The sequence below is a fragment of the Hemitrygon akajei genome, chromosome 5, assembly GCF_048418815.1.
Source record: "Hemitrygon akajei chromosome 5, sHemAka1.3, whole genome shotgun sequence".
Classification (NCBI taxonomy): domain Eukaryota; kingdom Metazoa; phylum Chordata; class Chondrichthyes; order Myliobatiformes; family Dasyatidae; genus Hemitrygon; species Hemitrygon akajei.
In genome coordinates, this window is record NC_133128.1 from 71557392 (window position 1) to 71628910 (window position 71519).

General features: G+C 41.7%; 1 protein-coding gene across 4 annotated transcripts; it reads right to left on the reverse strand.

Annotated features, from left to right (window-relative positions):
• Positions 1–28271: 28271 nt before the first annotated feature.
• qtrt2 (queuine tRNA-ribosyltransferase accessory subunit 2) lies at positions 28272–56138 on the reverse strand. Of its 4 annotated transcripts, none has more exons than XM_073045732.1 (9): positions 56111–56138; positions 50592–50908; positions 46909–46964; positions 45401–45477; positions 43860–44069; positions 42382–42581; positions 40834–40985; positions 37433–37532; positions 28272–35371 (listed from the first exon to the last, which is right to left on the reverse strand). In XM_073045732.1, the coding sequence occupies exons 2-9, from the start codon at positions 50789–50791 to the stop codon at positions 35140–35142; spliced, it is 1227 nt and encodes a 408-aa protein (XP_072901833.1). In that variant the 5' UTR covers positions 50792–50908; positions 56111–56138; the 3' UTR covers positions 28272–35139. The 4 variants fall into 4 exon arrangements, with proteins under 4 accessions (XP_072901833.1, XP_072901834.1, XP_072901835.1 ...); XM_073045733.1 differs by lacking the exon at positions 56111–56138 and adding an exon at positions 55404–55424; XM_073045734.1 differs by lacking the exon at positions 56111–56138 and having other exon boundaries at positions 46909–46959; positions 50592–50703.
• Positions 56139–71519: the final 15381 nt, after the last annotated feature.

A 71519-nucleotide genomic window follows, 5' to 3' on the forward strand; every position in this document is an offset into this window, starting at 1 on the left:
GGAGCCCTTTTTGAGGGAAGGCTTGGAGAATGACCCTTCTCCCTCAATTAGCTCCTTGCCTCTCTTCCCCTGGTAGTGCCTCCTCCACATGACACTGACAGCGGGATGGGAACTCCATTTATCAGATCCCTCAGGACCCCGGGTCTGAGCAACACCAGAAACATTTCACACAGGGCCCTCTACCCCCGTGCTGCTTGACTAATTTGCTACAGGCACCTCCTTCCAATAATCTGACGCCAGCATCTATCGTACCCTCTATCACTGGTCCTAGTCAGGTCAGCACCACTCCCTTTAAATGGGGAGCTGCTTCTTTAGCTAAATTCTCCACCATGGTGAAGGTTAACCGCTGACCCTCCAGTGGATCACTGGCACCATCGTACACACCTATGGCCAGGCCCCCTGTCAGACGGTGTTGGTCCCTTCCTCTACTGTGCTCCCCTCCTCCCAGGGCTGCAAATCCCACTCGAAGCAAAGGGGATACCGGACCATAATTGCTGTCAACACTCTGCCCCATTGCGATTCATCACCCCTGTGGGGAGCAGACGGACATTGTTAATCGCATGGTGGGATGAAAGCCAACCACTCCCCAGGACACCCAGTGCCCTGTTGGATAAATTTATTTCAGCACTGCCCGTATCCCAGATCCTCAGCAACTACATAGTCAGAGGCTCCTCTGGTTCTGCCTATACCTGTCTCCCAGCTCCACCAGTTCCTTAGCAGAGAACTCTCTGTTGGGAGTCATAAGAACATAAGAACCATAGAGCATTACAGCACAGAAACAGGCCTTTTGGCCCTTCTAAGCTGTGCCGAACCATTTTTCTGCCTAGTCCCACTGACCTGCACCTGGACCATATCCCTCCGTACTCCTCTCATCCATGCACCTGTACCAAGTTTTTCTTAAATGTCAAAAGTGAGCTCACACTTACCACTTCATCTGGCAGCTCATTCCACACTCCCACCACTCTCTGTATGAAGAAGCCCCCCCCCCCCAATGTCCCCTTTAAACTTTTCCCCCTTCACTCTTAACCCATGACCTCTGGTATTTTCTCCCCTAGCCTCAGTGGAAAAAGCCTGCTTGCATTCACTCTATCTATACCCATCATAATTTTACATAGTTCTATCAAATCTCCCCTCATTCTTCTAAGCTCCAGGGAATAAAGTCCTAACCTATTCAACCTTTCTCTGTAAATCAGTTTCTCAAGTCCCGGCAACATCCTCATAAACCTTCTCAGCACTCTTTCAACTTTATTAATATCCTTCCTGTAATTAGGTGACCAAAACTGCACACAGTACTCCAAATTCGACCTCACTAATGCCTTATACAACCTCATCATAACATTCCAACTCTTATACTCAATAGTTTGATTTATAAAGGCCAATGTACCAAAAGCTCTCTTTACTACCCTATCTACCTGTGATGCCAGTTTTAGGGAATTTTGTATCTGTATTCCCAGTTCTACTGCACTCAACAGTGCCTTACCATTTACCTTGTATGTTCTACCTTGGTTTGTCCTTCCAAAGTGCAATACCTCACACTTGTCTGTATTAAACTCCGCATAAGAAATAGGAGCAGGAGTAGGCCATCCAGCCTATCGAGCCTGCCCCGCCATTCAATAAGATCATGGCTGATCTGTCCGTAAACTCAACTCCATCTACCTGCCTTTTCCCCATAACCCTTAATTCCCTTATTATGTAAAAACCTATCTAGCTGTATCTTAAATATATTTAGTGAAGAAGCCTCAACTGCTTCCCTGGGCAGAGAGTTCCACAGATTCACCACGCTCTGGGAAAAACGGTTTCTCCTCATCTCCGTCCTAAGTCTTCTCCCCTGAATCTTAAGGCCATGTCATCTCTGTCACCGCTCCCCAAATCCCTGCTCCCTCGAGTTGTTCCCCTCCCCCCCCATAGCTCCTCCTCACCCTGTACCATAGTGTCTGGGGGGGCTGTGGGCCGGCAGTTCCCTTTCCGGGTTTAGGACATGCAGACACCATTCTGGCCTTTACTGGCATGGTTATATAGGGAGGATGGCATTCACGTAGAGGCTCCCCTCTAACCTCTCTTCCCCATTCTTACTATTGAACCAAGTGTCCCAATACCCCCATTCACATGTTGGGGTCGCCATAACAGTGTTGCCCATTAGCCCTGTGGGCAGCCTCAAACCACTGCACTGTTATGAGCCCACAACCATCTCTGTACTGCTATCCTCGAACACTGTAGCCCAGGTCTGCATTGACCGGCCAGCCTCTTCCATGGTAACGCATCGCTGGTTTAGCACTTCCATTTCATTTCTCATGCTGTCTGTCTCTTTCTCCTTCTGTGAGATTGTCTCGTACTGCTGTTTGACTATGGCTGCCAGCAAGCAAACCTACCTCATTAAGTACAGATGCAATGTGGTGCCCTCTTTTCACCCCATGGGAGCTCAGCTTATCTGACCAATCTATTGGTGTACCAGGGTCCGACTGCTGATTGGCGAGGCTCCCAAATTCCACACTGTTGTCAGTCTACCCTGGGATTTGGCACTCCTTACACGGGGAATTGTCTCTCTTATTTTTGCCTTTACACATATTAATCTTCAATTCAATCACCGAACCCTGCCCGGAATGCCAATTGTGTGAAATCAGGTTCAGTAAGTGGGAAAAGAATACTGCTAAATAAGTTAACCATTTATTTACGGGACAAGACAAGCACTAAGCATTCAGTAAACCATTCAAGTCACACACAGTGGCAAATACTTATCTGAAGTGTGTGCATTGACCCTTTCTTATTGGAGCACACTTCTAGTGTTTCCTTGGGACCGGTCACAACCTGGTCCATGGTGACCCAGAGAGTACAAAGAGACTGCATACTTTCAGCCTGCTAGATTTTTACTCGACCAGTGGTGTGACACAATTAGCTAAATGGCAGCTCGTGGGAGGGGATGCAATGCTCGTTAAACGGGCCAATCCCTAGCTAGCACAGCGAGCAGCTTCTGATGAGTAGGTATGGTGGACACTTACTGCAACCATGCTTCAATGGAAAATTCTTCCAAAGTTCTTAGTTTGAGTTTGAAATTAGTTTCAATTAAACTGCATTGAATATTATGGAACTTTACCGAAATTGCACATAAAGCATACAATTATATTAATGCTTTATCATTTAAAATTTGTAATTACCTTTTAGACTGCATATTCATAGAAACATAGAAATATAGAAAACCTACAGCACTATACAGGCCCTTCGGCCCACAAAGTTGTGCCAAACACGTCCCTACCTTAGAAATTACTAGGCTTACCAATAGCCCTCCATTTTACTAAGCTCCATGTACCTATCTAAAAAGACCCTAATCATATCCACCTTGACCACTGTTGCTGGCAGTCCATTCCACGCACTCACCACTCTCTGAGAAACTTACCCTTGACATCTTCTCTGTACCTACTCCCCAGCACCTTAAACCTGTGTCCTCTTCTGGCAACCACTTCAGCCCTGGGAAAAAGCCTCTGACTATCCCCTGACTTGCAAGCATCCTTCAAATTACAAAATAATATTTAAAAAGACCAAAACTTCCTCAAAGTCTAAAAATGGACATAATAGATTTATGCTAATTGCTGTAACTCTGGCAGATGGAGCATAATGTGGGGAAATATGTGATTATCTAATTTGATACAGTGAATTTCAAAGCAGGCTACAGTTTAAAAGGACAGAAAATACAGAATGCTAATTCACAGAGGGACTGGAAACAAAGTAAACTAGCTCACAGGTTCAGTAAGAAACTGGTGAACTGGCCAATATTCCTGATTACAAAGTGAATTGGGTACAAAATTAGAGAAATCTTGTGGTATCTTTTCAGGGCATTTGTGAGATTACTCTTGGAGAATACATGCAGTTTGGTCTTCTTTAAGGAGGAATACGGTTACATTGGAAGCAGTTCCCAAAGTTTGAGAGGTTGATTTTAGTCCGAGAGCCAGAAGGGTTGGTCGGTACCATCTGAGGGGAATAATGCTCATAGTGATTTTTGACAAGGTATACGTCTCTAGAGTTAGAAAATATGTGATAGCATTGCACCAGTGGTAGCTTTGTTACTTCAAATAAGTAATCACCTTTTGTATCTATTCCATATTAACATCAGTACAGCAGAAAATGTTACCCCACCCCCCAAAAGGTAAAAAACCTCATTTGGAGAGATTTCTGGACTTTTATCAATGCCATGATATTTTCCATATTGTTGTATCAAATCAAAACAATTTTAAGCTTTTGTCATAGCATATAGAATTACAGTACAATAATTCAAATGTGGGGTTCCACACGGCCATAACCTAGACCCCATTTGGTTGTAAAGTTAATATATTTAATCAAAGACTGCTTTCCATACTTTGTTTTCCATACTTTCATAACCTATTAGTAATCATAATTTTCCAAGTCTTCCACATCTTCATCTGAACTTTCCACACTCTCTGAGGTGGATGCCTGGTTCTCACAGTCTGCCAGTCTACACATGTCAGTACACCTGAGGCCATTTGCAACACACATACATCTTGGGGATGAACTTTTTTTTGGACAGTTACAGGCCAGTAGATCCAGGATGGCATCGGGTGCTGGCTGGCCTTCCATCCAGTGTGCCACCAACAGTTCAGCTTCTTCTTCTGCTCTCTCCATCTTCCATCTTCTGCCAACAGGGCTTGGCACTTGTGGGTCCTTCTCCAAACCTCTTCTCCATATACCAGCCTGGTAGTTGGCTTGCTGTGCATGTTTTGTTAAGCGGTCCCTGCATGGTGGGAGTTGATGACTTTCAATTTCACCTTTTTTGGCACAGAAAAGGTGATATCTGAGCTCATTGACCTTGGTGGTCAATGCTTTTGGGCATACAGGAGACATGTAAATGCCTCTAGTTTGTCCATCAGTTCTGGGGAGAGGTCCCATTCCTGACCCAACTCTAAGAATATGTCCTGAGTTTCCCTGTTGCTGGTCAGAAGTTTTAGGGCACTTGTCTTCCCTTTGCCTGCAAAAGTGCTTACAGTGTCACATCCTGTATAAGCGTGCAACCCAATGAAGCCCTACAAACCTCTATGCCAACAGTGGGAGCAACCTTCATGATGTTTACTAGCCTTTTACAGGTTCTGGTGCTGCACTTCTGGAACAATGGGGCCTCAATCTTGTCACAAAATGCTAAAGACATGATAAAGACATCTGTGTCTTCTGAGCAGATCACAGATTGGTATCCCGCTCTTGGAGGATGGAGAAGTAGGCGGCCATCTGCTTCTTGTTGACACTGAAGAGCTGACACCTCCTCACTGTCTTGAGATGTGATTCTGTAACATTTGTCATTCACAGTTGCATACACAATCTTCTCCTGTAGCTTTGCTCTGTACTCCGCCTTCCTCCATTCATGGACTATGGAGCTAATGAGACTATTTTTGTTACTGACTTTGGTCAGGAAGCTCCTCCACTGCCTCACCATCTGTTTGCCTGTGATACCTTGCAACTCATGACCAGTCTCTTCACCCCATAGAGATCTTTCACTATTCTTGATAGAGTTCTCCTTGTATGTGTCGAACACAACATCTATTCTGCTACTCTGACTGCCTTCCCTCCGAGCCATACCCAGGATTGTTGCTGCAACATCTCTGAAAGTAACTTGATCACCTTTCACTCTTTGGACCAAGTTCATTCCATCAACCACTGTAGCAGAGTTTCCTGGGAGTTGCTCTTCTACTGCTACATTTTTCTGCAAGTTTGTGGCTAAAGTAGCTTTATTTGTCTTTCTCAGCGATCCTGGTGCGGACAGGGCCTGATATGTGGTGATCTATGATCTTGTCGAAATTGGTTGCCCTGGCCCTCCAAACTCTGAGTTCCCTCTGTAGAGTTTGATTTTCCAAGACAACGTCCCTTAATGATACACTTCCAAAAACCATTAACAATTTTCCTTTGTCATCTGTAGACAATAGACAATAGACAATAGGTGCAGAAGTAGACCATTCGGCTCTTCGAGCCTGCACCGCCATTTTCAGATCATGGCTGATCATCTACTATCAATACCCGGTTCCTGCCTTGTCCCCATATCCCTTGATTCCCCTATCCATGAGATACTTATCTAGCTCCTTCTTGAAAGCATCCAGAGAATTGGCCTCCACTGCCTTCCAAGACAGTGCATTCCAGACCCCCACAACTCTCTGGGAGAAGAAGTTTTTCCTTAACTCTGTCCTAAATGACCTACCCCTTATTCTCAAACCATACCCTCTGGTACTGGACTCTCCCAGCATCTGGAACGTATTTCCTGCCTCTATCTTGTCCAATCCCTTAATAATCTTATATGTTGCAATCAGATCTACTGAAAATCTACTGTAAATATATCTACTGAATTGCCCAGCTCAGATTCCAGTTTCCTACAAATGTTGTTCCTTGTGGAATCTTGCAGGAGTGGAACTCCACCAGATAGCATGAAAGATTCAAGTTTCATGACCAAAGAAGTGACTTGGACAATCATCTTGTTGGGTATGATATCAGTTCTGATATACTTGAAAAGGCTTATAGGCTTCTCTTTCAATCCTTTTATACAGTTCATCACCATCTGTTTCATCGTCATTCTCTTTGACCTCAGGTTCCTTTTTCTTGATTCTGGTATAATCTTTATAGCTTGAAACATGATAGTGGGCCTCTGCAGCAACTATGTTTCTGCTTGTTACTGCTACAATCTTTTCATCTTTCTTTTGGGTTGCAAATTCTCGTAGTGTTTGGTTGGCTCTGAGTTGTACAGCTTGTGTAAGCTTTTCACGTGACTTGGAGCCCTTCAGAAATTTCACCTTATTACAAAAAATGCAGACTTGATCATACACTCTTGCTTCTGATGAAGATCTCCTACTTGGCCTTTTTGATGTACAGGTATTCTCACCAGCTTCATCAGTAATGCTTTCCTTTTCAGAGTCTCTAAGTCTCTCTTCATGGTGAAGAGGCTTCAGCATTTTCGGTGATAGTAGATTCTTGGGACTTCTTTTTCTCCAAGTTCCTTAGCAATGTCTAAAACAGGGGCATAGTTTTTCACATTGGCTGCTTCAAGTTATGTAGTCCAGGATTCATAGTCTTGTGGACTAACAAAATGGTCATCATCTTCTTTTGATGTTTTCCGGTGTATGATACACTGCTTCTTAATAGATTCTTTGTGCTTCTGGCTCTCCATTCTGAAGCAAAGTGATTCAGCTACTCCAGATCTAAATCTACTCTACTCTTTCTCTCTCCTCTATTGTGCAGGACTATCCCTCCACCACAGTACCTGAAACAGAAAAAATCACATTAACATTGCTGGTGAAAAAAGCACCTGCTGCAAAGGTGATATAAATATATGTATAAATGTGATATACAAGATATAAATGTGAAACAGAACATGAAAACAAAGTACATCTTATACTATCAAATTCCAAGATGGCGGCACGATGCAGCTTGCAGCGGCCACTCCAGAGCTGATTATCTGTTATTTGTGAAGTGGTGTGCCGTGCGCAATCATAATCGATTGAAAACGGACGTGGGAGCACGGAGGAACATCGGGAAATCTCCAGGAAGACCTTCTTCGTTGCTGCTGCCGCTGTGAGGTCTGGGACTCTGCTGGAAAGAGCAGGCCCCCAGTCCTCGGGGTTGCGTTGCCGATGGCCGTTGGCGGGGGCGTCTTAATACGCTCGGCAGAGGATGGTGCTCGGAGAAGCTGTGCCGGAGGGGATGGTCGTCAGCTCGGAGGTTCGACGGACTTGGAGTCCGCTGCGGTCAGGTCACTTTCCGTGTGTGCTGCATCTGCGAGGCTGGGTTCGACGGAGCTTTCATTGTCTGCTGCGTCTGTGAGGCTGAGTCGGGTGGAGCCGTGGAAGTCCATAGCGGGGGTATTCCCTTCTGTCACCAGCGTGGGATGGCGAGTCTGTCGGGACCCCTGGGGGCTTGTGGAAACTGTGTGGTGATTTCTTTTGAACTTATAGTCCTTTAACATCTTTGAACTATTTTTACTGTGCTCATGGTCTGTTTTTTTTTATCAATTATGCTATTGTTTGCACTGTTGTAACTATATGTTGTAGCTATGTGGTTTTGTGCAGGTCTTGTAGCTTTAGTTTTTGGTCTTGTTTTTGTCTGGTGGATTTGGAGCTCCTTTCCGGGGAACACGCTAAGACGGTAGCGCGATATTAATACGCAACAGCCTCTCCAGACTCTGAATTGGGGATTGCCAAACATTATGTGGATTTTCTGGTGTAGTCTGTTTTCTCATTTGTTTTTGTGATATCATTCTGGAGGAACGTTGCCTCATTTTTTAACTGCATTGCATTTGTGGTTTCTAAATGACAATAAACTGAATCTGAATAATGTATAGTCACTGTGGTGTCACTGCCAGTAATAGCATTTGTGGAGATGCTGATTTTAACAACTCTTCAGAAAAACATACAGTCTGAGCTATATTCCCTCCAATTTTCAGACAAAGCGTCAAAGAGAACCATCAGTTTGAAGTAGAATGCTTTATTCTGTGCTATGTAGTTTTGAAAAGTGTGTTTTGGCATGGGGTTATAAGTCGAGTGATTACACACAGAAAGCCACCACCGCTGCAATGCTATCACATATTTTCTAGCACTACGGGTGTATACCTTGCCAAAAATCACTATAAGAATTATTCCCCCCAGTTGGTACCGGTGGCCCAAATTTGGGGTCCTGGCTCACGGACTATTTCTGGGGTGTAGGAACTGCTTATGAGAATGGTTGATCAGTATGCAGCTGTACTCACTAAGGTTTCAAAGAGGGATCTGTGTTCTTATTAAAACATACAAGTTTGAAGGGATTCATAGAGAGCAGATGTTGGAATAATGCTCCCCCAAATTCCTGGCTGGTGAATCTAGAACCACAGAGCTTTGCTTTATGGAGTTTGTGGCTTTAATAAGGTATTTAAGAATAACCACTTAAGACAAGGAAACCCCTTTTCTCAAAGGAATATACATCTTTGAAATTCTCTATCATAGTGAATAAGAACTGATTCATTGAATATATTCAAGGAAAAAAGTGATTTTGGATGTAGAGGGGAATAAAGGATATAGGGAATGAGCATAAAAAAGTAGCTGTGGCCAGAATAAATCCAGCCATGATTTATTGAATGGCAAAGCACCCATATTATCTACTTCAGATTCTATTTCTTATGCTCATTGTTCTTATCAGCAGAGCTACAACTACACAGTGCTGCCCAATGGTCTAGACAAGACACATTTTGTTTATTGCTAGTTACATTAGCAAAAGAGAAATTAAATACAAATCAAACACTGATTCCTCCAATTAGTTAAGAGATACAGTACAAAAATATATGCAGTTAGCCTGAAAAGAAAGCGAATAGTTACAAAGTGGAAATGATTAATCTGAAGCATTGTTTTAAATTCAAGCACAATTTCAGAACAAGGTGAAAATAAATATGCATTATCCAGGATGTTCGTTTGAACCAGGAGACATCTCCTTACACAAAGAATGATTTGTCTTCTGGGAAAGTTAGCAGACAGAAGAAATCAGGAATTATTTCAGAGTTGATTGTGCGCTCAGACCTACCTCATCTCCACCTACCCTGCAACCTTTGTGATTTATACTGGTCATTATGTTACCACATTGTGCATTTAGCGATAAAAAAAAGGATGAATTGCAGCCCTGGCATCTCCGTTTAATTCAAGGAGCAATTTATGGCTAAATCAATGTATGCATTTTGTCAGAACAGCTGGTTTCTTGAAATCTGACTGTTTCATAATAACAAAATAAAGCTGGGCTTCTAGAAGATTGAACAGTACAGCTCAGGAACAGTTGCTTTGGCTAGACCATAATGTCAGTTTAAATTTATCTCATAATCCTGCACATGCACTACTGTATATCCTTTCATCCCCTGACTCTTCAAATTATTTTTGTCCAAATTATTTATAATTATTATTTAGATACATCACAAACAATAGAGGATCACCATTTGTCATAGACCTCAAGTTAAAATAACAAACCTCTATCTTCTGTAGCCAAACAAATTTTGAATCCAAGTTACCTTGTTTCCATGGATCCTTTGTGCCTTCATCTTCTGGATCAGCCAACCATGAGAGACTACGTCAAATATTTTAATAAGGTCCATGGAGACAATGTCCACTCCCCTACCCTGACCAATTGTCTTCATTACCAAGTAATCAAGTTTGTAAGATATGACCTATTACAAAACCATGTTGACTACCCCCAATAAGTCCATGTTTTCCCAAAATCCTACCCCCAAGAATCTTCTCCAATAATTTCCATACCATTGATACAAGGCCCACTGGCCTGTAACTTCCTGGTTTGTTCTTTGTTTTTTTAAACATTGAAACAAAATTGGTTATTTTTCAGTCCCCTGCCCCTTGTCTGTGGCTAAAATGGACACAAGAATATCTGACAAGACCCCTACAATCTTCTCTCTTGTCTCTCTTCAATAACTGGGGACATCACCATTAATTTTCTGGAAAAGACCTAACACCTTCTTCTTGATATCATCATGGCCTAGAATATCAACAGACTCCTACCTGATCTCACTCTTCCCCTCACCCTAGACCTTCTCCTTGATGAATACCAATGTCAAATACACATTTAATATCTCACTCACTTCCACTGATTCCAGGTATTTATCCCCTCCTACGTCTGTGAGTAGTCTTATCTTCTCACTAATTAAACTCTTGTTTTTAATGCATCTATAAAAAGACTGGAATTTGTCTTCATCTTACTTCCTAAGTACATTTCATCACCCCCTTACACGCACACAATTCCGTTTTCTTTCTTGCTTTCTTTATACTTATGAAGAGCCCTGCTCGATTTCAGCTTCATAAACCTTACATATGCTTCTTTCCTCTTTTAGATTAAAATTACAACATCCCTCATCATCAAAGGTTTCCTAACATGCCAGCTTTGCTTTTTCGTTCTCACAGGAACACATTGGACTCATATCCTGACCAGCTAACATTTAAACAACTCCCAAATGTCACACGTGGACTTACTGAGTAGCAGCTGCTCCCAATCTACTCACCCAGACTTTGCTTAATATATTATATTCTGTCTGGGTAGCGTCCAGCCCGATGGCATGACTATCGATTTCTCCTTCCAATTAGCTCTTCGAGGCTTCAGCCTCCCCCACTTCCTCTATTTCCCACTCTGACATTTTACCTCTTCTCACCTGCCTATTACTTCCGCCTGGGTCCCCTCCTCCTTCCTTTTTTCCTGTGATCCACTCTCTTCTCCTATCAAATTCCTTCTTCTCCAGCACTTGACCCTTCCCACCCACCTGGTTTCACTCATCACCTTCTAGCTCACCTCCTTCCCCTCCTCCCACCATTTTATTCTGCATCTTCCCCCCTGCTTCTCAGTCTTGAAGAAGGGTCTCAGCTTGAAATGTTGACTGTTTATTCTTTTCCATAGATGCTGCCTGACCTGCTGAGTTCCTCCAGCATTTTGTGTGTGTTGCTTTGGATTTCTGGCATCTGCAGACTTTCCCATGTTTATATTTAGCCTTCACCAACTTACCATCTTCCACCAAGCTCTATCCTTATCCGTCTTCAGAATTATCTGAAAAATTATAGAGGTATGATCACTGTTTCTCAGTGAAGTTCCAGTCACCTGGCCAGGGTCATTTCCCAGTACAAGGTTTAGTATGGCCACTACCCTAGTTGCAAAGAAGACAAATTGCTTCCAGAAACCGTCCTGGATGCACCTAACAAACCCTATCCTATACCCTTTCATACCATTACACGATCAACCTATATATCTGTTCCTCTCTCCCTCGTGGGCTATTAGAAGGCCTATAGTGTAATCCCATCATTAGAAATGCACTTTGCATATTTCTGATCTCTATCGATATGACCTCTCTGGATGAGCCCTCTGGGATGTCCTCTCTAAACGCAGCTATGATATCCTCTGTAATCAGCAGTGCAACTCCCTTATCTCTTTTAAATCCTTATTTGTCACTTCAGAAACATTGAGCAAATTGGAGGGACTGGATGCCAAAGAGAATGCGGTTCACACAGCTTCGCTGTAGTAAAGTCAGCGACTCGCGGCAGTTCTGGAGCTTTGAGCAGCGGCAAATCGGAGAGATCGGAAGCCTGAGAAGATGTAGATCCCTCAGGTTTGCTGATCGAGTAGAAAAGGCAGTGACTTGTGGCACTGTTGGAGCTTCAAGCAGTGGCCAGTTGGCAATTGGGATTGATTAGTAAGAACAAATGAAAGTAAGGCACGGGCAAGCAGAGTGGCCATCCTTGCAGTGGACAGAGTTAGAGCGGAGACTTGAGGATTTAGCTCTTCGAGGCTTAAGTGAGAGAAGGCAAAAAAAGCTATGGGTAGAGTCTTTTCCCCCCTTTTTTACATTTGCTCATTTAGAACAGTAGGGATGCAGGCAGGATAGTGGAATGGGCAGCTTGCAGGCTGTAGAAAGCAGGAAGACCTCCAGTGTCCCTGGCAACTACACCTGCAAGAAATGTATCCGGCTGCAGCTTCTAACACCCCACGTCAAGGACTTGGAGCTGGATGAACTCCCGATCATTCAGGAGGTTGAGGGCGTGATAGATCAGATATACAGAGAGGTTGTTATACCCAAGGTGCATGACACAGGAAATTAGATGGCAGACAGGAAGGGGAAAGGGGTTAAAGAGCCAGTGCAGAGTACCCCTGTGGCTATCCCCCTCAGCAACAGGTATATCACTTTGGATATTGTTTGGAGGGGGGATCTACTTCAAAGAGGAACGTCACAGCAGTCAGGTGTCTGGTACTGAGTCTGACTCTGCGATTCAGAAGGAAGGGGGAGAAGAGGTGAACTGGAGTTATAGAGGATTAATTAGTTAGGGGAACAGAACGAAGGTTCTGTGGGCCAGAACGAGATTTCTGGATGGTATGTTGCCTCCTGGGTAGCAGGGATCGAGACATCTTGGATCAAGTCCTCAGCATTCTTGTGTGGAAGGGTGAACAGCGAGGAGTCATGGTCCATGTAGGTGCCAATGACATAGATCAGAAGAGTGATGAGATTCTGCAAAGACAGTTCAGGGAGTAAGGTGCTAAGTTAAAGGTAAGGACCTCCAGGGCCGTGATCTCAGGATTGCTATCCATGGCATACACTAGTGAGGCCAGAAATAGGAAGATTATGCAGTTTAACATGTGGTTAAGGAGTTGGTGTAAGTGGGAGGACATAAGATTTTTGGGAATCGGGCTCTTTTCCCCGGAGGGTGAGATAGTTTGCACCTGAACTGGAAGGGAATTAATATCCTAGGAGAAGGATTTCCTAGTGCTGCATGGTGGGGTTTAAACTAGAGTTGCAGGGGGATGGGAACCAGAGTGCCAGAACAATTAGTGGAGAGGTTGTGGAGACAGAAGTTGGTAAGACCTCAGACAAAGTCACGGATCAAAAGGTTGAGCATGGTGTGACTAGTGTCCTGAGCTGTGTATACTTCAATGCAAGAAGTATTGAGGGAAAGGCAGATGAGCTCAGGTCATGGATCAACACCTGGAATTATGATATTGTAGCATATAGTGAGACTTGGTTGCAGGAGGGGCAGGACTGGCAGCTCAATATTCTGTGATTCCGTTGTTTGAGACGCAACAGAGCAGGCGAGATTAAAGGAGGAGCAATGGTGTTACTAGTCAGGGAAAATGTCAGTGCAGTGCTCAGGCAGGACAGACTGGAGAACTTGTCTAGTGAAGTGTTATAGGTGGAACTGAGAAATAAGAACGGTATGACCAGTTTATGAGGCTATATTACAGAACAGCCAACAGTCCACTGGATTTCGGGGAACACATTTATAGAGAGATCATAGACTGTTGCAAGAAACATAAGGTTGTTATAGTAGGTGATCTTAACTTTCCACATATTGACTGGGAATCCCGTACTGTAAAAGGACTGGGTAGGATAGAGCTTATCAAATGTGTTCAGGAAAGTTTCCTTCATCGGTACGTAGAAGTCCCAATGAGAGAGCATGCGATACGGGATCTGCTGTTAGGGAATAAGACAGGGCAGGTGACAGAGACGTTTGTACAAAGGAACAACTTGCATCTAGTGATCACAATGCCATTAGTTTCAAAATAAATATGCAAAGCAATTGGTCTGGTCCGTGGGTTGAGTTTATAGATTGGAGAAAGGCCAATTTTGATGGTATCAGCAATTATCTGGCAAGTGTGCATTGCAACAGGCTGTTTTCTGGCAAAGATGTACTTGGTAAGTGGGAGGCCTTCAAAAGTGAAATTTTGAGAGTACAAAGCTTGTATATACATCTCAGAATAAAAGGTAAAGATAACAAGTGTAGGAAACCTTGGTTTACAAGAGATTTTGAGGCCCTGGTTAGGCAAAAAAAAGGAGATGCATAGCAGGTATAGGCAGCAGGAACAAATGAAGTGCTGATGGGGTATAAGAAATACAAGAGAACACTTAGGAAAGAAATCAGGAGGGTTAAACAGAGGCATGAGGTTGCTCCAGCAGACAAGGTGAAGGAGAATTCTAAGGGATTTTACAGGTATGTTAAGAGCAAAAGGATTTGCATCTGTATTTACTCAGGAGCCGGACACAATGTCTATAGAAGTGAGGCAAAGTGGCATCAATTTCATGGACCCTATACGGATTACAGAGGAGGAGATATTTGCTTTCCTGAGGCAACTCAGGGTGGATAAATCTCCAGGGCCTGACAAAGTGTTCCCTCAGACCCTACGGGTGACAAGTGCAGAAGTTGCCTGGGCCCAAGCAGAGATATTTAAATCATGCTTATCAACAGGAGAGGTACCAGAGGATTGGAGGTGAGCCAATGTTGTTCCGCTGTTTAAGAAAGGCTCTAAACATAAACTAGGAAATTATAGGCTGGTGAGTTTGACATCAGTTATGGAAAAGTAATTGGAAGGAATTCTAAGATACAACTACTTGGATAGACATGGACTGCTTAAGGATAGTCAGCATGGCTTTGAGCATGGTGGGTCATGTCTAACTAATATTATAGAGCTTTTGAGGAAGTTACGAGGCAAGAGCATGAAGGCAAGGCAGTGGATATTGTTTACATGCACTTCAGCAAGGTCCCTCATGGAAAGTTGGTCAAGAAGAATCAGTCGCTCAGTATTTAAGATGAGGTATTAAATTTGATTAGGCATTGGCTTTGTGGGAGAAGACAGCGAGTGGCAGTAGTGGATTGCCTCAGAGATCAGTGCTAGGTCTGTTGCTGTTTGTCATCTCTATCAACAATCCAGATGATAATGTGGTTAACTGGATGAGCAAATTTGCAGATGACATCAAGAGGGGTAGTGATAGGGAACTCAATAGTGAGGGGAACAGACAGGAGATTCTGTGGATGTGAACAGGACACCCAGGTGGTATGTTGCCTCCCAGATGCCAGGGTCAGGGATGTCTCAGATCACGTGCACAACATTTTGGAGAGGGAGGGGGAGTGGCCAGATGTCTTGGTACATATTGGTACCAACGACATAGGAGGGAAAAGCAAAGAGATCCTGAAAAGGGAATTTAAAGAGCTAGGCAGAAAGCTGAGACGCAGGACTTACTGAGCAGTAATTTCTGGATTACTGCCTGTGCCATGCACCAGTGAGGGTAGAAACAGGATAATTTGGCAGATAAATGCGTGGCTGAGAAGCTGTTGCAGGGGGCAGGGCTTCAAGTTTTTGGACCATTGGGATCTCTTCTGGGGGAGATATGACTTGTACAAAAGTGATGGGTTGCACCTGAACTTGAGGGAGACCAAAATTCTTGAGGACAGGTTTGTTAGAGCTGTTGGGAAGGGCCTAAACCAATTTGGCAGGGGGTTGGAACCGAAGTGAAGGAATTCACGATAGGATGGATGCTTTAAAAAAAGCAAAAATAGCATGCAGTCAGACTGTCAGAAAGGGCAGGCAGATGATAGGACAGAATTGCAGCCAGCAGAGTGAGTATCAGTGCATTAGGGATGCAGAATCAAAGAGGATAGCAAATACAGTATTCAAAGTGTTATATTTCAATGCACGCAGTATAAGAAATAAGGTGGATGATCTTGTTGCACTATTATGGATTGTCAGGAATGATGTTGTGGCCATCACTGAATTGTGGCTGAAGGATGGTTGTAGTTGGGAGCTGAATGTCCAAGGTTAAACTTTGGATTGGAGGGATAGGAAGATAGGCAGAGGGGGTGGCATGGCTCTGCTGGTAAAGACTAACATCAAATCAGTGGAAAGATGTGACATAGGATCAGAAGATGTTGAATCCTTGTGGGTTGAGTGAAGAAACTGCAAGAGTAAAGGAACTCTGATGGCAATCATATACAGACCTCCCAACAGTAGCTAGGTTGTGGAAGACAGCTTATAACAGGAAATCAAAAAGGCCAGTCAAAAGGGCAATGTTGTGATAGCATGCGGGTCAATTGGAAAAATCAGGTTGGAAATGAATCTCAAGAGAGTGAGTTTGTTGGATGCTTACGAGATGGCTTTTTAGAGCAGTTAGTCATTGAACCTACTAGGGGATCAGTTACACTGGATTGGATGTTGTGTAATAAACTGGAGATGATTAGGGAGCTTAAGGTAAAAGACCCCTTAGAAGGCAGTGATCACTATATTACTGAGTGTAACTTGAAATTTGATAGGGTGAAAGTAAAGTCCGACATAGCAGCATTTCAGTGGAGTAAAGGAAGTTAGTGGTATGAGAGAGGAGTTGGCCAAAGTAAGCAGGAAGGAGATGCTGGCAGGAATGACAGCAGAGCAGCAATGGCTTGAGTTTTTACTAAATACTAAATGAGTATTTTGCATCAGTTGCTACTGTGGAAGACACTAGCAGTGTGCTAGATGTTGTAGTGCGTGAAGGAAGAGAAGTGGGTGCAGTTACTGTAACAAGGGAGAAGGTGCTCAAAAAGCTGAAAGACCTAAAGGTACATAAATCACCTGGAACGGATGAACTTCACCCTAGGGTTCTGAAAGAGGTAGCAGTAGAGATTGTGGAGCCATTAGTAATGAGCTTTTAAAAATCATTGGACTCTGGCATGGTACCAGAGGTCTGGAAAATTGCAAATGTCACTCCACTCTTTAAGAAAGGAGAAAGGCAGCAGAAAGGAAATTATAGACCAGTTAGCCTGACCTTAGTGGTTGGGGAGATGTTAGAGTCAATTGTTAAGGATGAGGTTATGGGGTACTTAGTGACACAAGACAAGATAGGACAAAGTCAGCATGGTTTTCTGAAGGGAAATTCTTGCCTGGCAAACCTGTTGGAATTTTTTGAGAAGAATTCAAGTGAGATAGATAAAGGGGATGCAGTGTATGTTGTATACTTAGACCAAGTTAAGAGCCTATGGTATTACAGGAAAGGTATTGGCATGGTTAGAGCTTTGGCTGATTGATAGGAGGCAATGAGTGGGAATAAAAGGATCCTTTTTTGATTGGCTGCCAGTGACTAGTGGTTCGGTGTTGGGACTGCTTCTTTTTATGCTTAATATCAATGAATTAGATGATGGAAAAGATGGCTTTGCTGTCAAGTTTGCAGATGATACAAAGGTTAGTGGACGGGCGAGTAGTGTTGTGGAAACAGTCTGCAGAAGGACTTAAAACTGATTAGAAGAATGGGCAAGAGAGTGGCAAATGAAATACAATGTTGGAAAATGCATGGTCGTGCCCTTTGGTAGTAGAAATAAATATGTAGACTATTTTCTAAATGAGGAGAAAATCCAAAAATCCGCAAAGCAAAGGGACTTGGGAGTCCTTGTGCAAAGGTTAACTTGCAGGTAGAGTCAATGGTGAAGAAGGCAAATACAATATTAATGTTCATTTCAAGAGGTGCAGAATACAAGAGCAGGGATGTGTTGCTGAGGCTTGATAAGGAACTGGTGAGGCCTCACCTTGAGTATTGTGAACAGTTTTGGGCTCCTCATTGAAGAAAAGATGTACTGCCATTGGAGAGGGTTCAGCGGAGGTTCACAAGGGTGATTCCAGGAAGAAAGTGTTATCATACAAAAAACATTTGATAACTCTGGGTCTGTTCTCACTGGAATTTAGAAGGATGGGGGGGGGGGGGGGGGGATCTCATTGAAACCTTTCAAATGTTGAAAGGCCTAGACAGAGTAGATGTGGAAAGGATGTTTCACATGGTGGGGGAGTCTAGGACAGAGGGCACAGCCTCAGGATAGAGAGGTGTCCATTTAAAACAGGTGTGGAGAAATTTCTTCAGCCAGCGGGTGGTGAATTTGTGGAACTTATTACCATAGGCAGCTGCGGAGGCCAGGTTACTGAGTGTATTTAATGTAGAGCTTGATAGGTTCTTGATTGGATGTGGCATCAATGGTTATGGAGAGAAGGGCTGGGAGTAGAGCTGAGGAGGGGACAAAGGGATCAGCCATGATTGAATGGTGGAGTAGACTCGATGGACCAAATGTCCTAATTCTGCTCTTATGTGTTATGGTCTAAAATTAGGGGTGTACTGGACAGCAAGGAAGGGTATCATGACTTGCAGAGGGATCTGGATCAGCATAAAAAACAGGCAAAAAATGGCCGATAGAATTTAATGCCGACAAGTGTGAGGTGCTGCACTTTGGTGGGACCCACCAGGGTAGCTCTTACACAGTGAACGGGGGTGTTGAAAGTGTACAGAGAAAATTTACAACCATCACTGTTCCTAATCTAGACATTGACACACCCTGGTGAACAACAAGGCAAATCATGTTGCCTCTGATCTGGTGGCAGCTATCCTTTTGTCCTAAGAGACTGTCCCACTCCCCTACAGTATCTAAATAATATACTCTTTCTGAGAAGGACACAACTACAGGAGACTCCTGCATTATCTGCCTTCCCCCTTGTCTATTAGTCTGAATCTCCACTACACTAAAACTTCCTGGAACACTGACTGCCTCCTATATGTTTCTTGGTGAGTGCTAACACTGCTCAACCCTGTGATCTAGGGGAAGCCACAGTTGCACCTACTTCCTACAGGCATAATCATCAGAGGTACCAGACTCCCCCTTCATCCCACAGGAAGTACAAACCACTGCTTCTCCAACCCTTTGACATCTAGCAGAAGAAAGAAAAGGAAAATTCTTATTTTGCCGTACCTTGGTGCAGCTGGCTCTCCTTACATTTTACCCTCAGCAGCAGCCCATGTACCTTAAGGCAGCCCATCACAAAGTGGCCACTCTGCCGGAGCATCCCTCGCTACTTGGCCTTTCAGTAACAAAGCAAATTGTTGCTCACTACTAACGTGCATCTTGAACTGTTGTTCCTCCTCCGTCTTGCTGCCAGGCCTCTTGGTAACAGAAACATTTGGCCCAGGAACTCTCTGGGCATCAATATTGTTTGAATTAAATGGAATGACAATAAACTGGAGGACAAAGTCCACGTCAAGTGAAGCTCACAGCAATCTGAGCAATGCTGCAATTTTCATGCAATAATTAGCTGCAATTGCAAAAGCAATTTAATTATCTCTTGCATTTTAAAGACATTTCCATTAATGTCAGCCATGGCTCAGTTAATCAACTTCTCTTCTGAGTCAGAAGGTTATGAGACTGAGATACGAATACATTTTGAACTGATATTACAGTGTGATACTGGCAGAGTGCCACTCTGTTGGAGCTGAAATATCAGATCAGGACTGTCTGGTGTTGCAATTGCTTCTCTCCTCTCAAATAACAGCATTAAAACAGATCTGTTCATAGGGACATTTTCAGCTGTGGGCAACTTGGCCAACTTCTATCTGACATTAGAAAACTGACTTTCACAAAAGCTCATCAGTTCCTAGGGTTTTGTCTGGATGAAATTCTGACCACACCTAGGCAGGGAAGATTCAGTAAAGTGTCACACGCTCACAATGATATTTAAAGATGTGGTACACTTATCCCTCAGGCAGACAGTGACTACCTTTGTTATCAGTGGCTGCTTCATTCAGGGATTTGGACTCACTATGTAATATTGTGTATTTCATGACAGTTACAGCACACGGACTCCTTCAGTAGGCATTACGCAGCCAGGTGGTTCCTGCAATATTTGCACCCATACCGTATGCAGCTTTCGCACCTTTTGCACTCATGTGACCCACTGGTTTCCCAACAAACTCGCTTATAACATGCGATGATAAAGAAAAACCTGGGTCCTTCACAGTTCCTGCGGGCTTCAGCAGTGTCTCACTTTGAAATTGTGCCACATTTGAAAACACTTCAAGCTTTAAGCACCATCTCCATTCCGGCAACTGCTCCACACTGTCCCTTAAAGATTAAGGCCAGCATAAGAAACAATTTTGACTGATCATGCTGTTTCACCGGTCTGCACATCAAACAATTCTGCAATCTGAAGAGGACTGGAAATTTCACCATTCTGTCTGCATCTTTAGTTTGACCATCTATCTGCCAACTGATTATACTATGTACTTTCTGGGTGTGCATGCAGGGAGCAGTGTCTCAGAAAGGCAGCGTCCATTGTTAAGGACCTCCAGCACCCAGAGCATGCCCTTTCTCACTGTTACCATCAGGAGGGAGGTACAGAAGCCTGAAGACACACACTCAGCAATTCAGGATCAGCTTCTTCCCCTCTGCCATCCGATTCCTAAACGGATATTGAACCCTTGGACACTACCTCACTTTTTTTAAGATACATTATTTCTGTTTTTTTCATGTTTTTAAAATCTATTCAATTACTGTATATTTGTACTTGATTTTACTGTAATTGTAATTGTAGTTTTACTGTAATACTGTAATTGATTTACTTACCTATGTGTTTATTATTTTTTTCTCTTCTATATTATGTATTGCATTGAATTGCTGTTGCTAAGTTAATAAATTTCATATCACATGCCAGTGATAATAAACCTGATTCTGATTCTGAGTTTGTAATTTCTAAGTCCTTTATAGCTTTGGATTACAGTAAAACATTCTTTCAATGCTGCCACTATGGGATCTCACCTGTAGTCTGTGGTGGGAGAATATAGGCATTGGTGTCTCCAATGTCAATATCACCAAACAACAATTTCACAACAAAGGCCTGTGATAATAAACCTGATTCTGATTGGGATCCTCCTTCCTCAGTTCTTGTTGCTCTAAGCTGAGTCCTGGCAGGGTGTTTGACTGCCAGAGATGTTTCCACATGCGGCCAAGACTGATCACACATAAGAAATAGGAGCAGGAGGAGGCCATCTGGCTCGTCACAACTGCTCCGCCATTCAATAAGATCACGGCTGACGTGGCCATGGGCTCATCTCCACCTACCTGCCTTTCCCCCATAACCCTTAATTCCCCTTCTATGCAAAAATCTATCCAACCTTGTCTTAAATATATTTACTGAAGTAGCCTCCACTGCTTCATTGGGCAGAGAATTCCACAGATTCACCACTCTCTGGGAAGTTCCTCCTCAACTCCGTCCTAAATCTACTCCCCTGAATCTTGAGGCTATGTCCTTTGGTTCTAGCTCAAACTCACTGCCACATCCTGCTGCCTTACACCATCACAAGGAAACAGAGGGAACCCTACATCACTACCCTGCAAATTTCCAAATAAATAACATCCCAAACTCAGTCTCAATGTGAGCTCATTGATCACAGAGAGTTACAGTACAGAAATAGGCCTTTGGCATAGAGAGGTAAGTAGAGAAACAGAGAGAGCCTTGTTCCCTACATACCCTGTGACTACCCTGTGAATCCTCAAAGCAACGTCAATGCAATATCTATGAGGTATAGAGACTGTCGAGAGATACAGTACAGAGACAGGATTTGGCATACTGAATACACTACTTACACTAACCCTGCATTTATCTCAGTGCTTATTATTCTCAGATTCTCAATGGCATGCAAACTATATCTTCCCCCCTGCAGCAAAAATGACAGAGAAAATGAAGTCCTCATTGATGTGATCTTACGTGCCAAAGATCTCTAGATGATTTAGCTGCCTGGGGGCATTTCTCAGAACAACAAAATATTGGCTGAAAAATTAGAAGCACACAGTAAACACATGATATGATGTGTACTTTTCAGTGTAAACAGTAATTTGCCCAGACAATGCTTTGTACCCTCATGGAAAATTCCAAAATAGCCAAAAAGCCAAAAAGCTTCTCAAATAGGAAGTTGATTTAATGTGTCCAAATAATTCTAGTCAATAGTGAAAAGTGCCAAGGCAAACACAAAATCTATCAGACAAGTTTGAATCTGCTGCTCTTCAATGGGCAACTTATCCACATGATCCTGTACATTTGCCAGCTGCCTGCCTCTCTCACTAAAGATTTAAAGATCTTTTAAAGGTTATTTTTGTTTGTCACATGTACTTTGAAACATACATTGGCTTCAATGAACAATACGGTCTGAGGATGTGCTGGGGGCAGCCCTCAAATGCCACCAGGCCACTGGTGCCAGAACAACATGCCCATAACTTACTAACCCTAACCCATGTGTCTTTGGAACGCAGGAGGAAACAAGAGCACCTGGAGAAAACTCACACGGAGAACGCACAAACTCCTTACAGACGAGGGTGTAAGTTGAACCCGGAATGCTGGTGCTATAAAATGTGATGCTACCGCATCTCCTGGAACTACAAGACAGAGAGAAGCCTACTCCCCACATCTCACTTGGTCACTGCCCTGTTACTGCCCAAAGGAACAACAGCCCCAACTCAATACCAATTGATCTTATTGTCCTTTAGGGACGAGTCTTATTATGATTGTCTAAAGTCACCTCCACTGTGATTGGTTAGTTTAGAAGCTGCAGCTGCTTTTTCCATTGGATAGATGCCAGATGTCCAGTTTCGAATATCCTGGGTATATACAATAGCATGAGGAAAGGGTTTGCTCTCTTATTCCTTTGTTTAAGGCAAGACCATTGGGAAGGTCCACTCTGTGCACTTTTAACTATGTATGTTTGCTGAATGTACATGTGTTTGCTGAGTATGCAGCTTTCTAGTGTCTGTAACTTGGGGAACAAGAATGTTTGGTCGAATTCTTGCTGTCTGCGAATAAATAAGTACGTAGTAAACTTATTCACAGTGAGTGTTATCTGTATCACTTGCCAGATCCATGAACCTGATTGAACATTACACTTCTACAGGTGTATAAGATCATGGGGACATACAGTAGGTAGACAAAAGGTACTCAGTCTTTTTCCCAGGGCTGCGGAATCGTGAACTAGAGAGCATAGGTTTGAGGTGAGAGGGGAAAAGACTTTATGATAACTCTAGGGGCAATAATTTTGCACAGCCAATCTATATTTGGAATAAGGCTGCCAGAGGAAGTTGTTGAGGCAGGAATTGCAACTATTGAAAAAACAGCTGGACAGGTACATGGATAGGAAAGGTTTAGAGGAGCATGGGCCAAATGTGGTCAAATGGGACCAGCTTGGATGGGCTTCTTGATTGGCATGGACCAGTGGAGCCAAGGGGCCTGTTTCTGTGCTGTATGACTCTATGACTCTTCTGCAGCTGCACTTGCTAGCGTGTTTACCGTGGGAGCTTTTGCCTCTGCTGAACAGTCATCATCAGCCTTGCCCAACGCACAGCCTTAAAGCTGCTGAAGCACTGAAATAGGTTTCAAATAACGCAGCATATTCATCCTAATCTATCATTTCAAAGGAGTTTGTGGGGATCACAAGTGCAAGTTCACAACATAAGCTTCAGTTCCAAATCTTTACCCTCAGCTACTAAATCAATTGGTAAAGTATGTTGAATGACGTACATCAGAAATTTTGCACACAATTGCCCATTAGCTTTAATATCCTGGAGCCTGGATAGAACAGATGTGTTCATTGTATTTCAGAAATTACATTTTCTACACCAGTTAACAATGCACAAGCTTTTTATAGCAACTCAAATTGTGGACTGACAGCTTGAACATCCTGACAAACTACTCTCTTAAATGCATTTCCTCAGCAATTAAAAGCACCACAGAGAAGAGTTAATTGTTTTTATATTAAATTCTAGTCATAATCCAAGGTCAATGCCTTCCTAGGACAATAAGGTTAAACAATTGCAAGTGGAAGAGCAATTTAACACAAGAACCTCATATATCAGCCTGAAAGTTACTGATACTGCTTATTAAGATGCAGATGATTCTTAAGAGATTAAAAGAAAGCATTATATTAGTTTAATTTTAAATTTAAAATGAATAGAAATATCTAAAGTTCTCCCTTAGTTTGGAATGATAAACAGTTTATTGTTAAGCTTGGAGTTATTTTATCAAAACAAAAAGTAGAGCTGAATGGGTTTAAAAATGCAGAGACAGGGGGATGGGGGAGACAAAAGGCAAGATCTGTAATGGGTACAAAGCAGGAGAGATTAAATGGAATAAGGGGAATGTGTATAGGAGCAATGTAAGTCAATGGAATTCAGTTGGGAGGAAATGTAAATGAGGGAAGAAGAAAAAACTTCCCAAAATACCAAAAAAAGAACAAAGAACAGAAATCTACAGCACATTACAGGCCCTTCAGCCCACAATGTTGTGCCTACACTAGAGACTGCCTAGAACCTCCCTGGTACATAGCCCTCTATTTTTCTAAGCTCCATGTATCTGTCTAAGAGGCTCTTAAAAGACCTTATTGTATCCTCTTCCACCACCACTGCCAACAGTTTATTCCACGCACCAACCACTCTCTGTGTGTAAAACTTACACCTGACATTAACACAACACCTATTAAAACTATGCAACCCCCTTCTGTGTTAGCCATTTCAGCCCTGGGAAAAAGCTTCTGGCTATCCACACGACCACTCAACTTATTCTAGAACATAGAATAGTACAGCACAGTACAAGCCTTTTGGCCCATAATGGTGTGCCGACCCTTAAACCCTACCTCCCATATAACTCCCCACCTTAAATTCCTCCATATACCTGTCTAGTAGTCTCTTAAATTTCACTAGTGTATCTGCCTCCACCACTGTCTCAGGCAGTGCATTCCACGCACCAACCACTCTGAGTAAAAAACCTTCCTCTAATATCCCCCTTGAACTTCCCACCCCTTACCTTAAATCAAGTCCTCTTGTATTGAGCAGTGGTACCCTGGGGAAGATCCTATCTCTAAGAATATTTATCAACAGCTTTCCCACCACAGATGTAAGGCTCACTGGTCTATAATTACCCGGACTATCCCTACTACCTTTTTCATAAGGTACGCCCTCCAATCCAGGCATCATCCTTGTAAATCTCCTCTGCACTCTGTCTATAGTATCCACATCCTTCCTGTAGTGAGGGGACCAGAAGAGTAATGTAAATCTGAATTGAACAAGTTGGCAAATGTATATAATATGAAATTATTTAGCCCAAAATCATGCCATGCACCTTTTTAAAGTTTGCAATGGTTTGAAAGAAGGACAACTTCAATGCTGACTAATGCATTTAGGATTCTGATAACTCTTCTTAGAATGATTAGTGATTTAGACTGATGCATAGAAATTGCCACCATTGATCAAAATAGCCACAGCTAAAGGCTTAAGAGGCTGAATGCCAACTTCAAGACGAGAAGTACAACCTGCCTTTTCCCTTCCAGTACATCCCAGTCAATCAACAAGATAATTGTCTGTGAGGCACAAGGAAAGGAAAAGGTGATCCAAAGCAAAACAGTAGCAAGGTCAAGGGAGCATTTGAGAGAATTGAGAGATTTGTTGATTATACCTGTGGAAAGATTATACCCATTTATTTAATGCCTTTCAAGACCATAAAGGTGGCTAACGAGCTTCAGAGTATGAGTACTTTTAAAAACAAAGCCTGTCTTGCCATTTAGGTAACAGAACAACTAATTTATGAACAGCATAGCCAGAAAACAAACAGTAGACCCTTTCTGCCAAGCAATGTTGCTTGAGGATGAATGTTGGCCAGGCTTCATAAAAAGTTCTGGAAACTTTCATGTTATCTACGTATGCCATTTGAAGCTGAAAAGTTGGACTATCTAGGTGAGCACAGTGGCTAGCATGGACTCATTGGGCCAAAGGGTCTGCCTGCTTGCTGTATTGCTCTATGAACCTAACAAACTTGGCTTCCTATGCTATCATTCTTCACAAATCTAATTCTATAATAAAGAACATTTTGTCCATCATAATTATACAATAAATATTCTATTTAGCCAAACCTATGCAATTACATTATTAAAAGTACACATTAATCACTCCCTTTCCCGAGTTGGTGCACTGTGGTTCATTTATCTAGCCTTGTGTGAGGAGAACAAGGCATATTTTGAATGAGGATAGCGTTAAAGGCAGAAAGCAAGGCCACCATTATAATACGTTTGCTCATTCATTCCTCTGTGTGATTCAGATTGCTCTCAATGGGTTGAGAATGATGAAGACAGATTGTAAAATCCAGTCTGATTCCTCCAATTGAATCCCCGTCAGACCCGATAACTTTAAGGGCTTCTTGGAAATAATAAAACTGTCCATGCTTGCCGCTGGCTAATATATGAAACTAGCTGCAGTTGATAGTTAAAATTACCTGGAGGGGGCTATAGCAAAATAACACTAATTTATGTCCAAATGAGTTCTATCATGCTTTATTAATGCTATGAATAACATTTATTTCAGAGTTCTCGTCATTTAAATAGAAGTATAACTATTTCAATGGTGGTTGCATTTTGTACTTGATTAAGACTAAGCAATGATTCAGACACAGAAATTAGAGGCTAATTAATTCTGTTGTGTATACATGTCAAATCAAGGCTAATTATAATAACTAAATGATTGCCTATAAAATACAGTGGAGAATCGTATCAGCATGTAAAAGAAATGCTTCTACAGTTTTTTGGCTTCATAGCAACAAATTCCTTCACATTAGTACTTAAGAAAATAACTTCAATGCTTTCTGGGCTTACTGTCAGAACCAAGAATCTAGTAATGATGTTTTCCTTACCTCTGACTAAACAGAATGACCTACTGCGGATCTTAGGAAAGTGTAGAAAGCGTTATGGAAGTGCAAGTTGTTCCATTAGCACATGGAAAGGATAAGGTGGTGCACAAATTCCTAAACTTGGGGAGCCATATGTGCAGGGACTTTTGGGGATGTATGTCTACCAGGTAAGTACAATGTCGTCTAAGGCATCAAAATAGAGAATTTTAAAAATTAAACCTGGCTAGCAATGGCATTTCTTATTGATTGTCAACTGGTCATGGTTCTGTTTGCAGAACATTCAAAATTACTCAAAATAGCTCTGCAAGCAAAAAATCCCAGAGGAGGACTGCCTATCACCTAAGCAATGATCCTGCACATACATTAACATTAATTGTGTACAAGCCAGGTGTTGTATTAGTTTACATACCCAAAAATGTTAGATCAGAAGTATAATGTCCTCAAAATCTGCAGCTGACAAATTGTATAATGGACATTTACATGGGACTGCACAGTGTATTGACAACTCCTTCAGGGATTTACCATTTCAGTTGGATGGTATGGGGACAATTTATTATTAAATGCCAAAAATTATTCATTATACTCAATCATTTCAAAAGGAACACTTTGGAGTCCAGCATCAATTAAAATCCATTATTTCTATGAAACCACCTAATGCCTTCAGCCAGTTGGCTCAACACAAATAAATTTGCCTGCTGTACTATGGGGACTAACTGATTAACGATTCATGAGGAGCTGTTGTGTCAGCTTTACGATGGAGTTGTTGCAATGCACATTAACCACATAGGAGTGCTTTCAAGAAATAAATAGAATAACTTAATACTGTTGGGAGGCACAATGGCCCATCTGGTAAATCTGCTCCAGCAACCTCACTTCAGTCCTGACCTCTAGTGCTGTCAGTGTAGAATTCTGACCACGTGGTTTTCCTCTGGAAGCTCTCATCTCACAAAGTCATGTAAGGTAGGTTAACTAGCATTATAAATTGCCTCCTGTATGTGGGCAAGTGGCAGAACCTGGGGGCAGTTGATGGGAGTGTGGGAGAATCAAATGGGACTGGTATAAGTGGGTGATTGATTGTCAACACAGAATTGAAGAGTCTGTTAGGTGTTACAACCTCTCGGTTAGAGTAGGATTAGTGTTATAGATGTTCAATGGTCAGCATGGCTCCAAGTCAACAGGCCTATTTCCACATTATATGAAAGTACAAATGAAAATGGAATTGATAATATAGAGTATTCACAAAAATGGACTTACTCAGGTTTGAAGATCATCATATTTTTCCACTGTTCTATGAGGGGATACTTAATTCCAAAGGAAATGGACAGTTATTATAAAATCAAAATTCAACAAGCTATTTCGGGGAAGGGGGATGGAAACAGAGGGTATGGGAGGGTGTTGATGGCAGGGGAGGGGGAAATAAGGGTATTTTATTGTTTTGATTTTACTGCTTGTTCATCTCGTCACTTTTCAAAAAATGTGCTGAAAATATGGCCAAGGGAGAGATTGTCAAGTAAACATAATGATGTAGTAAAATCAATGAATCACACTCTTTATTGAAAAAGGCTTAGAAAGTGGCAATATAAATTAGAAACAGAAGCACTGAATATGCAATAATGCTTTATAAAAATAGTGATTGTTTCTTGCCAATGAACATTTAATGATAGATATACAGTATAGTTGCATAAACAAGCAGTACAAAAACCAAGCAAGCTGGCCAAACAGTAATCTGATAGAATTGCCAAGATGTAGCTTGTCACTGCATCAATGCAGCATAAGCAGATGAGATCAAGGAGAACCAAGAATTAACTGTTATTACTGCAATATGAATGGAATACAGTCAACCTTCGTCAGGGTCTCGGCCCGAAACGTCAACAGTACTTCTCCTTATAGGTGCTGCCTGGCCTGCTGTGTTCCACCAGCATTTTGTGTGTGTTGTTTAAGTACTGCTTACATTTCCAGTTACCTCATCCCACAGAGGAGGCGATGCTAGGCCTGGGAAACTCATTTTAAGGAAGGCTGGACTCATTATTTTAAAGAGTAGAGATGGATGAAGGGAGACTTAATTGAGCAATATATCGCGGGAATTTTGCAGTCAAAAAGAAGGAATTATAGCATTAAAAAATAGAGCAGATGAGGTTGTAGAGTTTGTTAGGGGGATCAGAGACAAAGAAAGATATATTTTTTATCCAGTAAGTAGGAGGGTCTGGAATTCACTGAAAAGTTGAGGGCAGCAGATATCATCATCGTATTGTAAAGGTGCTGAGGAGAAATAATCAGCAAGTTTGCAGGAGTGAGGGAAGGTGAGATTAGGTTAAGTACCTATTTTTTTTTATGCCACAATTCTACCAGAGACAAGACACCAGCTCTATAGATTATGGAAAAGATGACACAAACATTGGGGCTGCTGTGGACAGACTGGAGGTTACAGCAGGACATTGATAGGATGCAGAATTGGGCTGAGAAGTGCCAGATGGAGTTCAACCCAGATAAGTGTGAAGTGGTTCATTTCGGTAGGTCAAATTTGAAGACAGAATATAATATTAACAGTATGATTCTTGGCAGTGTGCAGGCTCAGCGAGATACTGGGGTCCGTGTCCATAGGACACTCAAAACTGCTCTGCAGGTTGACAGTGTTGTTAAGAAGGCTTATGGTGTGTTGGCCTTCATCAACAGTGGAATTGAATTCAAGAGCCAGGGGGTAATGATACAGCTATATAGGACCTTGGTCAGATTCCATGTGGAGTACTGTATTCAGTTCTGGTCACCTCTCTGCAGGAAGCATGGGGATACTACGGAGAGTGCAGAGGAGATTTACAAAGATGTTGCCTGGATTGGGGAGCATTCCTTATGAGAATAGGCTGAGTGAACTTGGCTATTTCTCCTTGAAGCCACGGAGGATGAAAGGTGACCTGATAGAGGTGTATAAGATGACGAGAGGCATCCTGTGTGGACAGCCAGAGGATTCTTCCTCCAATGCTGAACTAGCTAACATGAGGGGCCATAGTTTTAATGTGCTTGAAAGTAAGGACAAGGGGGATGTTAGCTAAGTTTTTCACAGAGAGTGGTGGGTGCGTGGAATGCACTGCAGGCGACGGTGGTGAAGGCTGATACAATAGGGTCTTTTAAAAGACTCTTAGATAGCTACATTAAGCTTAGAAAAATAGAAGGCTATGCAGTAGGGAAGTTCTAGGCAGTTTCTCGAGTAGGTTACATGGTCGGCACAACAATGTGGGGCAAAAGGCTGTAAATTTCTGTATCTATTAAGTCTGGTCAGTAGCACTTGGCTCATTGTGCTGATTTAATTCAAAGCCACTGACCTCACAGTGCATATAGAGCACCCAGACCTTTATACTGATTTCCCACAACGTGGCTTAGTGCTGCACTCTTTCAATGGGAAGACACAGATTTTGTCCATTCAAAATGAAAAGTGTAACACCAACTGTAGGGAGGGAGTTGCTGGAACATGAAAATGGAATGTCCATGAGTGCTTTACTTGAAATACTGAACCTTTGTGTTCAATTACAACACCTATCCTGTCAATCCTTAATGAACACCCCTCTTACACCTGACAAATCTGCCTTATTTGTAGGAATGGTGAATGTATTTGCTTACTGCATTGTTGTGGAATTGAGGGCTAAGGTATGTAACATGCTGTAAGGTTTCACTGCTGATGTAATGGCTTCTCTGTAATGTTCACTGCTGAGGTAATGATTCACCTGTAGCAACAATGTTTGGATTATGACTAGAGATAATGGGGCATGCCAGCCAATGAGCAGGATGTTGTTCTTTCTTGTGTCTGGGAGCTGGGAATTCATGGGTTTTTGTCCGGGGTAAGATGAGGAGAAAAGACGCAAGAGAGTTGGTAGACCGCCGGACGGAGTGGACCTGGAGTGAGGGACCGAGGGTCAGCAACTATCGGAGGAGGCCGATGGTGGACGAACAACCTTATCAGTGAGCTCCACCCTTGCGCAATAGACTAGTTTCATGAGAATGGGCCCTTTTTCTTTTTCTTTACTAACTGTATAGTCAAATTCAGAATTATATAGCTCAATCGTTTAAAGACATATTGTATACTGCTTGTTATTTCATGGTATTGATTTGTAACAGGGGACACATCACGCAGCATCCATCCAAATGAGATTTCTTAAGTTTGGCCGGGCCAGGGGCTAACATCTCCTATATTAAGCTGCTAGCCGAAGCGAGAGTTACAGGTATAAAAGAGCAAATCATCTTCAAATGAAACCCAGAAATTTTATTTTGTTTTGATTACAGTCAATGCTAAGAAGCATGACCTTATAACCATGCATATGAAAGAGATGTACAGTTTGTGTTAACTTGTCTCCATGATGCCCGTTTCTTCAATCACCATCGCTAAAGATCTTTTGCAATTTTGTTTTGCTTGATATTTATTGTGGCTTTCTTCTCTGTTTAAAGATAATTGGGTTCCTGATCCACTGGTCACCTCTATCTTTCTGCACTTCAGAAATGGTTTCACAAAACTACTCCACAGATGGATAAGTGTTGTTTATAGCCAAAAGACAGACCAACACATGTAACAATAAATATATATTTATATGGTGTTAAAGCAATCTGCTTTTTGCCTTTTTTATCTGAATGATTTGCTGCTGATCAGTTATACTGAGTTAATTGTTCTGTGAATTCAGGCAAGTCACAACTACAGAAGTGCAGTCTAAAATTTCAGTCATCAATATAAGCTTAAGATTTATACTAGGCCATAAATAAATTAATTGATTTCCCCATTTTGGCAGGTAGATTCTCAAATCCTGTAATTGAACAGTAAGTAACACATGGAAAAGTTTACATTTTAAGGATGAACTTAAGAATGTTAGAAGTCAGATAAAGCTGAATTTACTGTAGATTACTCAGCCATAATTTATACATCTGGAAGCAATAGCTATTACAAATAAATCAGATGAAGATTGTTGAATGGTAGCCCTTTAGCATTTAGCTTTCTTATCTCAGCATTACCTTTCATACATCAATTAATAAAACATGAGTAAATAACACATTGTTTACTTGCATTCAATAACATTCGCAGCACACACTTTCCTTAAGGCCCAGGCCTCTATATAAATCTCTCTTTATGTTTAAATTACAAGGATTGAATAATTTTATTCCTCCACATGAGGAGAAATTAATGTTGGATTACACTGCCATCTAGTGATCATGTTAAAAAATGTTATTTTCCTTTGTCACTCCCATTTGTAATCACAAAGGTTCATTTAATGGCAGGAAAGATTTGAAGTTATAAAGTACAGAATATAACTATCAGATACTACCAAACATTTTACAACTACTGCTGCAACAAGACAAATGACAATAAAGTTTAATGATAAACCTTGGAAAACGTGGACCACTTCCACTCTCTCAGCAAAGGCGGCCATCAACTATGAAATCCACCTTCAACGTGCCAGGGCAGCCTTTGATCAACTGAGGGAAAGTAATTTGAAAATCGAAACCTCAGTCCTGGCACAGTCCTCATGGTCCACTAGGTAGGAAGGATCTTTGCCCTCCAACATACGTCAGAGACCAGGACTACCTGAAGCAGTCATCTCAAGGCTCTGGGGAAATATATCATCAAAACAACATCGCAACATCATCAAAATTCACCGGAAGATATGTAAACCAACGTCAGTATCCTCTTATGCCAATGTTCCAGGTACTGAGGCCCTAGTTGACTACAGTGGACTGACCATTTTGTTTGCTTTCCTAACACTAGACTTCTGGAACAGACACCGGATTCTGAGCTCCATCGGGGGAAGAGATTACCAGGAGGAGAGAGAAAAAATATTGTAGGATGTGTTCAAAGCATTCTTGAAGAAATGCAACATTCCCTCTGACTCTTGAGAACCTCTTGTTCATGACTAACCCCAGCAGAGAACTGCCATTCAGGATGATATTGAGGACCATGAACCAGGACCACAGAGCTGACCTTCATTAGTGATGGGAGGAGCGCAAGGCCTCACAACTACCCACCTGCCCACCCCATCAGTGACCTGATGTCCCAAGTATGGAAAGGTCTGCAGTTCCCATATTGACCTTATTCACCACCTCAGAACACACTGAACTGAAATGAAAACAAATCACTCTTGATCCTGAGACCGCCCAAGAAGATAACAAAATGTAGAGGTCAATTGGCACACAAGATCTCAGTTATTACACTTACTTACCACTTACGTTACTAAATAACGAGTTTCTTTAAAGTGTTGATATGGAATTTAGAAGGATGAGGGGGATCTCATTGAAATAAAAACTTCTGATTAAAAGGCCTCAACAAAGTGGATGTGGAAAAGAAGTTTCACATGGTGGGGGGAGTCTAGGAGAGGAGGGCACGGCCTCAGGATAGAGGGGGTGTCCTATTAAAACAGAGATGCAGAGAAATTTCTTCAGCCAGAGGGTGGCGAATTTGTGAAATTTGTTACCACAGACAGCTGAGGAAGCCAGGTCGTTGGGTGTATTTAAGGCAGAGCTTGATAGGTTCTTGGACATTATATCAAAGCTTACAGGGAGTGGGGCTGATGACAGGTTAAAAAATAAAGGATCAGCCATGATTTAATGGCGGAGCAGACTCGATGGGTCAAATGGCCTAATTCAGCTCCTATGTCTTATGATTGAGGGATATACATGTTAGATCGAAATAGCACCAAGGTAGTTCTCCTATTCTTATCAGAGGCTGTCACTGATACCAACATCCTAATTGGATAAAGGACACTTTAACATTGATTCACTCATTATACACTATATGTATAGTAGATGTAGCACACCATGCATTGAATGATTAGCACACAGTCACATTTAATTGCCAAAATTATATTTTTTTTAAAAACACTTGATTTAAGACTCAGGATAAAAGATGGAGCAGTAGCTGCCAACTGCAGAATGAGCTGTCGTAATTCATCTCCAGTTGGTCCTAAAGATATTCCTACCACAACAAAGGCTTTCAGGCAATCTCAAGGTGTTAGCCTGAAAGGGACAGGCCTGCTTATTCATCAGAGCCACACTTACTCTCAACAGTGTCATGTTAGAAATGTCAGTTGTTTTCAATAATGATGAATTTCTGAAGGGATAAATCTGTTTAATAAAGTGCATTGTAACTCTCACCCTTTGAAATTCTTCAAGTGCCTTTACAATATAAATAAAGTTCCATAATTTTGCAGACACCCATTCATTTTGATGCTTTAAATAAAATGGGCATGTGTTGGTTATGACAGAATTAATTTAAAGACACGAGGTTGAAGCATAATACAACTGTTGAAACTTCAGAAATGATAATTTTCATAAATAACTCACTGTTTAAGATTATGGAACAAATAACACCAGTTTAGTCTAAACAGATTCATACCATCAAAAGGCCTAAGGAAACCTGGTATTAAAATAGTTTGAAGGTGAAATCCAACTACCCAAATTCCCACCCAGAAAGGTATGATTGTAGGCCTGCATTGACTTATGTGTGGATTCATGGACCTCAAACCTGGTCCTTCATCCTTGCAAAATCAGCCTTAAAAGAAAACTTTTATGTTTGCTTTTGGAGAAATTTTTAACAATCTCTTTTTAAAAAATTGCTTGGACTGTATCAGATCAGTCAGAGAACTTATGCTGGATTCTAGCAGCCAGAATTGGACCCTAATTTACTTAAACCACCCATGCATCTGCTTTGGTCAGCACACACAAAATGCTGGAGGAACTCAGCAGGTCAGGCAGCGTCTACAGAGAGGAATGAACAGTCGATGTTCCAGGCTGAAAGTCTTCATCCGGTCCTGATGAAAGATGTCAGATGATGAAAGACTGGCTGAGTTCCTTTAGCACTTTGTGTGTTACTCTAGATTTCAGTATCTGCAGAATCTCAATTGTTAAAACATTGATTTGAGTTAAAAAAACATTTAATTCCGTCCCCATATTTACAAAGTGCCTCCCTCATAATTAGATGGGAACCGTAAAAACTGAATGGAATAATATTGTTAAAATTCATTCATCACTGCAAGTCTCCAGAGTTCATTGGTCCAAGATATAGAAACCCACTTCATCAGAACTCATCTCATATCAAATGAAATGGTACTATATTTCCCATATTTTAATAGAAAAAATAGTTCATATAAAATACATATAGCACAAATGAAAAATCAATGAACCAAAGCACAGATTTCAGATCTTATGCTGGTCTTCTATCATCACATGTTAATAATACACCACATGACAGAGGAAATCACAAGTCAGAGTGCTAGAAAGTTCTGATCCCAATTAAATAAAATGTTAAAATAACTAGCTCACGTTGTGAGCATACGTATCTCAGTAACATATCACGGCATCCAATGCCTGCCAGAAGCCTTAAAGAATAGATATCCATCATGTGTCCTGGCAACTATGTCTTTGTTATACCTTCTGTTTTTCAATGAGCTCTTTAAGTTCCTTCCAGTGGCCATCCTTCAAAGAATCACGGATAGCTTGGAAGAATGCAAAGTAGTGGTGAAGGTTGTGGATCATGAGGAGAACTCCAGCCAATAGCTCATTGGTCAGTAGAAGATGGTAGAGGTAGGCACGTGTGTGATTCTGGCAGCAATAGCAAGCACAGCTCTCCACCAAGGGGCTGAAGTCATCACGGAACCTAAACATTGAGAATCACATAAACACCATGTCACTAAGCATTCCAAAACCAATGATTCCCCTAAATAACTAGCATCAGTCTTCAACCACAAGTAAACTGAAGATAAATGGCATTAATCAGTACAAGTAAAAGTAGAATATAATTTCTCAAAATAATGCTAAATAAGCTTCCCTTTAGACCACTCATTTAATCAGAAATAAAGCTTGTAATTGTAATATCTGTCCTTTATTTATTTTTTTCTGAACTAAGCAAATGGCATCGAAGAAAGAAATTTTCCATAGGTGAGTAAACTGCTGACAAGAATTACCCACCAATTATCGACAGGGAACTATTAAGCAAAACTTGGCTCACACTACTGAGTAAAAGTTAGCTACAGTATATACCAACTCTTACCCAAACAGACTGCTTAGTGGAAGCAAGCAATGATGATTTGAGCCCAAATGCAAATTCATTTGCTAATCAAATGATTAGGAACTATAGACAGGAAGGCCTGTAAGTGATAAATTTCCCATTTCTTTTGGCATAAGCGATCACTAATGCTGGAGAGTGTTGTTAAATACAACAGCAGTTAAAGTGGTTATATATCATGAGGTCTATTTGGATAGATTAGAGATACATCTAAGCAAATAGATTAAGGTGTCAAACCGAACCTTGTAATATTTAGGCTTCTCATGAAGAAAGGCATAAAACTTTACAAGAACAGGAAGTGAGCAGTGGGGTAACGGCACATATTAAAGGATTAGTTCTCTCTACAAGTGTCACACTGTACAAATGCTCAAAGGAAACAATGACGAAAACAAAAGTGCAGGAACATTCAGAATCCACTAGGTTCTTGCTCAGGATCATTGCAAATTTCACTATGCAGAAGCAATTCAAATTTAATTTGACCCATGTCAAACAGGCAGATTTTCTAATCTCACTTTGTTGAGATATCTTGATTTGGAGCTTTAACATGCTTTGATCAGTCTGTTAGTATCAGCATTACCATGTTTTAACAGCCACCTTTTGTGATCATTCTATATAATATATCTTAATATCATAATTATACAATGCCACAGCATGGCATTATAGAATTACCGGAAGAACAAATTCAACTTCCTAATGGCAAATTACATGTTATAATGTTATTTAAAACTGAAGAAGTAATATACTGTGATCTCTCTCCCTCTCTCTATATATATATATAAAACACACACACACACACACAGTCGGCCCTCCTTATCCGTGGGGGATGGGTTCTGGGACCCCCCGCGGATACCAAAATTCACGGATGCTCAAGTCCCTTATTTAACATGTATCAGTGTGGTGGTCTTTAGGACCCAGCAGAACCCCGGACTTTATTTAATGTGTCTCCGTGCGCTGGACATTAGGACCTGGCAGCGCAGCTCTGAATCCGCAGTATTTCTGTTCACGAAAATAATCACGATTGTGATTGAAAATAAGGTGGAAGTAATAACATGATCGGAAAGAGGTGAGACGCGATCGGTCATTGGAAAAGCGTTAGGCTACAATCGGTCAACGATCGGAACACATTTAATGGAGCATGTGAAAGGCCCTGCCCCGATGAAAGCTACAATTATTACTAAGCAACGCAGTGGTTAAATTATTGAAATACGTATGTTTCTTAAGTGTTTATATGCATAGAAAGGTAAAATATGTACTATATACTAAGAAAAACGTATGACTAACTGACACTAAATAATACCGGATGTACCTGTTCCGACTTCAAATCTGATTTAAAGATGGACTCAGGAACGGAACTCATTCATAACCCGGGGCTGCCTGTACTTTTAAGTCATTTCTAGATTACTTATAATACCTAATACAATGTAAATACTATGTAAATAGATGTTATACTGTATTGTTTAGGGAATAATGACAAGAAAAATTAGTCTGTACATGCTCAAGCAACGAGTGCTGGAGAGAGAACTTCCGGGTTTTCCTGATCTGCGGTTGGTTGAATCCGCGGATAAGGAGGGCCGACTGTATAGACATACAGACTCATTTACTTCAATGCATTTACGGAATAAAACTGTTTATTAACAATCTGGTAACACTTACTTTTCATTTTTCAGGTCAATTGAAAAAGCAGTCATCCTTCCTTCACAGTCTGGGCTCTTACTTTTGATCTCATTATCCCCAGAACCGTTTCTGTGTAACACTGAAATTTAATCCAAAGCACTTATAAGTTTATCTTGTATTATACATCATTCCCTTCCAGTCCTCTGACGTAATTTCACAAAATATTATTAGGTGAAGTTCGGCTTTTGAATAAAAACTTCCACTAGTTAAGTCACCAATCATCAACTTTTTTCAGAGAATATTTATTTCTGTCATTTTGGGTGATGCAATTGTAAACTGCAATTTAGTTTAAAGGCCACACATTGGTGTATGTGAAAGATATTGTTTAGAAAGTTAAGCAAATTAAAATCATGATACTTTGAGGTTTTTGAGTAGATATTGAAAAAAAAATTCCTCATTGCTGAAAACTGAAAATATAGAAATTGAACATTTAAGTAATGACAGAGACTTCTGAGAATATTGCAGGTGACAGTTTTATCATGATGCTGATGATTTCCTGAGTGAGGCTTTTAAAACAGAAATTTCAATGCTTCATAATCATCATTCACATTTGAGATACAGAGAAAGTTGGTGATCAAATTGAATTACTTTCTGAACATTCTGCCAGCTCAATCATACACAGTGGTGTATGGAGTCTTCAATTCCAATTCTCAACTGTGTAATTGAACAACCTTCCAAACTGAGCACTAAAGAACAAATTCCATTGTAAAGAACAAATGCGTAAATGCACCCAGTGATAAAGTTAAACAAGTCTGCAATCGACCCTAATACAGCTTTTGCTCCTCAATCTCAAAGGCAACTTTTTGTCATAAGTAGCATGGAATTTCTGCAGTTATTCCTCGGTTATTCATATAAATCAATCACCAGACATTGCACTGTGACAATTTAAAGCTTCATGCTCTCCACTGTGGGCCTGTGGAACATTGAAGAACTACACTGCACCACTGTTGGTGCAGGCACATTTGTAAAGACTCAGGAGATCAGCATGTGTGATGCAAGTCAGATTATCAGCCAAACCAGCAAATATTTACATACACAAACTGTACCAAAAACAAAATTAACAGAAGCACAAAACATTCCCAAAACGCAGAGACTAAAATGTAAATCAATATTTCAATAAAACCTTTTATGAAATAGCAAGAGTCCTGCAGTCTAATATATAATCCAAGATGATCTTCAAAGCTGCAAAATCCAGTTTACCAGAGAAAGGAATAGTCCAGTTGATGAGACCTTAAATTTTCAAGGAATTGTAGACCAGAGGTTCAATCCCTTGGGTCCTGGGCAGTTCTGTATAGAATGCACTTCTGCAAATGTCCAGATCTCAAGATTCCTGCACACAAACAAAGCAGCTCCAAAAGTCCTCCCAGAGGATCAGATCAGTCATTCCACCTCCGCACCAACACTGGACTTTCTCTGGAGTTCCGCCACTTTGTGCTGGTAAATCTGCCTGCCGAATCTGTGCCAGGTTAGACCTGAAGCGAGCAGACAAAAGAGACTGCAGGTACCAGAGTGTGGAGCAAAAACCACTGAGGAACTCACCAGGTCAGGCAGCATGAGTGGAGGGAAATGGGCATTCTACGTTTCAGATCGAGACCCTTCATTTGAGCCTGCAGCAGCAACAGTAACTTTACAGCAAAAACACGTATGCTGCAAAAAATGAGTTGCAAGTAATTTATAACCTTTTCACTTAATTGAGTTGATGTAAATACTTAATTAATTGTTCAGCGATTTCAAAAATCATATTTCAGTTTTAATAGTTTTGAAACATTTTGAAGTATTTGTGAACCCTAACCCTATTGTTTGATCACTCTGCTTGGCAGCACTTTAAAACTAATCGTCAAAGCATTTCTGTCAGATTTCCAATCAGAAAATCCAATGAGTACAGAACTGGCTTAAAACAACTTCTTACAAGAGGGCCTGTGCAAAAGCAGGTCTAGCAGGTGTGCCATGGTGAGAAAAGCTTTGGCTATTATAGTTCATAATATTTTAAATTGTTTCTCCCTTCATAAAAAGTGCCCTCTGGGTTACATGGAATAAAATTATCTGGATATATTTTTATGATGTTGAGCAGAAAAGGCTATCAAAAGTTTGGAAAATTTCTGACACATAAATTTCAAAATATAAAAAAACTATTAAAACATACTTAAAAAGTTCAAGAATTCAATAAGCAATCTGGACAGATGATTAAATCTGTCAAAGCGATGTGCAAAGACTTGGGGCATGCGTTGAAAGGACTAAGTGAGAGAGACTACTTGATGTTGGGGGAGCCAGGCAGGCAACCCAAACAAGAAAGGCAGCATACTACCTGGGCTGAAGAGTAAATGGGCGACAGAGGATTTCATTAGTCAGGAAAATTATTTTGAGGTTTGGGAATGGTGTTGTTTTGTGACTTGGCTGAAAGTGGGCCAAACTCAAACCAGTGACTCCAACAAAGATTTGGCCTAAGGGGCCAACAGTTCAAAACATGAAAATATTAGCAGGGATAGGTAACGTTGCACCCTCAGGCCTGCCACTGCTTGGTATGATCATAGCTGATCTGCACTAGGCCTCATTTCCTGCTTCACTGCATTCATTTCCTGGATCTGGCACAAAAATCTGCTCGCTCTTTAAATATCAAGATATTGCTTCTATTACGTACCAAGGTAGAGAATTCTAGAGATTCACTACATTCAGTAAACAGTTTCAACACACCTCAGACGTAAATGACTGTCCCACAGTTTTATAACAATGTTCCCTTATTCAAGATTATTTTCTCAAGATCTTAACCTTTCAATAAGATCACCTTTATTTTCATAAATTCCAAAGAACAAAAATGCATTTTCTTTAGCCATTCATGATAGGAATTATCCTGGTGAATTATTTTTAGACTGTTTTCAATACTAATATACCATATCCTTTCTTAAATAATGGACTAAAACTAAGTAAAGTGTGTCCATGTAACTTGCTGCACCTGTCTGCTGATCCTCAGCAATTTGTGCACAAGAACATTGATATTCTACTCCAGAGATATAGCACTGTAACAAGCTCTCCCAGCACAACAAGCCCACTCAATACATCTACATCTTGTTGCAGAGTTTGGGCCCTGCCCCCCACCTGGATCAATCTATTGCCTGACAGTTTGTACATCTCCCATACCCACTGCCTTTCTATTCTGGTTTCTCCCCCACTTCTTTTCCAGTCTTGATGAAAGGGGTCAGTCCAACACATCGACTTTTATTTCCCTCCATAGATGCTGCCAGACATCCTGAATTCCCCCAGCTTTTTATGTACATTGCTCAAGATTTCCAACATCTGCAGAATCCTGAGTCTATATCGATGTGTCATGCTTTGTCGATGTACTCAACATCATCATTTGAACAGTGGTTTTCTGTCATAGATACCTTCAGTCTCTGGGTCCTCCTTGTATTTAAAATTGAACGACAGAGCTCTTCCTTGCTCAGTAACCTGATAGGGGAAAAAACCCTCAAACAAGTCCACTCCTCTTGATACACATTCTAGTACTTCATCAGGCTTTCCAATCCCATGGATCAACCTTAGAATTGGGAGAGAAAGGGAAAAGGAGAGAAAATCTTAATAAGTATTAGAATGTAAAATAATGTAGTAGTTAAAACATGGTTAAAACTAATGCTAGAAATCCTCAGCTGGCTTGATGGCATCACGTGGTTAACCTAAATTCAGAAAGGTGCTCTAGTGGTAAACATGGCATAAATCCAATTTTACATTAAACTTGTTCAGAATTCACATTTTAGACAATTCAATGATTTTCAAACAAATCCATCCTTAGCATTTAACGATCACCAATGCAATAGATCTTCTTACTAAGAGAAATGAACCATCAAAACAACTGGTATGCTTGCTTTTTCCTTCCAACTATCATTAACTCTTGAAGATACCAATGTGCACCAAAGTCTTGTCTTGTCTCCAGCTGAACCTCCATAAGTGAACCTGGACTGTATTAGAACCAGAACCATGGCAGTACCTCCTGTGGTGTTGACACACAAGACAGAGGAGAAGTTGTGCGACTGAATATTGTGGGAAATGACACCACTGTCTTGGTCTATGCTATAATCTAATTTCCTACCCAGTCATTACATCCTATTCTTTAGCAACCATCTAGAAACACAACTAGACAGTGTACAACTTTGGTTTTATATCTGACACTGAGATGAGCTTCAGGGCATATATACACATCACCATTAAGGTTGCCTTTATCTATCACCATCTGCACTGGCTTAGATGGTCTTCTGCTGAAACCCTGAACCACAGATGTTTTGTCTCTAGACTTAACTAGTCGAATCTTCGCTTGGCTATTCCTCTTGTACCATCCTCTGTAAACTTGAAATGATGCAAACTTTGTTGAATCTATCCAAATTGGTTCAAAGTCCAGACTAGTGAGCTACATTGTTTTTCAATTAGTAAGTGCCTTGACATTGGAAGTCTTATCTATGCTATCAATTCCAACCATCACTTTGTTCCTTCCCACAATACCCAATTTATTATTTTTCTTTTAAGATATTTAAACCCCCCCCCCACTTTGACAATAGTGGCTTCAGTTGTCAATTCTGTAAGAACTTCCCCTTAACTTTAATGTCTCTCTCCACTGAAATTCCCTCTAAAGTTTTTGCAACTGTGAGGCATCTTGGGAACTTTGCTATGAAGGAACTTTATGAATACAATGAACCTGACTGTTACATGATGGAAGTGATCCACAAACATCTAATTTCAAATGCAGTGTAAATATGATGTTTAATGATTTTGAATTTGAATAAAAATGAATCCTCTTCTCAAAATGAGAAGGTGAAATAACTGGCTGCTACTACTAGTTCTCACAGTCAGCTTTAGAGCAAGAGAATTGGTGAAAAATAACTACATAGTAATACAGATTTAATAAAGACACAATAACAGTCATGTTCTAACTGGTCCCATACCTTGGTTTGTCTGCAGGCAATTCTCCTGTAACTGAAGAGATTAAATCCAGTTTCAGGTCATCAGGCAAGGTCTCTCCCTGAAAACCATCCAAAAGAAAACCTCCAACTGGCCGCTTCATCGTTTCTCTGACCGACCGCAGCCTCTCCTCAAGAATGTCTCCTCCTTCTACAGCTCCTATAATTTCTGTGTTCTTCAGATCCTGGACAGCAACCAAACCCGCCACAAGTGTTAACTTTACTCAATATATTATGACACAACTTGGGTCAATCATACTGCAATTCTGGAAAATATTGCATACTGATTTGTAGTTGCATTTAATCATTTTACTTATGTATTCGTGCTTCTTTTGACTTGCTCATCTTGACCTCAAGTGGCTAAAGATTTGCTACACCATAATGTCACAGAAATCATATTAAGTTCTCAGCTGACATTCCTGCTCTTAACTTCTGTTCTACAGTCACATGTGAAAATTACAGGATTGGCCATATTTCTATGGTCAAAACGCCTGACAATATACACTGTGAAGATTCGCACAGACATGGCTACTTGGGCATGATACCAGAGTGTAATTTCCATTGGTACAACCTGCTAATATTTCATCCCTATTGGATAGTGAGGTTCAGTCTTCTTCCTGAGAAGCACCTCCTCTCCACTTATTATCATATCTTTCAAAAAATCTCCACAATTGTAAACGGGACAAACCTAAATAAATGATCACTATCCTTTGCAATTCTTTATTCCCTTTGGAACTTCACTGAATACACAGTGACTTTTTCTTGGTCATCCTTGAATGGCAGCAATCAAGACTGCTCATTCCAAGACTAATTAAACCCAAAATTTTGACTTGAAGTATCTTTGGCTTTGCTCTCCACTATCAAATCTCCTTGACTCTAGCTTTTTACAGTCCTCACGAACATTGCCAATCTTTTGTACCTTCGGGTATGACTATAATAAATATTCTCCTTGCTCATTTTTCATTCCCCACCAGTTAACCCTCACATTCTACCGCCACTATCCTGCTGGCACTGTGATATTCACCGATCACCTTCGTCATTTCTGATCTTAATGGCTCCTTCTCATGCAACTTTCTTAAATCCATCTGTAATCTGTCCTTGCTCAATCTGAATCGTCCTGCGTAACCCGATATTTTATTTAGGGTTGCTCTTTCTGAGCATTCTGGCTTCCCTGTACTCTTTCCAAGGGTAATATCTAATATCTAATATTTCCTGCAAGAGCTTCCTGCTATGGCTCCACCTTTAAGATCCATCTCAAAAATTCGTGAGCCTTTACCTTGAGATTACGCTCCCTATTTTAAATATTTCCCCATCAGAAGAATCAGTCTGTTGACTCTGTTGAGTCCTGACAGGACTTTGTGTATTTCAATAAAATCACATCTTTTTTCTTCTAAACCACAATAAATAACCAATCTGCTTAATTACTTCTTCACACCTGGAATCAATCAAGTGAGTGTTTTTACCTCTGAATTCTGATGCACCTTGAGACATTCATCCAGGAAGCACAGAGTTCGATCCACTAGTTTACTTATCCTCTTCCTTGACGACCCTGGAGGCAGTAGCTCTCCATCTGCCATGCACTGGTACCAGTCAGGCTTGAAAGCTTGTTGTATTGCCATGAATTTTGACATCGTCAGCTCAATTCGACCACCTCCACCCCACACTGAAACAGTCTTTTCAAAGTAAGATAATAAAAATATCAGATCTTTAAGACACCAAACTAAAGTCCTTAATTTATGGAGGATGTTACTAAAGCAATGATAATATCTGAAAATAAATACACAAATCCAATAGTTTTTAAATTATGCTACAGAAAAGATCCTGATTAACTCAAGCTTAAAGGGACCTGATTACGTGTCATATTTGAATTATGAAAAAAAAGTCCTCTAGTACTTCCCAGGTTTAAATCTTATACTCACGCAAATCTCAAACTAAATTACATTGCATAAACATCAACATAATTAATCAACTGCACATTGCCATCAGATGTATAATTCAATGTCTCCAGTTCTCTTCTGCCTCTAATAGTTTCTGCAACAACTTACATTTCAACTGGAACAAAGCATCTCAGGGCAATTTGCAACAGAAACTGGCACAGAGCCAAATAATATTAGAACAGACTCTGCCCCAGTGGGTTTTATGGAAAATCTTAAAGAAGGACAAGGTAGATATACTCCAAAGATACTGTATATAGAATGGGCATATTGAGTTAAGGAAACCAAAAGCACATTCATGACTAAAGCTGATGACATGCAGTGATCTTGAAACATTTTAAGACATAGGGGTGAAAAGTTCCAGGAGGGGGTTTGAAACCAATATGAGAATTTACTGCAAATTCTATCTCTTTAGAACAAAGATCAGGAGGAATTTTTTTAGTCAGTGTATGGTGAATCTGTGGAATTCATTGCAACAGACAGCTGTGGAGGCAAGTCATTGGGTATATTTAAAGCAAAGGTTGACAGGCTCTTGATTAGTAAGAGTGTCGAAGATTATGGGGAGAAGACAGACAAGTGGGATGAGAGGGAAAATAAATCAGTCAGAACCGAATGGCAAAACAGACTCGATGGACCAAGAGGTCTAATTCTGCTCCCTTATCTCATGGTCCCATGGTAGTTACAGCACTGTATACAAAAACCAGTGGTCCTAGTTGAATTTTCTTTCTTACTAGGCTTGTTGAAGACAAGCGTACAAACTACAATTGCCATACAACTGTGGAACAAGCATTAAACTTAAAACTATCCAGTGTGTGGTCAATGTATCAGCACAGCTAAGTAGGAGCCTGAATCTTTTTGAATCTTAAAAAAAGAGGATGTAACACTGTTAGATAACATGCAAAGATACTGATACTAGGATTTATGCAATTGTGACTGGCCCTTCAGTTAAAACTAACTAAAACAATAACAAACTACACGAACAGCCAATTAAATAAAAGAAATAAAGGAAAACAAGAGGAAAGATTACAAGTACATTTTAAACTCTGTTCCTGTACCTGTTACTAACTTACTTTATTTGTGTTGTACCCTGATGGACATGGACTAACTGGGTCGTATAAAGAACAATAAATTAGCGAGTCTGGCATGCCTGTGATAAAACAGAATGATAAGCACTTGTTTAATAATTCAGTGTAAATTGGAAACCTTAAGTGACCGAACTCGAATGTTAGTAACATGGAACAGCATCTCTATGAAAGCATTCTTCCAAAAAAACTTATCTAAAAGTAGAGGAAAACATAAGACAATGCAATTAAAATAAAAGCAAGTGATGGAACTGCTCAGTAAGTCAGACAGCATTTAGAGTTAATATCTTCATAAGCGTCATCAGTCTGAAACATTAATTGTCTCCATCTCAATAGATCCTGCCTGACTACTTCCCTAACATTTTCTGTATTTTTATTTCAGATTTAATTTTTTATTGAGATACGGTACAGATTAGGCCCTTCTGGCTATGCCACCGGCAACCCCTGATTTAACCCAGCCTAATCACGGGTCAATTTACAACGGCCAATTAATCTACTAACCTGTACGTCTTTGGATTGTGGGAAAAAATCAAAGTACCCGGAGAAAACCCACACATTCCATGGGGAGGACATACAAACGCAGGTTGCTGGTACTGTAAAACATTGTACTAACCACTACATTTACTGCGCTGCCCCTGTCAACACCTGCAGTTTTTTTTTTGTTTATCAACATAGTCGGTTAAATTCACAATAGCGCAATATAAATCAATATGATGGCACAGGTGGTGAAGGTGACTTCTCACAGCTTCAGTGATCAAGGTTCATTCCTGACCTCTGGTGCTCCAATTCCCTTCCACATTCCAAAGAGGTGCAGGTCAGTAATCATTGTCTTCAGTGTGAGATGTACTGTGGATCTGGGTGGGAATGAAGGGATACTACAATGGGATTAGTATGGGAATATTACCATGGTTGAACGGTGGTTGGCACAGACTTAATAGGCTAGAGCCTGTTGTTGCTTGATACTATGAAACCAGATGGATTTGTCGGAGGATTGCACAGTATCAAAACATTTCACTTGCTTTAATTTGAAATTTCCAGCATTGATTTTATTTTTCCTTGCTAGTGCTCATTGTAATTTGTACAGAATGCTGGTGAGACCGCACTTGCAGTATGTGAAACGAGCTACCAGAGAAAGTGATCGAGGTAGATACAATATCAACTTTTAAAAGACAGTTGGACAGGTACATGGATTGGCAAGATTTATAAAGTTATTGGTGACCCAAATGCTGCCAAATGGGATAAGCTTGGTTGGAGCATTTTCATTAGCAGGGACCAATTGGGCTGAAGGTCCTGTTTCTATGCTGTATGACTCTATATTTACTTCTCAAAAAAATTGGAACTATTCAATGGAACCTCAGACTAACTGAGGAAAGGAGGATTTATCTACACCATTGACTACAATGTTACAACAAAACACAAAATCAGACACCTACAATATGCAACATAACCTGGGATGGATTGCTGTCTGCTGTGAGAGAAAAATTAACATTTAATACCTATGAATTTCCCAATGCCCTCTTTATATTCTTCCAGAACTTCTTGATGCTCTGCACTGAGGGAAAAAAAATAAAATCTGCTTACAGAAGAGTACCAGAGACACTCAGTTAGAAAATTAAAACCTAAATACATTAATCTGAAGCCTTATAGTTTGTCTCAAGCAAGACTGAAGCTAGATCCTCTGGGCTCTAAAAGATATTGAGTTTTTATTTATTTCAAGCAAGTCTCAGGATCTACATTGTTTTGATATCTGGCCCAAACTTGACATATACAGTTTGCTTCCATTTGGTCAGATCACCAATATGTGTGAGAGCAGGGTTTAAGGTAGTTGTTCATGGATTTTATGCTGACCATCAAACACAACAGACTTTTAGGTTTGGAGAAATTTCTGCTCAGGCAAGTTGTCAGAGATGGCGGTGGAATAAGAAGTTAGTGGCAAGATGGAGCTGAAGGTGATTAGCATCCATGTGGGACACAGACATTGTGAATTATGATGAGAAATGCTGCAGAGCAGCATACAAACCTTGGGAAGCTACAGCAGCAATGGCACAGGAGTAGGAGAGAAGCTATAACATGTACGCTGGGTGCAATTCAGTAGCTAGATGGAGTAAGGACAGTTTGCCCAGCTATTGAAGGAAAGTTTCATCAAACCATAGTGCAAACTGCAGACAACCAATAAGGATGAAGAAGAACAGCTTGTCCCGTGGTTACAGTGACAGAATGTAACGGGAGTTTGATAAGCAGAAGTCAGTGGTCAGAGTCCTAGGGTCAGTAAAGTCCGGAGGTCGAAGCCAAAGGTCAAAGACTGCAGTTGGTGAATCCAGAAGTTGAGGTTCAAAGGTCAAACCCCTGGATCAGCACATCCAGAGGTCAGAGGCCTGTGTCTGTGACTCTGCAAGTCAGGGCGAGGGTCTGGAGGTTAGAGGACCTATGTCTTGAGTCTGAGAGTCCAGTGCTGAGGTCAGGGGCCTGGAGAGGCCTGCCCTGGGGCTGGAGGTCTACCTGTTTGTGTGAGTGCCCAATGTCTTGAACCTGAGAGTCCGGTGCCAAGGACCGGAGGTCGAGAGTCTGGAGACAGCCTGCACTGAGGCTGGAGTCCATCTGTGTGTGCACCCATGTGTACGTGTGTAGGGTGGGAAAAGAGCTTGCTTTACCGTTGCTGTTTTGTGTTGCTGCTCTGCTGAACATTGTGGGTGTACAATATTGGTGCCTGAATGTATGGTGATGCAAACAACACCTTTCACTGTATGTTTCTATGTACATCTGACAAATGAATCTGAATCACTGGTATAGCAAAGGTGGGAATGCAATCATGATAATTCAAACACAGAATTGCAGAAAAGAAGGGTATGTATTCTAAAATTTCCGACAGGAAAGTTTGACAGTGATTTGCAAGAATAGAAAGACCACAGGTATGTATTTGAGGAAAAAGGGATTTAGTACGGGGTCAGTCAGGATGGTTGGTAGGAACCATAGCTAGCCCAACGGAATTGTCAACACCAGCTTTCAAGGGATCAGGGTAATCATTAGTTTGTTGGAAACAGTTCAAGGCCACAAGGGTAGGGTCCCACAGGCAAGGGAAGAGATGAGAGGGCAGCCAATTAATAAGCCAGACTTCTGAAGTTTTAGTCTCATACAAGACTGAACTTCAAAGATACTGAGCTTTCATTTATACTAAGTCAAGCAGACATCATACAGGAAGCAAGTTTGGATGGGGCAAGTAAGAAGAGAAGGGAGGTTCATTGTTACGAGTTGGCATTGGAGGAAGGAGAGTCAGCAGACAGTCTGAGAGATTTACGGATGGGGTGTGGTAATGTTATCATAAAGATAATGGTGGGGAGGCAACTATTGAAAACATAGTCAAGTGCGAGAAGCTTAAGTAATAGTTTTAAACCACGGACTTTCTCCCCAATTTCACCTTAAAACATTTAGCTTGATAGCCTACAAAAAGAGGGGCAACACACTCAAATAGCCTGCTGAAAGAATTTGATCCTTGTGATAAAATTTCATGCCACTTCTTGTCGTGAGAGAGGGTTAAAGCTTAAGAATGTAGTTTGTAAAGTGAAATAATCCAGTGACTGTCTAAGCATTTATGGTAACGTTTGAATAGTGAGTAATTTTGAAGCTGGTAAAAATGCAAATGGTTCATTAGATCCTCTATGAATGTTTAACCCATGTGTTCCCCAAAAGCATTTGGTGCTTGAACAGAGCAGAGATGATATATTGGGAGGGGGATGTGAGAAAATGATAGACTTAACATGGACATGAACATCAATGCTGATGGAAGTTGTGATTTAATGCGTGCCAAAGTAACAGGATGAATCTGAGCTGAAGACTAATACAATGGAATACAAAAGTGTTTAGTAAATGATGAAAAGCTTTCCCGAAATGATATTCCAGACAATGATGTCCATAGACTGTAAAAACAGCATGAAGTAAGCTTGAATGAGGCAAAGAGAATAGGGTAAAGACTGATTCAAGAAACTGTTCAGAGATTCTCTTATCAGTGATAATTACAGATAACATTGTGAGACCATGGAAAGTGGCATGATTTTTGCCAGGAATGCATTGCCTCAAAGGGACATTTCTTTATTGGGTGGTTCATTCCAAAAGCTGATACGGCAAAGCCCAAGCATAATTACAATGTACACAACTAGTAATGCCCATGCACTTCATATTGTTCATATTTATCAGATAGAAAAGCAGAACGTAAATTAAGCACGCATTATTGGTCATTAGGTGTATAAGATGTTGAGAGGCACTGATCATGTGGATAGTCAGAGGCTTTTTCCCAGGGCTGAAATGGCTGCCACAAGACGGCACAGGTTTAGGGTGCTTGGGAGTAGGTACAGAGGAGATGTCAGGGGTAAGTTTTTTATGCAGAGAGTGGTGAGTGCGTGGAATGGGCTGCCGGCGACAGTGGTGGAGGTGGATACAATAGGGTCTTTTAAGAGACTTTTGGATAGGTACATGGAGCTTAGGAAAGTAGAGGACTATGGGTAACCCTCGTAATTTCTAAGGTAGGGACATGTTCGGCATAACTTTGTGGGCCAAAGGGCCTGTATTGTGCTGTAGGTTTTCTATGTTTCAACCTGGAAATGTCAGGAAACTTCAGAGCTTTGAGATCTCCCTTCAGGTTATCTATACCCAACTTACAGTGTAAATGGTCAATTGACAGCATTGGCTTAAAATCACTACCAGGATTGCTTTTGGACTGAAAAAAACAAAGGTTGCTTTTTTTTCATTGTTAGAACCCAAATATAATTTTAAAATGAACTGAACAACAGTTTGATAAAGGGATTTATAAAACAAACATAGGGATTTTTTTTTACTTTTCAATATCTCAAAAGCTAGAGAAGAATGCAATAGTTTTTGTTCTTGTATTCATGGTATAGTGGGGCTATCAAGCAATTATCAATGTGACCATCAGTGTGAAATATAATTGACAGTATAACTTCCACAGATTACTTATCATACTGCAGACATCATGACTCTGAAACTGACTTCAATGTAACTAGTTTTTAAATGACAACCTGAATTAAACAACTCCCAATCAACACAGATTTTAGAACACTAGTTTCTATTTTTCAAAGCAGATATAAGAATTTCGGCACAGAACACAACATCACATTTACACCTCAACCCAAGTGTTAGGAAAATAAAAAATTATACTTGCACATACAATGTAGATAACGTCAGATGCACAGGTTCAGGAACTCCTTCTACAAGGCTAAGCGTGTCATGGGTTAGGTGCGGAGCTGTGCCTGTCCGTGTATAAAGAAGGCAACCAGGAATATCAAGACTTTTACTGCCATTCCGTCCTACTTCAATCAACTTGCCCTGACGGCAGCCGTTCACAATGCTGGAGAGGACTAACTTCATCTTTGCTGCAATAGCTAGAGAAAATTTCCAATTGGTTGATCGTTTCTTGGAGGCAAGTTCACTGCTAACTGTGTGGGTTTTTTAGTTTAAGAAAAACTCACCACACTGCTGAAGCTTCTGTGAAAAAAAGGAATGGTATTAAAGAATATGCTACTGTATCTTTTCCATTTGCTACAATCCAGAGAACAATCTGATTTTCAAACATGAATTAAAATCTATCCGAATTGCTGGAGAAAATGAGAAATGTGTTTATCAAGGTACAAGACATTAGCACCTAGGAATAGAAATATTTTCCACATTGCCATCCAAGAAAACACGTCAGATACATCATGTCTAAGTTTCTGGTAAGACTTCTAGTGCCTGACAAAATTTCTTCCTTCAGGAGAGAGACACTAGAGACTACAGATGCTAGAATCTAAAACAAACACAAAATACTGGAGGAACTCAGCAAGTCAGGCAGCATCTATGGAGGAAATTAGACAGTTAACATTTCAGTCAAAACAGTTGATCCTGAATTTTACTTCCACCTTGGCAGAGCACCCCTACTCCAATAGGAAAACTTGATCAGATTGCAACAATGCCCTGAAGACGGGGAATTCTGTGGCAGTTTTGTGAATTTCCCTCATCATTTAGTCCAAATATATAACTTATGCTTGTACGTTGTCTGAATTATGTACCTAAAGCTCACTATACTTGTGCACAAGACAATAAACTTCACAACTTGAAAGAAAGAAATTTGCCTTAAACTGTACTGACCTCAATAGCAAAACATATTTTCCAATTCAAAACCCATAACCAATTCACCATGAACCATCTCCACAAGACAAATGTGTTTACCTTTAAATGAAGGTTTTCAAAATTGCTTTTTTTTTAACTTACGCAACCATATTTTCTTCTCAACCATTTCCACCCTTTTATTAGTTGTCTTCCATTTATGCTTTTTTTTTCTCCAGCCTATTTATCCATGTATTTACCGTAGATTCCGGATTTTAAGCCGCTACTTTTTTCCCACATTTTGAACAGCTTTGAACTCTGCGGCCTTTAATACGGAGCGGCTAATACATGGTTTTTTTTCATGCCGCCAAAAACATTTTGCCTCGTAACAGTAGACCAATAAAATTGATGAGTAGTTCACAGAGGTCCAATGAAATTGTACGATAAATCAAGCGCACTTTCACAATTAAATTATTGTAAATCAGTCATTTGTACTCACCCTCATCAACATGGAAAACACTCGAAGAAAAGCATTGTGCTGCCTTTATGGCAGTTATTTAGTTTATAATATTTTCGCTTAGTAATTCATTTGTTAGTTAAAGTTAGAACTGTTTTAACTATATTTGTTTTCTGTACTACATCGCGGGATGCTATGACGTCACACCCGGTTTCGCCGCGTCTTGTGGGATACCGGTTTGCGATAAACGGGAAGGAGGGGGGCGAGCGGCGGAGCGAAAACGCTGCTTTTAAGTTAAAGGCGATCAATAACTTTTCCTGGTAGGCTGCAGTATATATATTTTTTACCAGTCGTTAGGAGATATTGGAATGTTGTTCAGTAAAGAAGTATACGCAACGTATATTTAAAAGTAGCCGCGTTACAGGCACGGTTCGAAAAAAAGCATTTGCAATATGTATTTGTTTATGTTACCATATGGATTTAATTAAAAGTTAAAAAATCCTCACGTGTAATATCTTTCTGTGTAAATATCTCATATTACAACGTGGGACACCTGCGGCCGAAAATCCGGTGCGGCCTAAAATCCGGTGCGGCCTGTACAAGTAAAAAATTGATTTTATTTCTAAAATTAGAGCCAGCGGCTTTTAATCAGGTGCGCTCTGTAGTCCAGAATCTACGGTAATTTCTTTTTAAGTCTAAACACGCTAGCTTTTCTGGTATTCTTGATGCACCACCAAAATCAAGTTAAATACACCACTTAGCGTTGAACTAAATAGTATCATTCTAACAACCAAACACGTACAGTTGGCCCTCCTTATCCGCGAATTCCGCATGCGCGAATTTAACCAACCGCGAATCACGAAAACCTGGAAGTGCTTTTCCAGCACTTGTTGTTCGAGCATGTACAGACTTTTTTTCTTGTCATTATTCCCTGAACAATGCAGTATAACAACTATTTTACATAGCATTTACATTCTATTATGCATTATAAGTAATCTAGAGATTATTTAAAGTATACAGGAGCATATGCGTAGGTTATCGTGGATCAGGATCAAAAAAATCGGAAGTTCTCTTAACTAAGTAAGTCGGAACAGGTACATCTGGTATTATTTAGCGTCAGTCAAATGTTTGTCTTCGTATATAGTATATATTTTACCTTTCTATGCATATAAAACACTTAAGAACGTATGTTTCAGCACCGGGCTCGGGAACGCAAGTTCACGAGTTCAATCTAGTGACAGATCGCTATGGAGTGCACTCTCCACTATGCCGGGTTGATGTAGAGGATCAAAAACCCAAAACCCAATAATTAAACCACTGCGTTGCTTAGTAATAATTGTAGCTTTCATCGGGGCACAGCCTTTCTCACTTTATCCTTTAAAATTGTTCCGATCGTTGACCAACGTAGCCTAAAGCTTTTCCAATGACCGATGGCGTTTCACCTCTTTCCGATTGCTTTATTATTTCCACTTTATTTTCAATCATTATCGTGATTATTTTTGTGAACAGAAACACTGCAGATTCAGATCTCTGCCACTGGTCCTAATGTCTATACACTGAGACAGGTTAGATAAGGTCTTGGGTTCTGCTGGGTCCTAAGATCCACCGCATTGAGACAGGTTGAATAAGGAACCTGAGCATCCGCAAATTTTGGTATCTGCTGGGGGTCCCGGAACCAATTCCCCACGGATAAGGAGGGCCGATTGTATAATGAGAATTCAGCGCCCAAGTACTTCAGACTTAGGGAAACGGAAATGACAGGACTACTTACTGGGCTTTATAAAACTTTAAAAGACAAACTACTTAAGCTGGTCGGACACGACATCACCTAGTAAGAAAAGGTAAATCTGGAAACAGTAATTGGGAGGTATCCTGCTTGGATTTTAAAGGTCTGAATGGGAAAGGAAACATGGAGGAATAAAGAATAATGCATGCAACCAGATGAGATGTCATTTCTGTCAAGTTTTCGTTGACCAACAGAGTTGATTATACAGGATACTAACTTCGGAATGGAAAGTGAACAAAATTGTAGAATGCTGATCAAATTAAGATGCTTATCAAGAGTTCTAATAGAGTTCAGGAAAGAAGATGCAATGATTATTGGATGTCAATGTAAAAGGGTTCATCATAAGGTAATGGCTTAAATTTTGCTGACTTCTGGAATTTCTTCATGGGCCCTCTCAAGTCCATGAGCATTTTCAGGACCCCACACACAAATCTAAGACCAAGGCACTCTATTTAAATATCTAAATGACTTACTACCTATGCTCCATCACCTGACACCCTTATCCAAGTTCAGCACTACCCACGCTGGGGAATCCATCTTCTGAATCAATGCTAAGTGAGACCTGGTGTAGGATTTACATTTAAGTGGAGTACTGGTGAGGTAAACTTCCTAATTATCTTTAAACATTAATACTACATCTTAGGCAGTCCCTCATGATTAAAAAAGACATACATCCACTCCAGTTTTGTGGGTTATGAAGTGATGATGAGGGCAGTCTGCAATCCCTTCCACAGACGGGTATTCGATAGGGCAGGTGTAGGTGGTTTGTGAGCTGGTGAGCAGCTTCTACCACTTACACAGGACCTGCATACGTTCCCAATGCAAGCTTGTCAATGCCATCCCAAATGCTGATTCCCTACTTTCAGCAACCCCGTGAAACATTACCCATGCCTGCCTAGCAGTTAAATTGCAGTGAAGTGGGGGATGTTACTGCTCTGAGAGCCAGCATAGATTCCTGGCACTAAGCAGCCTCCTTCAATGTCATAAAAAGTTAGGAAAGACCAATAGACTTCAATCATTTTGTAACTGCCTTTACCAGTATTTTATTTATAAATTCTTTAAATTTGACTCAAGCAAAGACTTGGACACCAAAGACTAGCAAATTCATATAAATGTACAGTAGGGCACATTCCATCACTGTCTGGTATGGAGGGGCCAATACATGGGATTGGGAAAAGCTGCAGATGATTGCACATTCGGCCAGCTCCATCACGGGCACTAGCTTCCCCACCAGAGAGAGCATATTCAAAAGGCAATGCAGTGCTTCGAGAAGGCACTCACCATCCAGGACATGCCCTCTTCTCATTACTACCATCAGGGAGGAGGTACACTCAGCACTTTAGGTACAGTTTCTTCCCTTCCACCATCAGATTTCACAACATATGTCAAGTGATGATTTCCCACCCACCTAGCTTCTGCTAGACCTCCTTTCCTCCATCTTTTAATTCTGGCATCTTCCCTCTTTTGTTTCCAATCCTGAAGGGTCTCAAGTTAGAAGTGTCGACTGTTTGTTTATTCCATAGATGCTGCCTGACCTGTTGAGTTCCTCCAGTATTTTGTGTGTGTTGCTCAGTGATAATAAACTTAACTCTGATTTTGAAATGTGAATTTGTGTGCTTTTGATTAATTGTCCAGCAATTTAACCATTAACTTACCCAGTAATATCAATGTGTCACAACTTTCAATAGTCGTGCGATGCAGTAAAACATTTCAAAGCACTTTACAAGAGCACTGTCAAATCGACACAGACCCACTTAAAGCTGAACAACAGTTTCGTCACAATAGCAGAGTTTGAAAAAGTTTCTAAAAAGAATATTTTCTGCACGGTAGATTAGGGGATATTACAATTCCAGAGATTAGAGTCTTAAAAGCTCAAGACGCAGGCACACACGTAACAGAGGAATGATTAGAAGTTAAGAGAGACAGCAACTGGTGACGCACAAAGATCTTTCAGTACAGGACCTTACAAAGTTCTACATCACCACTAAAGAGCAAGGATGTACATTTTAAAATAACGTTGATTTTAAAGGCAACATTAAGGAACAACTTGTGGTTCTAACATCCGTGTATTTCCTATTCCATAGGACTTTATGACTTTAGCAATCACCAATGATTGCATAAACTCTGCTACAGAAGGGAAGGGGAGATACTCTCAATAGTCAACGAGCAGATTCATTGAGCTCTGCCCCGTTACCAATCTGTGCGTCCGAACGCCACGCTCATCGCCACTAAACATGCTTGAGATAATCCCAAAGGAAGGAGAGAGTTGTTAATGACTAAACCATCCTATCTTTAACTGCTAACAAAGATTGTGCATCCCGGATCTAAGAATCTAGAGCATCCAGAACAAAACCACGCTCACCTGCACAGGCTACCCGGAAACGGCGGTCGCTATCCAATCCCACCCAATCAAATCACCGCCAGCGCCTGTCCGGAATTACGTCATGGGAGCCCGTGCGGTCATGTGACACGAGCCGCGCCGAGCTCGCGCATCATCTTGGAGCGCGCGCGTGGTGGTGTCCGCGTTAATGAAAAAGCGAAATGCTTCGGAGGTCGGGGACACAGTGGGCCAGGCAGCGTCTGCGGAGGGTAACAGCATTGATATATAGATTAACTAAACCTAGTCTCAATACTGATCTGACCCCCCCACAACTGTTGTAGGATAAGTGTTCGGCGTGCAAATTATTGTTTTAGTCAAAGGCTCGCCACTACAAGATGCAAGAGCATTAAGTGAGAGTTGGAATAGGTCAAATTGGTTCTCAAGCTTCCTCTACTCCTCTCAAAAATGTATGCCCATCTCACCTTTGGATAATTCAACCTCCCACCACTGTCAGAGAATCCCAAAAATGTAGGTTATTCCGAGAGGGGAAAAAAATCCTTATCGCCTTTGTCTTGACCTCCTACTTCTGAAACTGCTCCTTGGTTCTAGAAGAAAAACATGAAACATTATTTCAGCATCTATCCCACAGAACCCTGTCGGACTCTTTTAAAGTAAACTCATCTCTCAAACCTTAGTAGTTTCCAAGGAAAATATTCCCAGACCAGTTCTGGGAGATGAGAGAGAATTAGTGGGTGGCTTTCTTAATGCCCATTCCAGGATGGGGATGATTCTGTCTGGTCAGATATTGAAAGCATGCACCATTCCATCCCTTGAATGTATTTCTGGAAATAAGATAATCTGTGTCCTCCAACCTGCATCTTCAACACTTCACTCAACCAGGCTGCTGTCCTCTCATGCTCCAAATCAGCCACCATCATCCCTGTACCAAAAAACTCTGCACCCTCAGGATTAAATGACTACCACCCAGTAGCACTGATGCTGTAAGACTATAAGGTACAGGAGCAGAATTAGCCATTTGGTCCATCGAGTCTGCTCCGCCATTTCATCATGGCTAATCCAATTTTCCTCTCAGCCCCAATTTCCTGCCTTCTCCCGATATCCATTCATGCTTGACTAATCAAGAATTAATCAGCCTCTGCCTTGAATATACCTAATGACTTGACCTTCACATATGGCTGTGGCAAAGAATTTCACAGATTCACCACTCTGTAGCTAAAGAAATACCTCCTCATCTCCAGTCTAAAAGGACGTCCCTCTGGTCTGAGGCTGTGTCCTGTGGTCTTAGACTCCCACACCATAGGAAACATCCTCTCCACATCCACTATATCAAGGCATTTCACCATTCAATAGGCTTCAGTGAGGTCACCCCTCATTCTTCTGAATTCTAGTGAATACAGGCCCAGAGCCATCAGACACTCTTCATTTGACAAGCCATTCAATCCTGGAACCATTGTTGTGAACCTTCTTTGAGCCCTCTTCAATGTCAGCACATCCTTTCTTAGATAAGAGGCCCAAAACTGCTCACAATACTCCAAGTGAGGCCTCACCAGGGCTTTATAAAGCCTCAGCATTACATCACTGCTTTTATACTCTAGGCCTCTTGAACTGAATGTTAGCATCGCATTTGCTTTCCTCACCACCGACTCAACCTCCAAATTACTTTTAGGAAATCTGGCACAAGGACTCCCAAGTCCCTTTAAACCTCAGACTTTTGAATTTTCTCTCCATTCAGAAAATAGTTTACCCTTTTATTTCTTCCACCAAAGTGCATGACCATACACTTCCGGACACTGTATTCCATTTGCCACTTCTTTGCCCATTCTCTTAATCTGTCTAAGTCTTTCTGTGGCCTCTCTACTTCCTCAAAACTACGTGCACCTCTTCATATCGTCTGCAAGCTGTGCTACAAAGCCATCAATTTCATCATCCAAGTCATTGACAAACAATGTAAAAATAAGCAGTCCCAACACAGATCCTTGTGGAACACCACTAGTCACCAGAAAAGGCTCCCTTTATTCCCAGCCTTTGCCTCTTGCCAATCAGCCACTGCTTTATCCATGCTAGTGACTTTCCTGTAATACCGTGGGCTCTTATTCTGTTAAGCAACCTCATGTTTGGCACTTTGTCAAAGGCCTTCTGAAGATCCAAATCCACAACATCCTTTGTCTATCCTGCTTGTTATTTCATCAAAGAATTCCAACAGATTTGTCAAGTAAGATTTTCCTTTAAGGAAACCATGCTGACTGCAGTCTATTTTATCATGCACCTCCTAGCACCCCTAAATCATATCCTTAACAATCAACTCCAACATCTTTTCAACCACTGAGATCAACCTAGCAGGTTGATACTCTTTCTTCTGCCTCTGTCCCTTCTTGAAGAGTGGAGTGACCATTGCAATTTTCCAGTCCTCCAGAACCATGTCAGAATCAATTGATTCTTGAAAGATCATTACGAATGCCTCAATATCTTCAGCCATCTCTCTCAGAACCCTGGGGTGCATGCCATCTGGTCCAGGTAACTTATCTACCTTCAGACCTTTCAGTTTCCCAAGAACCTTCTCCCTAGTAATGGCAACGTCACACACTTCTGCCCCCTAACACTCGAAATTCTGGCATACTGCTAGTGTTTTCCACAATGAAGACTGATGCAAAATACATATTGAGTTAGTCTACCATATCCCTGTCCTCCATTACTACCCCTCCAGCATCATTTTCCAGCGATGCTATATCTACTGTCGCTTCTCTTTTACACTTTACGTATCTGAAGAAATTTTTGGTGTCCACTTTAATATTATTGGCTACATTACCTTCGTATTCCATCTTTTCCTTCTTAATGACTTTTTTAGTTGCCTTCTGTTAGTTTTTGAAAGCTTCCCAATCCTCTAACCTCCCACTTATTTTTGCTCTATTATATGCCCTCTCTTTGGCTCTTATGTCGGCTTTGACTTCCCCTGTTATCCATGGTTGTGTCGTCTTTTCTTTAGGATTCTTCTTCGGTATGTATATATCCTGTGCCTTTCGAATTGCTTCCAGAAATTCCAGACATTGCTGCTCTGCTGTCATCCCCGCCAGTGTTCTTTTCAAATCAGTTTTGGCCAACTCCTCTCTCATGCCTCTGTGATTTCCTTTATTCCGCTGTAATACTGATACATCTGACTTTAGCTTTCCTTATCAAATTGCAGGGTGAATTCGATCACATTATGATCACTTTTTCACTAAGGGTTCCATTGCCTTCAACACTCTAAACAATTCTGATTCATTGCACAACACCCTATCCAGAATAGATATCCTCAGTGGATTCTACCACAAGCTGCTCTGAAAAGCCATCTTGTAGGCATTTTTCAAATTCCCCCTCTTGGATCTGGCACCAACTGATTTTTCCAATTTACTTGCATATTGAAATCCCCCATCGCTATTGTAACATTGCCTTTTTGGCATGCATTTTCTATCTCTCATTGTAGTATGTAGACCACATTTTTGTTACTGTTCGAGGATATGTATGTAACTCCCATAAGGGTCCTTTTACCCTTATAGTTCTTTAGCTCTACCTACAACAATTCAACGCCTTCCAACCTCATGTCACCTCTTTGCAATGATTTGATTTCTTTTTTTTTTACCAACAAGAGCTATGCCACCTCTTCTGCCTACCTGCCTGTCCTTTCAATACAATGTGTATCCTTGGATGTTAAGCTCCCAGTGCCATACGTGTCAATCTGTAACTATGCTACAAGTTCATCTATCTTATTCTGTATACTGTGTGCATTCAAATATAACACCTTCAGTCCTGTATTCACCCTTTTCAATTTTATCTGCCTTTTACATTGCAACTCATCCTGTTAACTGCAATTTTCCCCCATCATTAACCTCTCCTTGCTAGCAGTCTCACTACACATTGCCTCTGCTTGTAAACCAACTACTTCATCCTCAGCACTATCACTCTAGTTCCCATCCCCTACCAAATTACTTTAAACCCATCTGAACAACTGTAGCCAACCTGCTCACAAGGATACTTATCCCTCAAGTCCAGGTATAACTTATGCCTTTTGTACAGGTCATACTTTCTCCAGAAGAGATCCCAATGATTCATAAATCTGAACCCTTGCCATTTGCACCAGTTCCTCAGCAACTCATTCACCTGGTAAATCATCCTATTCCTACCCTCACTGGTGCGTCGCATGGGCAGAAATCCAGAGATTACTATCCCGGAGGTCCCGTTTTCTTAGCCATCTATCCAGCTCCCTAAAATCTCTCTTTAGAACCTCTTCACCTTTCCTACCTATGTCATTGTTGACCAATATGTACCGAGACTTCTGGCTGTTCACCCTCCTCCTTCAGAATGCTATGGATCCAAACTGAGACATCCCTGATCCTGGCACCAGGGAGGCAACATACCATCTGGGTGTTTCTGTCGCGCCCACAGAATCTCCTCTCTGTTCCTCTGACTAAGGAATCTGCTGTCAACACTGAAGTCCTCTTCAACTCTGCTCTTCCGAGCCACAGCACCATACTCAGTGCCAGAGACTCAGTCACTGTGGCGCCCGCAAGTAGGTCAACCCCTCAGAAGTATCTAATGTTATATGTTTATTGTTGAAGGGAATGGCCACAGGTGTACTCTGCACTGGCTGTGCATTTCCCCTCCTTCTCCTGACAGTCACCCAGTTACCTGTCCCCTGCAACCTAGGAGTGACTACCTCCCTGTAGCTCCTGTCAGTCACTTCCTCATTCTCCCATATGAGCCTAAGGTCATTGAGCTGCAGTTCCAGTTCCTTAATACTTTCTCTGAGGAGCTGCAGTTTTGTACACCTGGTTTATCTAGGAGACTGGAGTTCTCCCAGAATACCCACATCTCGTGCACAGTACAAAACACTGCTCCTGGAACCATTCTCACTGCACTACTATGCCCTACCAGATGAAGAATAAAGAATTAGGAATAAAAAGAGAAACTTATCAGATACCAAGCCTGACGAGCCAAAGCCACTATAACACTGGACTGCTCACAACATTGGCCACCCTGTTTGCACTTGTGTTATTTTTATTTGCCCTTTCTAATGAATCCCGCTCAGTGATTGGTCACAGTCCAACTTGGAATCACCATGAAGTGTTATGAACAGCTGGTAATGGCACGTCAAAAACTCCGTTCCTGCCATATTTGACACTCACCAATACGCTTCCCAACAGAACCGCTCTATGACACATGCCAAAGCATCTGTCATGCACCTGATCCTGTCACAGCTTGAAGACAAGGACACCAATGTCAGAATACTGTTCCTGGATTTCATTTCTAACATCCAACACTACTGTCTCACAGACCTTGGCGAACAAACTCCTACTCCTTGGTCTAAATACCCCACTATGCAACTGGGTGTTAGACTTACTAAGCAACAGACCTCAGATAGTCAGTATGCACAAATGCTCCTCCCTCCCCATCATCCTCAACCAGGTGCCCCCCAAGGCTGTGTGTGAGCCCATTGCTGTACACTCTGCTCACACATGACTGCATGGCTAAACACCTGAGTAATCTCATTGCCAAGTTCGCTGATGACATGGCAATGGTGGGGCTGATCACCAACAATGACCAGAGAGGAGGTGGAAGAGCTTGAGGCCAAGAAATTATCTTTTCCTTAATGTCAATAAGACAAAGGAGATGGATATCAATTTCAGGAGAACTTGAACCACTCATTGGCGGCACATCAGTGGAAACTACCAGCAGTTTGAAACTCCTGGGAGTGATCATCTCGCACAACCTCTCATGGTCCCAGAACACTTTCAGCACAATCTGGAAAGCTCACCAATGCCTCTGCTTTCTGAGGAGGCTGAAGAGAGCTGGACAATGCACATTTATGCTCACATTATTCTGCAGGTACACAGTAGAGAGCATCCAGCTAGGAAAAGGAGACTGCACTGTGGCAGACAGGAAGGCTCTACAATGGTAGTTAAAACTGCCCAATACATCACTGGTACCAGTCTATTCGCCATACAGTATATACACAGAGGTGATGGAAAAGGCCCAGTAACATCATGAAGGATGTCATGCACCCTGCTCATGAATTGATTGTCTCAATCATCTGAGAGGAGACTATGTAGCATCCATGCCAGGAGCACCAGACTCCTTCTTGGAAGTCTGTCAGGAATGACGACATCAGTGATGCCTCTGATGAGAGTGAAGCCTGAACTGGAAAGCGCAGATGTACCTGCAGGTCGGGCACATTACAGCCATTAAAGGGCCGGGTCATTTCTCCTTACAGTCCTGGTGCTTTTGATCGAGGTCCTTCAGCCGCTGCTCTTCGAGTGTGCTGGTGCCTTTGTAGACTGCCAGGTGCCAGGTGTTGCAGTCTTTGGCCAAGGTTGTCTTAGAATGCCCTGACCCCCTTGTTCTTGTACAGGTTTGTTGATGTTTGCATCCCTAAAATCCTGTGGTATGCAGGCTTTCTCCCAGAACTGCTGCATGAGCTCTGTCAGCCTTTGAAGAAGGGTTTCGCCACCCTCCTTGAAGACTTCTGTTGGGATTCCATCTAGGCCAGGGGCCTTGCCTGGCTGCAGCTGGCTGACCGCCTTCCTAGCTTCTACCAGTGTGGGGGGATCATCAAGGGTCTCCAAGACTGGGCACTGAGGCATGTCTTCTATGGCCTGGTCATCTCTGTGGGATGGCCTGTTCAGCATCTGGTTGAAGTGGTCTGCCCAGCGTTGGACAATGTTGCCTTTGTCAGTGAGGAGCTCTCCATCTATGCAGTGGACTGGTGCCATTTTGTTGGAGGAAGATCTGTACACTACAGTTAGACTATCAAAAAAACTTCTTTGTGTTGTTCTGGTCAGCATAGTGCTGAAGCTCTGCCGCTTTGGCCTCCCACCACTAACCTTTCATCTGCTGCAGCTCAGCCTGGCAGTGCTTCAAATGGTCGTGTTTGGAGGTTGACTGCTTGTCACTGAGCCATCTTGCAAAGGCTTCCTGCTTCTGCTTGAGAAGGGTGACGATATCAGAGATGTTCTCATTAAACCAATCCTGATGCTTCCTGTTGGGGTGCCCAAGAATGGCACTTGCAGCGCTGTATAGGGTGTCTCTGAAGACAGCCCATCCTGTTTCTGGGTCTGCTTCCTCAGGCAGTTGCTCAAGTTGTTCCTCCAGTTTCCTGATCAGTTCTTCTTTGATGCTGGGGTCAGCGAGCTATTGAATGTTCAGCTTCTGCCTAGTGTCAGCCTGCTGGCGCCTGTGTGCCCTGGCAATCTGCTTCTCAGCAGGATGTGGTCAGTCCAGCAGTCTGCACCCCTCATTGCCCTAATATCCCAGTGCCTTATGATCACATAATCGATCAGGTGCCAGTTCTTGGAGCCTGGGTACATCCAGGTTACCCTGTGAATGTCTGGAAGCTGAAAGAGGGTGATGGTGATTGTCAGCCTATCTTCTGCACAGAAGGTGAGTAGTAACTGCCCATTTGAATTCTCCTTTCCAAGGCCACGCTTGCCAATGACTTCCAGATAAGACTGATGTTCACTGCTACTCGGGCATTAAGGTCACCAAGTAGCAGGATCTTGTCATCTTTGGAGACAGAGTGCTGTAGCTGGTTGACTTGCTGGTAAAACAGTTCCTTCTGTTCAGAGGTGTAGGTCATGGTGGGTGCATAAGCACTGATCAGAGTCAGATGAGTCTTGGCTTTCAGAGGCAGCCTCATTACCATGAAGCGATCGTTGATGCCTCTGGGGAAGGACTCCAGGTTCCTGATGATTGCAGTCGGGATGGCAAAGCCAACTCTGGCTTCTCTTGCCTCATCCTCATGTAGCATCCATGCCAGGACCACCAGACTCAAAACAGTTACTTTCCCCAAGTAGTAAGCGTGATCAACACCTCTACCCACTAATCTACTCCTCCAAACCCATAATCACCATTACTTTATCATTTCCTGTCAGTCACCTTATGTACAGACACTTCTGTGCCTAGCGTCACTTTATGGACATATAGTGAATAAATGTACAGGTAGTCCCCGAGTTACGAACATGCGACTTATGAACAATTCGTACTTATGAACCAAGGAAAGAGAACGCCGTCCGCCATTTTAAGTCGGATAGCGATGCTGTCTGCCATTTTAAGTCTTGCCGTTGACACTGTGTTGAGGTGTAACTTTGTATTTTTCTTAGCAAGGTTCGCCCTGACCCCCCCCCACTTTCCAGTCAGCTGGTGGCGCAGTGAGGTCAGCACCGGGCTCGAGAACGGAGGTTTCTGAGTTCAATCCAGTGACAGACTGCTCCCGACTGCACTCTTCATCCGTGCCGGGTTGATGTCGAGCTCGCAATTCGACCACGTAAAAAAAACACTGCCACCTCCAGTTTAAATTCCCACGCGGAATACAGTGGAGGATCAAATACCCAAACCCAGCACAGCCCCCATTTGTCCCATTTAACCTGTCTCAGTGTGGTGGTCCTTAGGACCCGGCAGAGGTCGGGACCCACCGCCCGCAGTGTTTCTATTCTATTGATGGGAAACGATCACGATTGAAAATTAAGTGGAAATAATAAAGCGTTTGGAAAGAGGTGAAACACCATCGGTTATTGGAAAAGCGTTAGGCTACAGTCAGTCAATGATCGGAACAGTTTTAAAGGATAAAGTGAGAATAATGGAGCATGTGAAAGGCCCTGCCCCAATGAAAGCTACAATTATTACTAAGCAACGCAGTGGTTTAATTATTGGAATACATATGTTTCTTAAGTGTTTTATATGCATAGAGAGGTAAAATGTATACTATATATTAAGACAAACGTTTGACTAACTGACGCTAAATAATACCGGATGTACTTGTTCCGATTTGCGTACAAATCCGACTTAAAGATGGACTCAGGAATGGAACTCGTTCATAACCCGGGGACTGCCTGTATATAAGCTATCTTATGTACTTAAATTTATTGTGTATATATGTTGTGTTCTTTACCTAAATGTGTTTTGTTTCATGCTGCTTTAGATCCCGGGTCACAATTATTCCATTCTCCTTTACACATGTGTACTGGGAAATGACATTAACCAATCTTGACTCTTTTATATAGGTAGAGGCTAAAGAGCAAAGCACCAGAGATAAGGGCAACAGATCTTGGGGTCCAAGTCCATAGGACACTCAAAGCTGCCGCGCAGGTTGACTCTGTGGCTAAGAAAGCATTGGCCTTCATCAATCGTGGGATTGAGTTTAGGAGCTGAGAGGTAATGTTGCAGCTATATAGGGCCCTGGTCAGACCCCACTTGGAGTACTGTGCTCAGTTCTGGTCACCTCACTACAGGAAGGATGTGGAAACCATAGAAGGGGTGCAGAGGAGATTTACAAGGATGTTGCCTGAATTGGGGAGCATGCCTTATGAGAATAGGTTGAGTGAATTCGGCCTTTTCTCCTTGGAGCGACGGAGGATGAGAGGTGACCTGATAGAGGTGTACAAGATGATGAGAGGCATTGATTGTGTGGGTAGTCAGAGGCTGAAATGGCTAGCACGAGAGGGCATAGTTTTAAGGTGCTTGGAAGGAGGTACAGAGGAGATGTCAGGGGTAAGTTTTTTATGCAGAGAGTGGTGAGTGCGTGGAATAGGCTGCTGGCGGCGTTGGTGGAAGTGGAAATGATAGGGTCTTTTAAGAGACTCCTGAATAGGTACATGGAGCTTAGAAAAATAGAGGGCTATGGGTAGGCCTAGGTAATTTCTAAGGTAAAGACATTTTCGGCACAGCTTTGTAGGCCGAAGGGCCTGTATTGTGCTGTAACGTTTCTATGTTTCTAAAGAGGTGGCCATAGGATACAGAAGAGTGGTAACAGAATTGCTTTGTTGGCGGTCTGGGCCATGTTCAAAGACTCATCAGAGCACCTGAATGAATATGCCATAGTTGTTACGGACTTTATAAAGACTTTTGTGGATGGATGTCTCTCCACAAAATCATTTCGAATCTTCCCCAACCATAAGCACCAGATGAGCTAAAAGATCTGCAATCTGCTGAGGACCAGATCGTTGGCATTCAGGATTGATGATCCTGGAAAGTACAAGAGGTAGCTGTAGCAGCACTTGACTGCCATCACCTCCAACAAAGTGAAACCAAGCAACAGAAAGGTCAACAAGGTTTCACTCTTGGATGAGCGCCATGTCTTTAATAGTCACTTTGACCGATGGAACATAGCCTCCACAGCCTTTGATGACCCTGTGATTTCAGTCTCTGAGACTGATGGGAAAGTATCCTTCAGGAGAGTGAATCCACGGAAAGTATCAAACCCAGATAGAGTATCTGGTTGAGTACTGAAAACGTGCTAACCAACTGACTGGAGTGTTTACAGACATTTCCAACCTCTCACTTTGGCAATCTGAGGTAGCTACCTGTTTCAATCATCCCAGTACCCAGAAAAATGATGGTAACCTGCTTCAATGACTATCATCCGGTAACACTTACATACTCTAGTGATGAAATGCTTTTAAGAGATTGGCCATGAAGCAGATCAACTCCAGCCTGAGGTGTGACCGGATCCATTCCAATGTGCCTACTGTCACCATAGGTCAACAGCAGACACAAACTGCTGGAGGAACTCAGCAGGCCAAGCAGCATCCATGGAAAAGAGTAAACTGCCAATGTTTCAGGCTGAGAGCCTTCATAGGCACTGAAGAAGAAAGAGGAGTAAGGGTTAGGGTTAGGGTTGGGGGGGGGGGAGGGAAGGAGGAAGAAATACAAGGTAGTAGGTGAAACCAGGAGAGGTGGAAAGATGAAGTAAAGAGCTGGGAAGTAGACTGGTGGAGAAGGGGGAATCTGATAGGAGAGTACAGAAGGCCATGGAAGGGAATGTGGAGGAGCACCAGAGGGAGGTGATGGGCAGGTAAGGAGATATGCTGAGAGAGGGAATGGGAATGGTGAAGGAGAGGTGAGGCCATTACCAGAGTTAGAGATATTGATGTTCATGCCATCAGGTTGGAGGCTACCCAGATGGAATGTAAGGTGCTGCTCCTCCAATCTGAGTGTGGCCTCATCGCCATGGACTGACATGGAATGGGAAGTAGAATTAAAATGGGTGGCCACTGGGAGATCCTGCTTTTTCTGGCGGATGAAGTGTAGGTGCTCGGCGAAACAGTCTCCCAATCTACATTGGGTCTCACCAATATAGGCCACACCAAGAGCACTGGTTACAATAGATGACCCCAACAGACTCACAGGTGAAGTGTCGTCTCACCTGGAAGGACTGGTTAGGGCCCTGAATGGTAGTGAGGGAGGAGGTGTAGGGGCAGGTGTAGCACTTGTTCTGCTTGCAAAGGTAAGTGCTGGGAGGGAGATCAGTGGAGAGGGACGAATGGACAGGGGAGTCACATAGGGAGCAATCCTTACAGAAAGCAGAAGATGAGGGGGAGGGTAAGATATGCTTGGTGGTGGGGATGGTGGAAGTTACGGAGAATTATGTGCTGGACACAGAGGCAATGGGGTGGTAGGTGAGGTCAAGAGGAACCCGAGTCCTGCTGGGATTGTGGGAGGATGTGGTGAGGTGTGACAGGTGCGAAATGGAAAACGTGGGTGAGGGCAATGTTGATGGTGAAGGAAGGGAAGCCCCTTTCTTTGAAGAAAGAGGACATCTCCTTAGCTCTTCAATAAAAAAACTCATTCTGCTCTCAGATTAGACAGCTGAGGCCGCACTCAGGTTGGAGGAACAACACCTTATATTCCATCTGGGTAGCCTCCAACCTGTTGGCATGAATATCAATTTCTCAAACTTCTGGTAGTGGCCCCTCCTCCACTATTCTCCATTCCCATTTCCCTCTCTCACCTTATCTCCTTACCTGCCCATCACCTCTCTCTGGTGCTCCTCGCCTTCTCTTTCTTCTATAGCATTCTGTCCTCTCTTATCAGATTCTCCCTTCTCCAGCACTTTATCTTTTACACCAATTGACTTCCCTGATCTCGACTTCACCCCTCCCCTCTCCCAGTTTCATGTATCACCTACTTATTTGTGTTTCTTCCTCCCTCCCCCAACCTTCTTACTCTGACTTCTCCTCTTTTCTCTCTAGTCCTGATGAAGGGTTTCGGCTTGAAAGGTCGACTGTCAACTATTTTCCAAAGATGCTGCCTGGCCTACTGAATTCCTCCAGCACTTTGTGTATGTTGTTAGGATTTCCAGCATCTGCAGATTTTCTCTTATAACCATATAACAATTATGGCACAGAAACAGGCCATCTGGGCCCTTATAGTCCATGCCGAGTGCTTACTCTCAACTAGTCCCACCAACCTGCACTCAGCCCATAACCCTCCATTCCTTTCCTGTCCATATACCTATCCAATTTTTTTTTTTTAATGACAATATCGAACCTGCCTCTACCACTTCTACTGGAAGCTCGTTCCACACAGCTACCACTCTCTGAGTAAAGAAGTTCCCCCTCGTGTTACCCCGAAACTTTTGCCCCCTAACTTGTTTGTGATAGGTCAACATCAGATGCCATTTCATTGGTGCTTTACTCATCTTTGGAACATGGGGGCAATACAAGTGTGTACACAAGGATGTGCTTCATTGACTGCAGCTCAGCATTCAACACCATCATCCCCTCGAAACTAATCAATAAACTCCAAGGCCTGGGCCTTGATACCTCCATATGCAATTGAGTCCTTAATTTCCTCACTTGCAGACCCCAGTCAGTACAAATTGGCAATAATATCTCCTCAACGATCACCATCAGCACAGGTGCACCACTAAGCTGTGTGCTTAGCCCCCTGCTCTACTCACTTTATACCTATGATTATGTGGCTAAGCACAACTCTAAACTCATATTTAATTTTGCTGATGACATCACTATTGTTGGCTAAATCAAAGGTAGTGACAAATCAGTATACAGGGGAGACATTGAAAACCTGGTTGAATAGTGCCATAATAATAATTTCTCACTCGATATCAGCAAATCCAAAGAACTAATTATTGACTACAGGAGGAAGAAGTCTGAGGGCATGAGCCAATCCTCATTAGGTGGAGAAGATCAGTAACTTTAAATTTTTCGTTGTTATCATATTAGAGGATCTGTCCTGGGACCAGCACATTAGTCCATCACAAAGAAGGCACAATAGTGCTTCTACTGAGAAGTTTGTGTAGATTTGGCATGTCTTCTAAAACTTTGACAAACTTCTGTAGATGCACGGTGGAGAATATTCTGACTGATTGCATCATAGCCTGGTATGGAAGCATCACAGCCCGGGAATGGAAAAGTCTACATAAAGTGGTGGACACAGCCCAGTCCGTCAGGCCTGTAGTTTTCCTTTCGGAGTTGAGCTTTTGAACCGCCTTTACGACCTGGCTTTTTAGTGGTGTAAACTGAACTTGTAACAAAATGTATTAATGAGGACAGTGCAGTAGATGTGCTTTACATTCACTTCAGTAAGACCCTCAACGTGGTCTCACATGAGAAACTAGTTCTAAAGACTGGGACTCATGGGATCCACAGCACATAGAGGGTTGTTTTTGTGATTGGATAAACAATGCTGGGGTCTTACTGAAGCGAATGTAAAGCACATCTACTGCACGGTCCTCATTAATACATTTTGTTACAACCTCAAAAATTTTGAGGGTATACAGAGGCAGTCATTTTTCAGTGCCATTAGACATAGGATATCCTTCTAGAATTATGTGGATAGCAGGCATTAATACAAGTAAGACAGTCTTCAATAAAGCCATTTCAAATGTAAATTACAAGCAGTAATCAATTTTGAACAGAAATTAAAAGGACAGCTTTATAAACACACAGAACCATCTGCAGAACCCAGACTACCGGCCCACAGCAGGAGGCCACTCTAGTCATATGGTTTGCAGACTGACATGACTATGAGATGTTCTTGCATGCATTGATCAAACATAAGACAAGGGGGCTATAGTAATTGACCTACGTCAAACATGGTATCAGATACCTTCAGCTAAGTTATTTCCCTTTATTGTGATGGCGCTCAATGAAGTTTTCAGACTATATTTATATTTTCACTTAGCACATCAAACACGGTCATAGGCATATTTGCTCTGTCTATCAATAACTGGGATATTTGTGTACCCAGTGAGTCATCTCTCAAGACACTATTTTGGATGTCAGGGTTCTCTATTCTATGAACTTTCAAACCATCTATGAGTATTACTTGTCCATACAATGGTGTGTGAACATTCAGAGGTGGTTTATCAGTTACAGTGTGCTCTCTTGGTCAATATGTACTTCAGCAGAGTTACTGTCAATGTTTTGAATCTAAGAAATGCTTAAATTGTATTACATATTGATAAAGGGAGCAATGAAAACTACCAAAACATTATTAATAACACTTTATTACTAACTATCACTGCTAACAATGGAGAGGCAAGGCATGGTGGAGGTGGGAGCAAAGAAAGTCCCAATGTCTGATCAATTTAAGCGCTTGGCTGAATTGGAAAGGTTGAGTATGGGCTGAATTGTGACGGCAGAATCCGGGCCCCAGAGCTATCCAAAAGTGAGGAATGACCCGATGTTTGAACTATTTAAGCTCCAGACCAGATTGGAAAAGTCAGGATGTCAGGACTGGAGGCAAGGGATGGGCCATTTCTGGTTGGTTCTGCTTAGTTCTGCTTGCTGCTCTGTGACGTTTACTCAGGACTGCGCTGAACTGAGGCTGTAGCCTACTCTAGCTGCAGTGATGCCTGGCTTTGTGGCTTTTGTAAAACTTCAGTTCTGAATGTTATTTGGTTATTTTTATTGTTTGCAGGATTCTTCTTCTCTCTGCGCATTGGGTGTTTGACAGTTTTTTTAATGGCTTCTTCTAGGATCTCTTTGTTGTGTGGCTGCCTGTAAGGAGATGAACGTCAAGGTTCTATACTTTGATAATAAATGTACTTTGAACTGTGAGCTATTGAAATTGCTCTTCTCCAAGAATACAGCCATTTGTTCTGCTGAATAAAGACTATGTATCTATCAGCTTAAATCTCTGCGTCTTATACACAATCTCAAGAGTCATCATAATTCATCCTAGGTAATTGTTTTCTCAAGATGTGGAGCTTTGATGAGGGGAGGTAGCTGAGTGTTTTTTTCCCACTAGTTTTCCTACATGGTCCTTATTTTTTCTCTTGTATGTCAGGCAGAACCCGTAGAAGAGCCAGAGGATGGTCTAAGCCCCTTCATCTGTATAGCTTCGCCTGCTCAGTTTTTCTGGAATATTTGTTTCTATTCCAAGCTTCCAGCATCTCATTTTCTTATTTTATCTTTGTCAGTTAACAGGATTGAGCATGTCTAATCCAGATTTTAAATAACATACATACCAAAGTCAGAAGCTGAGATAGTGGCCAGTTTTTATTCTTCATTAGCACTTTGGCAAGAAAATTCTACGGCAAGTTGTGATGGAAATTAAAGTGAATAGGAGCAAGTCTTTTTCTTAGTTTCTTAAAAGAAGTCAAATTATAGATTACCACCAAAAGCAAACAAGAGATAAATAGACATTCTGGTTCTTAATA

Excerpts from the sequence above, each read along its gene's own strand:
- qtrt2 (XM_073045732.1), bottom strand. The coding sequence starts at position 50,791 with ATGAAGTTAGTCCTCTCCAGCATTGTGAACGGCTGCCGTCAGGGCAAG. Across the intron at positions 45,478-46,908 it reads GGGCATTGGGAAATTCATAG|GCATGCCAGACTCGCTAATT; the intron begins GTATTAAATGTT and ends GTTTTATCACAG. Across the intron at positions 40,986-42,381 it reads TTGCCTGCAGACAAACCAAG|GTTGATCCATGGGATTGGAA; the intron begins GTATGGGACCAG and ends CCCAATTCTAAG.